Source organism: Mya arenaria, chromosome 13 (assembly GCF_026914265.1).
Source record: "Mya arenaria isolate MELC-2E11 chromosome 13, ASM2691426v1".
NCBI lineage: Eukaryota > Metazoa > Mollusca > Bivalvia > Myida > Myidae > Mya > Mya arenaria.
In genome coordinates, this window is record NC_069134.1 from 31,032,877 (window position 1) to 31,104,965 (window position 72,089).

Here is a 72,089-nt window from a genome sequence, read left to right on the forward strand (position 1 = left end):
AATAGTTGCAAATATAATTGAGTAGATGCATAAGTTAAATGCATTATAAATTTGTGATGAACGCGTTGATTGATGGATCTCAGCTATAAATTAATAACATAGCAAGATTTATTTTTAATTTTGGTGTTAAATCTGAATTTCTGACGATGCTGATGGACATGCTTTTATGAACAAATGTAATGCATATTGATTATCTTTTGCCAGCCGCCAGAGTTGTCTCGAATTGAATCTTAATGCAAACAGGGAATGCAAATAAATATGTTCGATGTTAATATAAAATAACTATTTAGTAATATTTCTTAAATAAAGTAAACACACGAACAGAAGCATTTGAAAAAATTGTATTTCCAAATGCAATACCCTTGCTCAACAGGATTAGGTCAATGTCAGTGCATATTCAAAAGCACCTGTGTAAAGGAAACTACCGGAAAAAGCTCACCAGGCAGGATCACTGTGATCTTATTCAATGAAACCCGAGATATAGCCAATATTATAACACGCTTAAGGTTTTTAAGTGACTACACCTAGGTGTTACAATGAAAAAGGTTGGATGAACGTTTATCTAAAGAAAGAAATCGCGTCTGCGCCATAACTTCAGGAACATGTGTGTGCACTTATTAATGTTTCTGTCAAGCCAGATATTCGATCAGCATGCTCCTGATAAAAACTCGCTTAATAATGTTGTTATGAAATTATTTTCATTTAATTCATTGAGTGTAAATTTGTATCCCAACCAACGTTTGCTCATTGCTAACTTCTCCTGAATATTTTCTCATTGAAGTGTTTTACCAGCCTGTCATTCGATAAGAATGGTTCTGAATTGGTTAAATATGTTTATTTAAAATGATAATGATGTAGTTTATTTTTAGTGTTCAGTTTTGGTCTAGATGTTTTATACGTTTCAAAATAGGAGCATAAATATGTACACACGTCGAAGTTACATCTATTACTAATACCTCAGCAAGTTTGCCATTTTATATGTATATGTATATGTTTTTGATGTAATCCATTCAGATGCAAAATGTTTGAATTATTCGAATGCTCAACTGCGTAGAATCCATATTTTTTGTTGTTAACATTGATATTTATCATATTTGAATTCACTATGCATTATTCCTTTCCTTATTTCAAAGCCCTTGTTTTGCGCAATATTGCCTGAAATATATACTGGTAAGATGATTCATATACAAGACATCTGCAATGAAAATAATTCGAGCACTAAAACTGTTTTGGTTACATATTATTCTGTTTAGAACGTCTGCAATTTCAGATAATTTGCCATTTCTAATCACCAAATTGTACTCGTTATTTTAATCGTTCCGATAAAAAGTATTTCTTACAAATTATGTTGGTTTTCAAGGAAGTGCTTATTTAATTTCTGGATACGGCTCATAATTTGTGAATAAAATAATGCAAAGCTTGTGTATAGTGTTGCAAATAGCTATTTAGTACTAATGAAAGTGTAAATAGCTAACCTGTAACGGAAAAAACGAAGTTTATATACGCTACATTTTCGGCATTGATATATCTGTTCTCGATTTATTTATACATGAATTCTCCTGAAGAAGTTGTACAAAACTGTCTTGAATACACCAACAAGCACTTGATATAAGTATTGTATGGCTTCAATAGTAATATATACCTAATTAATGGATTGTCATAAAGCATGCGTGTCTTCAGACGTGTAGGTCATTGTGTGATGGAGGAGGACAGCCGACGCAGCTTTTTCATACACAGTATGGTAAAACAGTCATGTTGAACTAGCTTAAATTTCCCTACTCATGTTTTTTTATTTCTTAAGAACAACATTTTTTTAGCAGTATTACGTGTAAATACCTGTTATCAGTTAATAGCATTTAAGGGCATATTGGCCTAGTTAATCTTAAACCTTTAGATTGACTGTTCAGGTGACGTTTAGTAATCTTTAACAAGTGTAAGTCCCAATAAACTTCTTAGTGGTCTATGGCGGTACCTAAATGCCTATTCATCGACAACCATCATTGAATTCATTGTGTCCATGTTTTGTGACAAATTCATATGTTTCGAAGTGATCATATACACTTTTGCTTAAACATCTCTGGACAATAGTTGCTTAAAATACTCACAAACGAGTTGAATTTGGATTTCGAACTCTAATTGGAACGTCTACTATCATATGCGTATTTAAGGTATTTCATATATTTTAGTCTGAAATTCAATATATAAATAAAAATAAAAAAATATAGAGATTTCATTTGAAAAATCGTCAATTTATATTTGAATTACAATCATATCTTCATCAAATGTAGAAAGGAACTTTCTGTATTCCCTCAAAAATATTTCAATCGAATTCCCAACCAGGCGTCTGTTCGCCTATTGGGTATACGTTATAAATCACATCAATCACATCAAATAAGTCACAAGTTTCATGTCGGTGGATTGTCCTCTTTATTTATGCTAATTAGTTGTCATTGCACTAACACAAGATAAATATTGTATATTATTAGGAAAGAAACGCTTAATATGAATGAATAAAACACCTTACACCACCATCTGTTAAGTTATATTATGTAAAAGTATGCACGATTCCTCAAATCATGGGAAAGATTGGTATAAATAACGTTATTGTAAGCTTTTGTTATTTTTGCTAGTCTTCGTAGATTCCATTCTTAGGTTTAAATTGTTAGGTTATTAAATTGCATATGATATATATTGTGTAAACATTTACATTTTTGGTTCCTTTCATTAACAGTTGTATGCGTTATAAAAACAGAATAAGGCTTTGATACCTAGTTTTTTAAATATAGTATGTTTGCACTGTGCTGCTTGTAGAGTTTTGTGCTGTTCTTCCATGTATTTTTTGTTTGTGATTTTATGTTTTATGTCTTTAGCGTTTACTCAGTGCCATTAAACCGGGTTTATGTTTAAACTTTTTGCTACTGAGCTTGTTTCTGTGGCTTTTCGCATAAATTTTGCTATAAAAAACCCCAGCAAAAACAATTGATTTAGGATAGCGCAGCGCACTTATATCAAAGACTTGTTTTGCTAGGTTTGCTATAAACCAGCAGAAGAACGTTAATTTTTGGGAAGCACAAGTGCACATTATTTTGACGAAAAAATCTCTTTAAAATAAAAGGAAAGGGTTTTCCTAAATATCAAAATCACATTACACAACATTTTACTCGGATGCAAGCAGGAAAAAGTTTGACACATTTGTGTCAATATAATTTAGAAAAATATCAATAGTTAATTTTGTGAAAATAGCGTTTAGATAAAGTGAATTATTTTGTTTTTGACAATCACAATTAAAACATAATTTTATAGTTTGAAGGCATTATATTTTGTGCAACATATTTATGCGTTTTTTATTGCATAATTTGTTAACCAAACGTTTTTGTAGAGAAAATTGCATCTTCAAAAACACTTACTAGTTTGAATTTATAAATATTGACCGCAAAAGGTTTTAGGTTTTGATTTAAAAAATATATTATCATTAAATAAATAATGCAAAGAATGTTTACCTGCCAGCTAGGAGACTTCAAACACTTTTGTATATTTGTGTTTCCATTTTTTTCAGAAAATAATACATCGCTAACTAAAACCCTGCATTGCAACTTTATTAAGTATTATTTTTGGTAGTATGATGGAATTAATAAAAGATCAAACTATTGAGTTATGTACTTCATTCAAAAGAAAACTGCAAGATTCATTCTGCATTCCAATCACATCCTAATATATTCGGGCGAAATAATACATGTCTGTATGCTAATTTATATTTTCCATGAACATTTATAAAGTTAGGTACCATGATTTATTCTAAACGATGATTTTGTTATCACCAATATTTATGATACATACTTAGGCGATTGAATATCGACTTCTGTGTTTCCTCGATTTAAATAATATTTTATTGTATAAAAGCAAATATTACAATGATATTGTTAATTCCAATTCAAATGAAAACATCATGTACGACCCTCTCCCGATCTCAATTCCAATTTTAGTGCCATCGGATACATGTTTTACAGTTAACCATCACTGCAATTCATCTTCCATTGCACAATGCTTTTAACTTTAATGGTGCATGATTTGCCATGACAAATCTGTGTTTTTGACAAATGTCAGGAACGGCGTAAGGCCAAAAAGACTCTATTGTTTCTTTAAAACCGAAAAGGAATGAACCGCAACTTACTATAACTGAAAACCAATATATATTTAAGTATTTCACATTATGTGTATAACAAACGCACGTGTGTCTTTCGACGGCGACGTCTCACAATTAATAATACCGTAAACAATCATTACTCGTACAGTGGTAACAAGTATAAACATTGTTACAAATAAATCGCTAGTTTTAATTCTGAGCGTATAAAATATTAGATTTATTTGAAATATCTTTTGTACATACGACATTTTATGGTATAGGTGGTATAACAATAAAGTTATCTGTCTTAAACTAGATTCCATCAGTGCTGGCGTCCACAAAAGCGTAAGTAATAAGTAACTAAAGATAAAAAAACACTCTCCTATTGCTTGAGGGTATACCTTCAAGCTATACGTATCACATGAATGGAGACGTCTAAAATGGTGGCCCACAATGAAATGCTTCAGGGTCCTTGTATTCCTTCAAGTAGACCTTAAAAGTAATGTTTCTCCGCACTTATGTATTATTTGATGATTCCACAGTTAGGTAGCATTTGATGATGTGTACATCGCATTCTTTTGTGTATTTTTAAGTGTTATATATATCATATTTGTAGACATAAATGATTTTTTGAATGATATTTTGCAAGACCTCTTTCTTGGGTGGATGGATTCAGAGATGACCTATAGAGATGCGGCTATGATAGTGTCAAACGCACGTTATAAATAGTGATTGTAAAGAAATGGTGATAGCGGAAAAAAAGAAACTATCTTGACATGGTTTTCTGGTGTTAAATCAAAGACGAAGTGTTCATAATTTGTGGGAAAATAGTGTTAAAGCTGAATTTTTTTCTGTAAATTCAAACGAAGTGGTGAACTGGAGAAAACAACGCACAATTCTTTCATCAAATATCAACTGCGTTTTGTTCAGTTACAATAACAGTTTCAGGATATAAGCAAATTACATTTAATATCAGAGAGCTAGGCATCTTATTCGGAAGTATTTTTTTTTCAATATGATAAATTTGTTAAATACTCCTTATTCAAGAACCTGTAATTTGTTAGGGATAATTTTAATTGTGTTTTACTAAATGTCTCAAAAGGGAATGTTTGTCTTGTAATTTATATGTAATTAATTCCATGTTAAAGTTAAGTTGAGCAATGACGCTGACATCGGGGTTCAAACATATCATTTCATGACTACTATAATGATGTTGTATTGATATCAGAAGTAAGATTCTTAGTGTTAAATGTCACCGGTATGTAGAGCATGGAGGAAGGTAAAAATGATAGATTGTAAATAGCACGGAACGTCTATTAGTTCTAACATCATATTGCATACTATGTCGAATCAGAACGCAGTTTACTTCAAATTTGCCAATTCATTTACTTCAGTTGATCAGCAGTCAGTCGATATTCATTTTAGTCAATTGAAGCAGTAGATATAAACAGTGTTATTTGGTAGTTTACACAATAGTATAAAGACAACTCAAAAGTAAAAATGTTAACATGTTATGGTTAGCATATAAATAGAACCAAATACAAGGTCTGGAGTCATCAACGAATGTTTTTTTTACTAACACATTCAGCTACTGCGAAGAAAATAAAATACTCAGTAAATGTTCAATCCTAGAACAAAAACATTCAAATGATTAAATTCTCGTTCATATCAGCTAGTCTCAGATGTTTAACAGGTTTATATAAGTGGTGTAATTTGTTCACACTCTTACAACCAACAACATATCTTTTATCTTGTTCGCTCAAGACAGTTATCGGGGATACGCCTGACATTGCTACCTCTGAAATTCCTAGATTTTACTTCAAATATATGAAATAATTTTAAATGCGTTTTAAGATGTGTTTTAAAATGCTCTTCAATCACTTATCAGTAAATCAAGCGGTACTTCATTTTGGTAACTCTTCTACTGATTCATTTCTGTGAATAAATTTGTAAAATATCCCTTAAAATGAGTGCATTATGGTAAAGACTTTTAAAATTAAATAAGATAAATATTTAATTAAAATCTTCTGTTATCTATTTATCTGATATCGATATCACTGCTATTATGATCGAACATACTATGAAAACGATCTCTCTATGTCGTACGATATATTTCCTTCAATTCTGAATATAAGTATGGAACTCACTTCATATAAAACGCTGTGTTAATATTCTTTCTCCGTGATATAGTTTTTCTTCTTTTTTCGCTAGAAGTAAGAGTTATAGATTTTTTTTTACTCACGCACTTAACCACAAGACCGAGTGAATCGCTATAAATACGAGCTAACTTCGACCATATATGAGAAGAAACACTATATTTATTCAATACTAGTGTAACGACTCCCCAATGCATGTATACTTACACCCAAGTACATTTGCTGGGTGGAAATTGGTGTTGCAATGAAAATCATCAGAACGTGCACTTTATATATGTATAGTGACGTATGCATTCTATACTTAAAGTATTTTAATACTTATTACTTCTAGTATGAGAATAGCTATATATTAATATCAATTTTCATATTATCATCGACGTAGAACTGACGATGGATTGTGGTTTGATAACATGGGCGTCGCTAACGAAAAGTAAGTAAAAAAACCGTAAGCGGATCAGTCTATCATACTTTGAAGACCTCTTAAACATCAGAATATCATACACTGAAATTCTTCCTTTATTTGACTTGGTGTTTATTGTATGCATTATGTTGTGTGTTTTGCCATTGGTCTTTAATGACATTCTTGAAAATAAGAATGTCCATGGCACGGCATGAGCCTGAAAAGTTTAGATTATAAGTAACATATAAGTGTTCTTGTCAGATTGTACTTTGATTCATATCTTATGTAACTTCGTAGTCGCTACCCCAATTTAATTGTAGGCTTAAATCTTGCTTATATTAACATCTTTCTCTTAGATTTAAGAACATGGTATACAAACAAAACGCATTTTGATTACAGCAACGCAGTAATTTGGGCGGGATAAACATTGTGAATAATATGTACATATAACCTTTATGAAATAAATCAACCTATCTCTTTCTTCTCATTCTAATCGACCACCTAGCGTCTAGTTTAGTAATAAGATATTCATTACTCCACGACCTATGACGTAAAAACTGTTTAAACTGTTATACGCAGCATGATGTATTCAGAGGATTCGTAATATTTCTAAAATGAAGGAAACATGAAAACATATTTGGTATGGTCATTTACACAAGATCAAACAGAATGGAATAGTTCGACAAATTTCCAGAACTTTTTATCATATGATAAATATTTTTTGAAGATAAACTTGTTATCTGACAAGAAATCTTATTTACCACCACCCAAACTTAACATTTTTTGTCATATCTTAATCTAATGTCTAGCAGCAAATATATATCAGTACATCTTTAATTGAAATGAAAGGCCTTTATAATATTTTGTTGGTATATAGTGTGAAACGAAGAATGTTGAAAAGTTGGCTGCAGTAATCAATCTAGCTTTAGACCTTGTCATAATACTTTAAACGCACCTTAGAGTAATCTTTACATCATTATTCATCATTCTATATCTAAGAAGTATGATTTTCCGACTTGACTGATCAATTTGTACTCAATGCTGAGTTCTTAAAGTTCAGTTTGAGGATACGTGTGAGGCCGACCGCTAAAAGATCGATCACTTTCACTTTGAACACCGCTAGAACATCCGTCTTTCTTACGTTTAAAGACCACTGAAACGACTCTGAAAAGACCTCACATATATATATTGATTGGCAAATGATTTATGCGACTTTGTGCTTATTGGTGCCTCATCACTTATATATTTAAATGATATGAACAATGAAAAATACTCATGTAAATTGTTTTTGTCATGAAATCCGTGTGTCAACTCTATGTTTTCATTATTTATATTTCACGGTTTACTATAAGTATATATGTTGCAACAAAATATAGGCAATGATATGTTGCAGACGTAATACCTTGAATTTGTATGTCAGCAGTGTGATTACCAAGGGTAGTTTCCTACGATGCAACATCCCAATTTTATTTCTCCATACTATCACACTTGGATAAATGGTAGCGCTAATGTGCAAACCTTCTTTTTATATAACTCAATCTGAAGGAAGATAAAATGACTTGTTTAATTTGATTTAAACCTATAAAATGACCTAGATAATATCATTCTTTCAGAATTGCGAGGCATAATGATAAATAAGGGTGATATGCAGTACCGTATATCCGTTACAGTATTTACCCATTTCACTCTTGGAAACATGTTCACTCTATGCTTATCATTGCCTCACGATATTTCAATATTAAAATCCATTAATGCTTCACAATATTATTGCAAAAAATCTTGAATTAAACTAATATGTCGATTTTAATATCTTGAATATAATATAAATTTAACAATAAAGTGTATGTTGTAGGTATTAAAACATGTCGACGTTTAACTAGACTCCTATATATTTCTTAAACATTTCAAAGTTATCCCACGCTGTTATACTTTTCGTAACTGACGGATTATTTTTCTTTGATAACGGTTCGTTTGGTCATTTTCTCAACTATTTCAAACTGGTATCTCTCTGTACTGTTTAACTTAAAAGAACTAAAATAAAAACGTACTAAGAATAAATCGTTTTACTTATTTGTAAATAAGTTTAAGAAGATAGAATTTTCTTTATGTATTAATTCAATAGGCTAGCAATTGTTCAATGTATGATCAACGGTGTTAACTGCTTAAGACGTATCTCTTACCTAACTGCAATTTCCATCTCAATTTTTAACTACTGACAACCAATCAGGATCAATAAGAACAAAATGCATCCAAAATAACTCTTATCTGATGTGTTACAAAAGACGTCAGGCGAACGGGCACCTTGTTTAGAGCTTGACTGATACGTTACTGTGAATATACGGATAACAAACTATTGAAATTCGTACGATTTGCCTCAATGAACAACTAAAGAAATTATCAAAATCTTAATAAAAATAGAATTCGTTATTTTTGTCTTTGTCTAGAATATTTCTTGCTGGATCTTAAAGTGTTAATTAATTACTGTATCGCCCGCATAAACTAATACTCGATGAGACCCTTAAACATCAGTGAACACCTGAAACAAATGTAAAACGATATAAAGAAACGTGTGTTCATGCTAATGTTCGGTCATTTAAGGTATGTAAATTATTTCAATATATGAATCACAAAACACGCACTTATTCGAGTGTAAAGATGTTTTAGAGCTTCAGAAAACATTTTGTATCGTAAGAAATAGGCAATAATAACATGGTTTTATCTTTATTCAGAAGGATACAACAGTCCTGATAAGGTTTACAGTGACAAAATTATAAATCCATTCTCTAAAGCTCATTGCATTGAACGAGTTAATCCAAACCTAATAGTTTATGCTCTCTATTTCGTTTTTTGTGGCTTACGTCACTGAGTCGCTTTGTTTATGAGGGCTTGACGTCATACCTCCACTAATTGTGAGTTGCTTGACATAGTATATGTCGATAAGTTCATCTTTGAAAAAAGTACTCATCAAAAAAGTACTCATCAAAGCGGTCGCTGTCGCTCCCTTTGCAAAAAAATCGTTTTGTTAAGTTCATGTTATATAACGAGTACATATAATAAAGGGAAAAACAACCCATGCGTGTTAAAATATAAAATTTCATTAAAATCGTGAACCCAAAAACAGAAGTTTTAACGTTCATTTAGTTTGGTGTTAATAATATACATAGAATAATTTCATATATATATATTTAGTTGAAATCAAAACTATTTATTCGATCGGTATCATAGAATAAAGATTTGTCTTCGCCAAATCATGGTTGCCTTCATGCACAGTGTATTCATTCTCCAGACCCCATAAGACGGATATTACTTATATATTACTAAGATGCTTCCTTTGATTTGCAAAGACACATCTCTTACTCACAAACCCACCAAAAATAAAAAACGAAGTAATAATTAATCTCGCCCTCGTCCAAAAACCCGCCAGAACGTGCTTTTTCACGGCGCTAGAATGCAGAATCTTTAGCTTAAATGAGTTTTCGATTTTTCTATCCTTACAAAAATGCTATATGATTAACGGCATTTTGCGAGTAAGTAATGTCTTTTATCGGGATTATGATAGAATATACCCATAGGACGTGCATCTAATATCAACTAATGGCAATTAGTTGTAATTATGTAGACCGTTGGTAAACGTGCAAGTTTTATTATCAGTTTGAGGTGTTAATCTTGACTGCAGATTTTTTTTTAAATAGTTTAACTGTAGGTTACAATTCAAAATTACATATACATATTCGTATACTTCGATCTCTCTTAAGTCCTAATTTTCAAATTCGACGAAAGAATTTTCAAGATCAATATTACTTTTATTAAGCAATCGGCGTTGATATCTAAACAAAGCAACGCAATTTGCACCTACAAATATACATTAATAAAACTATGTGTATGCGTTTTTGCATTCATGTGTAATTCATTTTCAATTTATGTGCAATTTATGTGCAATTGCTCAAATTGATGGAATTCCGAACACTTTTTTGCGGAATAATAATCAATTATGCATTTCATGTTTCTCTATGGTGACTTGCTTCAGCTACTGACTTCATCTACGGCTCGTGTCGTACTCAGTCACTCTTTTTTAAGCGTTGAAAGGTTGTGTTTGGTTTTAAATAATTGTCTGATTAAGAATTATTATCATGTTATCATGTTAACAAAATGTGAACAAGAACTTGTTTCACCAAGTACATTTTATGTGCGTAAGACTTGATGACATAGTAGTGAGACATATTAATAAAAACTAATGTGACTAAAACCGTATCCATATTTTCGCCAGTTTGTTTGAATGTAAATACGAATAACGTATAAATATTTACATTCAAAATGAAAGGCAACGTTTATTTAAACAAAATCAGCGGATCCGTTATCGAAAGTAAAATGATTTAATGTCTTGAATAACATAAAAATCCATGAGTTCACATGTACCGGACATAAATATGATGCAGACGAGATTCAGCGCACACCTTTTTGGCGTTATTCTTTCTATTTACACTTACATTTTCGTCTCTGTTAGTTTTGATTGTAGTATAATTGGTACCATTACCACAGTCTTGGTATAATGGTATTTTGATTTGTAACCATTGACCTTGTTAAATTACCGGATGGGAATCTGTTTTATCACAAACTGTTATTGATCTATTAATGTTCTCGTTTTTCTGTGATTTTCGCAAAATCCAAGAGATATAGCTTCCTCTTGTCCACGTTAATGCTTGTTGCAATGTCGGCATCCGACAACCGTTGTTGGAAAAAACTGCTGCTATACAGAACGATTAAATATTATACAAGAAATCAAACATCAGATTGTCATGTCTCTAGCATTAGTTATCATCTGATACATATGAAAAAAACATGTTTTCTGACATTATATTTATTTAACTACCACGCACATTAAGACAACAATTTTAGTGCAGATTCATACTCGCTGAGCAGGGGTAATCTTCCTGAAGTATTTATCCTATATTGGTAAAATTATGGATATTTTATCACGTACATATTTTTATTTCATTATATGTACTGATTCCTGTTTATTACAAACACTATGAGTGTGTTGTATACAACACATGCGTAATATTGATCTTACGTTTTTTTTATTGAGTTGAACATTTATCACTTCGCGTAATCATAATTGATTTAATTAGAAAACAAATAATATCTGAATTCGTAATAGTACAGAGCAAAATATGAAAATAAATTAAATCAATTTCTTTCTTAATCATAAAAAGAAGAAAAACAACGTTATATTTTTTCTTGATTCCCTAAACACATAGGTTGGAAGGTGTTTGTGTCTTAAAACATTGATGCAAAGAAAGATGTCTTTGGCCACTATTTTCCAAGTTAAAACTTTGGAATATTCAAAGCACTACATTTTAGCAATTCATGTGGTGCAGGAAATGATATTGACTTGTGGTGTAGGATCTCCGGCATGGATGGTTTAACATGTCGATATTTTTCGTTATTGTTGAACGAATGGCATATAATAAAAGTATACTGACAGTCGTCAGTATTCAAAAACACCTTATAAACTGCTCGTCACTTCTGAAGGTGTTGAATCAATCGGTGTACTATTTGAAATGTCTCGTGAAATTTATTTTATTTTTATAAATGAACAAAAGTTAAAACGTGGAACCCTCGAAAACGACCAGGAATTGAGTAGCATAAGTGAACATGAACTAAGTATATCAAACCAAAATGAAACAACAAAACAAAGTAAACCAAAGAAAAAGAAAAGCAAAAAACACAAGAACAGTCAGAAATTAATGAAGAACCATTTGAGTTAACGGAAAACACAAATGCAATCAAATCAATCATGAAACAGCTAGACTCTATTAACAAAAAACTATCCAACGTGATCACGAAAGATGACAGATACATCAATGATATAGTGGAAAAGTTGTTGAAAAAAATCAATGTGCAAAAAAAAACTGCAAAAGATGAGGACGCCATTCAGGAAATTGTTGACAAATTAGTCGAGAAAAAGATAAACAAAATAAAGACAAGTTTTGAAAAACGCGTTGAAGTACTTGAACTGCAGCTTTTTGAAAAATCTGAAGAAAATGACAAACTAAAAAAACAAATAGATAACTTAAACAAAACAATAATTGAAAAACAAGAAGAAACAATTGATACAAACAGAATGTCAAAACACGAGACAACGCAGACAAAAAAAGAATGAACGATGTTGAACAGTACACACGAATTAACAACATACGTGTGTACGGTATACCAGACTTGAACGAGCACGAAACTCCGTCAAACACAATAGCAACGTTCTTAAAAGAAATTAAGAACTTGCAGCTCGACATTAATGAGTCAGATATTGATACAGGGCATCGCCTTGGGAAATATCATATTAACAAGCCCAGACCTATTATCATCAGGTTTATGTCGAGATTGACCAAAGATAGTGTGATGCGACACAAAAAGACACTCGGACAAAGAAACTTTTTGTCAATGATGACCTCACTCGCCTTAACCAGCAAGTATTTACTTCAATACGTCTTAAAATGCAAGACGAGATAAAGTCAGTGTGGACCAGGAATGGCCGCATATTATTCAGACGCCACGACGAAACCATTACGCATGTTGAATTTGAGGACTATGAACACTGGCTAGAATTACCTTGGCCTCAGCGGAATCGCCTACACTAGCATACTAACTTTTGTGAAACAGTATAGCTGCATCGATGTCAGCACTATAAAAACACAGACCATTAGACCAAACAGATCATATTGTGACTTTTTACTATTTGAATAACTCGTCATGGTAAAGGGGCCATTAACAAGTTTTTAATGCATGTGTTGTATTTCATATTATAAAGGCATAAAATGTCATTCGTTAAAACGTGTACTCCAAATTATGCATTTAAAACTTTATAAAGTTTAACGCCAAAAAATATGACAAAACATGTACTGATTACTGAGTGTAAAAAAGTTTGATAGCTTTTGAATACTTGTTGAATGATGAATAATACCCACAAGAGATACGGTGTTCTAATTTCATTCATGAAGAGTAACAACTGCTGATGACTGTTTTAAATGTTCAATTAGTTCGTATAATCATTTTCGGTTATTGGCGTACGTCACGGAGTCGATTAGTTTATTGGGTCATGATGTTTAATTAATGATCTTACTACCTGAGCAGATTAAAGTTCATGTTGTACAAAACAAACCTTTTTGAATCGGTCGTTGTAGCTCCCTCTGAATGTACTTAAATATTAGATAGAAAAAGTTTAGGAAAACAAAATCCATGCGTATTCAAATATAACATTTGATTGAGATCTTGAGCCCTAATACTGTGTTCCTTTTCTTGGTGTGTTAATGTTTTACATAGTTTCATTTTTTTATGTATAAACACTTTAATTTTTATTTGACATCGATGCCATTTATTTGTAATGATTTGATTAAATACAGCTTTGTGGCGGCTAAATAATAATTGTTCAAATCAGTCTTTATTGGAATCATTCTAAAGATTTCACAAGATGGGTATTACTTCCATTGGGTGAGAATGACTAAATGATTAAACGGCTAAGTTGCATAATTTACTTCCAAAATTTAGACAAATGTTTAATGCTTTCTTTTACTTGTTTAGAAACATCGCTTAATCAAAACTTACCGAAAATAAATACAACCAATTACTGAAATTGATAACGTCAAAAACGCGCCAAAAAGTGCTATTTCTCGGTTCTAGATTACAGAATGTTTAAGCTTAAATTTGTTCTCTATTTTTTCTTAACAAAAATATGAAATGATTAAAAGCATTTTGAGGGTAAGTAATGTCATTTGTCGAATACTCAGAAACAATTATGGTCGAATATACCGTAAAACCATGCATCTCATATTAACTTTTGGCAATAGGTGTAATAATTATGCAGATCATAGTAAACGAGCATTTAATAAGTAACAGATATTTGTGATGATCTATTTGTGATGTTTATACCTTTTTTTTAGTTCTATGTAACGATTAAAGGTCAGCTGCGCATGGGCGTATTTTCGACCTTTTAAGTCACATTCGACAAAAGAATACATATACTATATATCAATATGCAGAGTGATTTCCCATTTAAACATTTTACCTACTGATATACATGAACAATATCACGTGTGTGTTTGTGTGTGCGTGTTTGTGTGCGTGCGAGCGTGTGTGTGTGTGTAATTGGTCAAACTAATGGACACACGAATAATCAGATATGTCGCGGCACCACATTGAGTAACAGTAAATAATTATGTGCATGTTAAATATCTTTTTCTAGGATAACGCACTACAGCTACTGACTTCACATATGGCGGTTTATGCTGTACTCAAAATGTCTTCTGTAAACGGTGCTGGGTTGTTTACGGGTATTTTTAATAATTATCTTTTGAATCATCTTTATCATTTCATCATGTTAGCAAACTGCGATCATGAATCTGTTTCACCAAGTACATTATTATGTACGAAAGCCTTGATGACATATTAATGAGAGATATAAACAAATTCTTTTCGGAATCGTGTTCACATTTCCGCCCGTTTTTGGAATGTAAATAACGTATACATATTTACATTCAATATAAAACACCTCATTTATTTAAATAAAATCAGCGGATCTGTTATTGAAAACATGCTGATTTAATGTCTTGAATGACAGAAATATCAGTGAGTACACATGTACCGGAAGTAAGTATGAAGCAGACGAGATTCAACACACCTATTTGCCACTTTACCTTTCCAAACCATTACCATCTTCTTGTCTGTAAGTTTCAATTATGTTTGGTATAATTGGTACCATTACCACTATCTTGGTGATACTAGTATTTTTACTTTTTAACCATAAATCCTGTTTAATCAAAGGAAGGTTATCTTTTTTTATTCTAAGACGATATATTACTGTTATTGATATGTGCATTTTCTAGTTTGTTTTATGATCCTTGGCCGAACCCATGAAATATAACTTGTCCACGTCAATGTTAGTTGCCTTGTCGGCATCCGACTACAGTTATCGGAAAAAGCTCCTGTTGTAATGTTCTGATTTCTATGGATATCATTTAAGTATTTATTTACTATTTAAAGGACTAAAAAACGATCTGATAATATATTTTTTTCTAAAATATTCTGAGTACTACATTTCTGCAAGTTGTGCAGTAAATGACAATGTTCGGCTCTTCAGAAGCGAATGTTAAACAGGTCTCTTGAATATATTATACACATTTATATTCTGCCGAAAGTATCTAACCATGTAACAGCTCCTTCGCGAAAAACTAATGTGTCAGAGTATTTGTGAGGTTCAATACACTAATTTCTTAGACCTAACCATCGCTTGTAAGTATAACTAGTTATTTCTACACCGAAACATATTATATAAGCTCCTTTACCCCAATTCAACTCTGACGATATAGTGTTTTTCTCAAACTGGTAAGTTCATCAACAACGATTAAACAAGTCGTTCAATAATACAGTGTATTGTACTAGCCCTATACCACCTTTTTACCCTGATGAGATATTTAATCTGGTGCGATTGTATGTTTGTTTCGGTAATGAGCCCAATAGTCAAAATAAAATATGACCTTGTATAAGGGTCAAGGCCAAGAAAACAATGGGAAACACGCGACGCACACCACCCAGATGATTGAAGTGTTGATGACAGGTTGGCATATTATATGTCTACATCAAAATATTTTAGTAAATCATCTCAATATAATTTAGAGTTAATTTTGATATTGTTTGAAGGTTTAAGGCCAAACAGACAATGGGTAACACAATACTAAACCCATAAAGAGGTTTGACGTGTTGACGTAAGATCGTCGACGATACATCTAAATCAATATATTTTTGTGGACTTACACTGTATATTAAAGCTATTACATATTATATAATTTCTGAACATTATGAAAACCATGTTATTTCAGTTCTAAGGTGATTGCACTCACATTTTTTATTCCATTTATATTATCTTGTCCTTCGGTAAACATTCACTAAACATTTCCACCTAAACACGTAATGCTAGAATAACTCATTAAGAGATCGGTTTAACACTCTTGAAATTATAAGGAGACGCACAGTTGCCTTAACGCGCACAGTTGTCTTAACTAGGACATTTTCCTTAAATCCTGTTTAACCGTACATGGATCAAGGACAAATAAACACCAAACGTGAGGCAAAACCTTACAATTCTTTTTTTCAAATTAAACAAACAACTATCGTACTAACGTTATTTGTAAATAATCATAATGCATGTACTTTTAGCCTTAACAAGTTTAACAAAAAATTTGCATTTTGCAGCAAATAGGTTCAAGTTGCTTTAATTGAACGGGTCATTGGTCTGTTTTGTGTGCAAGCCGAAAAGTTATTTCCTGTTGATATCTAATTATTTTCTAATTAAACAGTATTACGTGTATTTCATGTTTGCATTTAGATTTAAATCGAGACGAGTACCGATGTTAGCATAGTTGTTATCAATGAGAAGTCTTTGATTGATGCAATACTACTGTCTAACATATATCATGATAAGAATCGGTATTATTCATACAATCTGGTACATCAACATCGACATATATTTGGATTTGACACCAGTTTGAAAATAAATCTTGCTATTTCTTTGATTTATAGATGAGATTCATCAATAACCCATTCCGGCGCACATTTTTATTCTGACGTCTTAATGCATCGCACAACGTTAAAATCGATTTTGAAGATAGGAATATGACTCGTGTTGTTCTTAGATTGATTTTATGCTTGTTTATTTGCGATTCAACTGCAACCTGTCAATTGTAGCAGTATTAAATGCTGCTAAACTTCTACAAATTAAATATCAGTACAAAACATGACAGTTAGGTTTTATCACCGACAAAAATGTCATGATAAAGATATGCACTACTGTGGTCATGGCAAAACATTCCTGTCGAATGCAAATTTATTTGAACGCTGTTTAAATTTGAAATATGATTGCATCAATGCGTTAAATTATGTAGAATCACCAACAATATGTACATATGATCAACAAACGAAGAATCTTTATTCCAAGCATTTCAACGTATTGGATTCTTATTCAAAAGTGAAATGTTTGATCAAAGCTAAGCAGAAATAAATACTGAGGCACAATGAAGTAACAGTCACCATTGTTTGTACCACAATCATGTACAGTACGAAGTATTTTTGTGTAATTGCATGGAAGCGAAGACAACATTTACTTTAACTAGTTGATAACTGTTAATGCCAAGCCATTCACAAAAGTACACGTATAAAAACATGTTTGTTTAATTGTTCAAAATTTCAAATTAACTCAAGAGATCTCCGCTCAACTATACTGCGGAGAATATAATGTTTCTATGATTTTAATTCTAAAGTTAATTTTAGGTAATATGAGATTTGTCTGTGTTGTTTACTATCAAAATAATTGATTTACTATAATACTGTATTGGCATACAGGAAAAGCATTTTAACTGGGAGTTTTCCAATTGCATTGTTTATCTGGTAATTTGTTTCGACAAAAACAACCAACTTGAGTCAAAGTAACAACACATGCATAACCTTTCTTTAGTTATTACTTATGATATTTTATTATATCTTTACAACAACCATAAAAAACAAACTTATGAATGTTTACACTCATGAAATGCTGTCTGTATCCGAAGGTGATCAGTTATTTATACGGTAACCGTTCATTTGATATGTGCATTCTACAGATGGTATACTATGGCTTAAGTTTGATTTCATTGATAAAGACTCATAAGCTGAATTACTAAGCCTGGCATCTAAACAACATTATGTATGTTGTGGTCTTTAATTTCTTTTAAGATAAAGAGTTTTATGTTTTATCGATCAAACAAATTTTAAAAAGGAAACATTCGTATATATTTATCGATGTTGGAAGGATTCCGTTTTTTATAAAGAGGTAATCACTACGTTCGATTGAAATTTTGCATTCCCTACAGACAGCATGTTTAGAAACAGAAGTGTTTGTTCAAACGAATGCAAATAACATTCGGAAATTATGTTTTAAAAAAGGATCCCCCAAGTGGCATGTGCTATGCCAAAGGCGCCGCAATGTTGATTCACATTTATGCACTGTGTTTACAGCTGTCAGTTTCTGGGTAGCGTTTCCTTCATAGATATCAGAGCAATTTTATACCAAGACGCAGAACTTTAATGCATTTCTTTGTAAACGTTTGCAACTAGAGCCCATTAAGCAAGCAAGCGCAAACGACGACAACGAAGGTGTTTCAATACTTTCTTGTCCAAAAATTAAACGCACGTTTATTACTAAAAGTCCATAAAATGTTTCAATATATATGCAAAAAGCTACAGAAACATGCTCAGTAGCAAAAAGTTTAAACATAAACCTGGTTTAGTGGCAATGGGCAACGCCAAAGACATAGAACACAAATTCACAAACAAGAAACATAGAACAGCACACAACTCTACAAACAGCACAGTGCATAAATACTATACATATATATATATATAAATAATTGGTATGTTTATCAAGAATTGTTAGGTACCGCCTTGGAACGGTCAGTAAAATGTAAATTTACTGGGGGTTTAAATCAGTTTATGTGCACAAACCTCACTCTTATCCCAACAATTCTTAATAAAGATAAAACGCAAAAGATAAATCTTATCAAAGTATGCATTAACTTGAGGAAACTTATCAATAAAACAAATAATAATAAAAAAAACGAAAAGGTAAACCCCAAGTACTTCAATGATTAGAGATCCCAACTCTATCTGCAGACGGAGGGAAACAATTCAGAGCACCTAATGCAAATACTTTTCAAAGATACGATGCAGTCATCGTTAGAAACCAAAAGCTTCACACACAGTCTGCCTTAAAAGGTTTAAAACTGTGTGATCATAGAGTTTCATAATAAAAAGCATCATTGTACTAAAACTGGGAACAAATAAAGAAAAACATTATTAAAAATAAAAGCGACTAGTATATGTTATTCTCTCCTTCCAAATGATTGGAAAACGTAAAATATTTGAAGAAATTTAAGTCACAGGCAAAACACTCGGAGTCAGTCAACACGTGTCCGCCAAAAACGGTTTTAAAGATAACATGAATTAGCAAATTCTTCATAAAAATCAAGCACTGAAAGTTTAGTTATGAAAGGATGCTATATTCAACTCAATATTTTTTTTCAGGTATTCTTCTTCAAATACAAGAAGGCAAGTGCTCTTCAAAATATGGCCTTTATATCCACGGTTTAAATAAAATCCAAGTAATTCATGAAGTCTATCTGCCCAACTGCCTAAGACACTTTCAAAGCTCCGCTAAAATGACCTTTCACTTTGAACAACAAATGTTGTTCTTTCATGATTTTTTCAACCTCCTTTCCTATCAATTGTACGTGGCTCATCCTGTCAACATGGCAATGCATATAACCATCAATATGTGACATAACATAATTGTTTGTTAGAAATACAACGTCGCATCTTTGCGACGAGTGTTTTACAATCTTTGTTCAGTGAATACTACATCACGTGGTTAGAACGAGTAACCGTCTTGTTGTTGTCACAAGAGTAACACTATTTTAAGAAAAACAACAACAACACAAACATATATTTTCTTCCTCTTATAATACTAATTCGCAAACAATATATTCCTAACCGCAAGTAACGTATGTTGCTTTTTTACATTTCACTAAACATACAAATTACAACTAGCTTCATAGTAAAACGAATTACTTGTATACAAATTATTTGTACGTTCTTTAACATGGAATGAGTTATTAGTTTCTCTACTAACTACTACTTACAGCTATTTTATATACTTGTGTAATGTGTTTTTTTGTCTTGCAGTGTTGTGCATACGTTCTTTTAAGGGGCTGTCTCACAGATGATAAAATAGCGGGGAAAAAATTGTCGAAAAATGATATAAACTTGGCATCGATGTGTACGATGCATTGAAACTTACTAACTGAAGTACCACATAGTTTACAATTTATTTAAGTTCAGCAGTTATTTCGTATTTTTCAATTAAACAAGATTACTGGGTATGTCTACCATGTAGAATTAATTCCTTATGCGTGATTGGCTTGTCGGTGTTATTACGTGATATAACCGAGGTAGGTCTATAGCTTAATTATGTCACCCGATTAGGGTAAGCCTTAATAGCTCAGTTAATAAGAAGTTGGACGCGGGTTCGAACCCGGTCACCGACACAATTCATTTTACAGTTTGTTACTTTTTTTACGATAATTATGATATCAAAGCGTAACACATTCTATTAGATAATTGTCCTGAGATTCGTTACAGAAAAAAACTTTTTTTGGTGCCAATCTGTGACACAGTCCCTTTAAGAAAGGGTGACATTTGTCCTTAATCTTTGTGTCATTGATATTGGCGACATGTTAGCCTACTGGGCACTTTTTGTAGTTTTTAACGGTTTATTTTAAACATGCTTATGCATGTTACTATTGCATATGGAAACTTAAATAGAAACTTACGAAGTGTTTAAACCTGATAGATGTACTATATCCGATCAATTTGGAGCAGTGTTTTAATATATGTTTGACTGCTTCAATCTCTGGCTGCCAAATGATTAATTTCTTAGCTTTCATAATGTAATTTTAAATATTGGCATCATAAACGGAAAAATACCATTAGTTTCCAACCGCATCGATTATCTGCTATGTTACACCCAAAACAAACAAACAAAATAGCGTCTACATTGTCTACAGTAACAAAACATTATATTTACAAGTATTAATAGATATAATTCATACTTGAGTTAATTAACATGTTTGATAGTTGAGACAAAGTTTGCCATGAAACATTTGAGGGTCAAATTTAAATAAATTTTCACCCTAGGAATGCATCGTTTGTGAGACCATTAAAATGTATATTTCATGTTTAATATTATTAGAAACCAATTCAACCAAATTACTTGCCACAATTCTTTTAGATGACGTATGTCAAAGCTGATAGGGAACTATATTTCCATATTAACTGTCGAAATGATTTGTCAGATTTTAATTGAAATGCATTACTGTCTTTGCTATACGATTTTATCATGTGCATACTACTTTTGATTACGAAAGCGATTTCTATTTAACTGAAAGTGTTTTGTTGACGACGTATGTACCTGGTGCAAAAACCATGTGCAAGCCAACAAGTAATTGTATTTGTAAATAAAACGATAATGATCAATTATCATAAAATGTTCGGTTTAATGTTGTAAAGATGTATTTGAATTCCGTGTTTATAAATACGATGTTTGTCTCTCATTAAGTGTCTTAAAGGCTTAGGAGTGAGCTTTGTTAAATTGGATAATCGACTTGGCATCCATTGTTTTATAATTTATTACTTACTAATTAACAATAAGCTCGGTACAATCACCGTTATAGTTAATGTTTGGAAAAATGGTCTATTTTTTCCACGATCTAGACTTAAACCATACAATATTTTTTTATTATACATTTATAACTCAAGCATTCTCTACAATTTTCTTGTTTTTGTTTTATGTAACACTATTTACATTTTGCCGTTGATCGGTTGTTCTAGTTGTTTACCAACATCATGCGTTTTTCATCTTATTTAGCTTGCGGTTTCACTTGTACCGGTTTGATTAGGCGTAGTGTTCTATAACATTGTTTTGTTTATCTTAAAAAATGCTGTTTAGAATAAACGTAAGTATTGACAAAATTGCAAATATAATATATTTTGAACCTAAATCAGTTCATAGATGCTATTATAAATAGCATATATCGAATCGTAGCATTATCGTTTAAAACATACTGATATGTCAATCAGCGCAGTGACTGATAAATTTTGCTATTACGTTACTTAATTCCCTCATCTATCAGTCTTACACATGTCGTATTAATATTACTCTTCAACGTTCCTTTTTATCAGCTGATATATCTTCACGCATTTTTCATAAGACTAGTCATAAGTCATCACCATGCAACCGTCCAAAAATAAGAGACATGCATACACCTGACACCAGCACCTCTTATACAAATATTGATTTGATACTACCATGATCTGATGCATGATGATTGCTTATAAAAAACATAGTTCTGGCGTTATAACAGCATGTATACTGTAATGAAATGAAATCATTCGTGATGCCAATTTCAACATTTTTGGTATTCCAACAGGAGAATTCGTGTAAAGTAAGCAAAATGAACAGGTCAGAGATAGGCCTTGAAACTCGAAAACTGTCGGCATACGATTGGACGCTGTCACATTTTGCAGCACACATCTAAAATGTATCATCCGCTTGGTCTACTTATACCAATCACCATTCGTGCATGGTCATTTTGAATGAGCTGTTTCTATTGAAATATTACTGGATACGCCACTGCCGTTGGAGCTTCAGCAAAATTATTAAAAAAATATAGGGACGTGAATTATGTTTCTTCTGGATCTTTCAACAGATGTTTGTTCAACTTTGAAAATGAAAGTGCACTACACGTGTTTTCAAACGCTTATATAACGACACATGGTGCAGCCGTTTACATTTGCAGAGGTAGTCAATCAGCGCGCTTATGCCCAACTCGCGCATTGCACCATTGATAAGGCTTACCCTTGCACGATTGGAAGTAATGATCGCAGTAATAGGCGTGTGAATCGGAAGACACATGCATAAACAAACATTTTCAAGATTTAGTTATGGTCAGAAAGTCCTTTTGTCTGACACTGGCTACCAACAGCGAGTATTTTACACGATTTGTGAAAAATAATAGTCAATGAAATTCACAGATTGAATGAACCGGATCTGGAGAAATTTTCCTACAAAATAAAATCAAGACAACTCCAATAACAAATGGAAATATTTTAGCATTTCTTTGAAAAAAAAACCCTACAGGTGAGAGGGCCACGTTTGATGTCCGAGTCCGACAAATGGACGACATGGGACTCCCAAACGACTACCGTATACACAACCGGAATCTGCGAACACAAGCCTTTGTCACATCAGTCAAAACAATGCGCTTCAAACTACGTTCAAGTAATCCCAAATATCATTAGTGTCAACAGGTACATCAAGACGTGGGAAGTATCTACTCGTGATTGCAAAAAAAATAGGTGTACGTAACTACAAACTCGACATCGCAACAACGATATTTGAACATGCCACCGCCACTGAACTGAATGAGTCGAAATAGTTGTGTCCGAAAGTCAACACACCGTGTATGACAAGGAAATCGAGAATTTGAATTGAAAAGGAGGTCGTCTATTACTGTTGAAATAATTGAAACTGTTCCTAGATGGTGCTGGTGCTGTTCGTGAAGGCGGGTGCATTCACAATTAACACAAATCACCAAAATCCCGTACTTGACTCCACAACAACTGGTTACACGTTTATTTTTGATAGACTGCTACATGTTGGACCAAGTTAAACTGTTAATTACCTGAGACAGAAGTATTGGATACTGGCAAACAACTTTCTTTACGGTCCATGTAACGGACGTGCGTTGTGTGACGGAAGGTTAACGTAAACTCATATCGAGCGACAAATCGCTCATATCGAGCGAATAAGTGCAAGTCGACGACGCCGATCCATCCACAGTGACGTCAGTTTACTTTATTGGTAAGCTGTATATACGTGGGAAGGAATGGCATGAACACAAAGCATATATTTGTGTTAAATTGTCCAGCAACATCAGCTATGCATTTGGAACTAATTCCATGTTGATCAACTTTGACAAACGTTCCAACCATGTCTGAAGATTTGTGTTGAGCAACGAACCGATTACGTTAACTTTTCTAGATGAGAGCAGTTCAAGAAGAACTAAATAACTAATGGACATTTTGGTGTGTTACTTTGAAACGTGCATCTTGGTACGGAGGATGGTGGGAGCGCATGATCGGTGACCAAGACTGCAATCAAGCAGATACTTGGTCGATCAGATATGGACTTCAAATATAAAATACGTTCAACTAACTTACGTCACATCAGGAGAGGTCGAGACGGAGCCATAGAAGCCATCACTCTTGCTGTACGGTAGACGGGTGACGAAGTCGCCTTATTTCGATGAGGTTCTTAATGAAACTAGCACTCCTGGAGGAGATAAAAACCGGAAACGATTGATTGTTTTGTGGAACTCAAATTCGGACTCGAAATGAATATTTTACAACCCTATCGTAAACTGTATCCACTAAAAGTGTTGTGTGACACCTACAGTGCAAGAGGCTTATATCATTCGCCGCCCCGGAGCAGTTTGTATTACAGTAAAACTGCGGTCGTTCGAACTGGCAGTCGTTCGTATATTACGCGCGAACGTGAGACGTTTGTACTTAGCATCGACGCCGCTTCAGTTTGTTCGTATTTGTGTTACGTGTTATTTCATAGTCCTTCATACAAAACAAATAAACAAAGCAAATGATTCATCATTGTTAGATATGGAATATAAAGAAACGAGATGTTCACATTATTAGAAATCACAGCGCGGATTGGCATTGTGATTTGTTCTAGGCTATATTCTATTTATTTATTTTGGTTAAATATTTTTTCGTAGTTTAATTCTTAATTAATTGTTGATACAAAAATTATCCAATTTAAGTTTCAAGATTGAAGCAGGTTGCCAAACTGTTGACATTGCTTTTAACTAAATTTCATTGCATTGTATTGCATTTAAAATTGTATGGCAACAGCTTCGATATTTAAAGAGCAAATCTTGCCAAATTTAGACGATTACAAACATTGACCATCACCATTATTGTATCATGTATGTTGTTAACATTATGTATTAATTATTGAAACAGTGAACAAATTTATGATGAAGCCAAATAACCGACAACACAGAAGTTAAAGGCCTACCAGAAATTAAACGAATGGCAAAAAATGTTAAAAACAATACGGGCACACCGCATATGCATCTTTTCAACATAAAATGGCACCTTTCAAGATAATTGAGCATGTCATTTCCTTTTACATAAATATATCTGTATCTCGTCCTTGCTAAAGGTGCAAATGTCGTCAACATAAACCTGTCAGAGAGATACAAATCGTTTGCGCAGTCAAGAGGAGTATGCACAAGATAAAATCGTTGATCAAAGGTAGATTTGCATTCCAAGAAAAGGTATCTGATGGATGCTTTCGACAATTATGAACAATCTGACTTTCCCTCAAATACTTTTTTTCAAACTTGCACAATCGCATTTTTAAATTTATCGACAATTTCCATGAACAAATTTTACTTAAACAAGCATAACAATTGAAACTACATGTTAAAGCCAGTCAATCTAGAATTTAACGAAGAGCCAATCTACCAAGCACACGGACCAAGGTTCAATATACTTTAAACGAGAGGCATGCAATTTCACATTAAAAATGACCAAAATTTATTATAAACTAATGACCATCACTTTATCTGTACCATATTTTTTGATTTTGAATATCATACTTATTGCAAAATATCATAAACAAATCTTTCTCGTGTAGTATTATGTTTCACTTTTTTAAACTGCTATATATTGCCGATCTTAACGCGACCTTTAAAACTATGAAGTAATTGTCCAATGAATTCGCTGTAGATACATATTCCCCAAAAGTATGCTAAACAAAAGTATGCTCATTTGGTATCAGGCTAGACAAGTTTGAATTCAGCTCTTCAAAATTCTTGTTTTCAAACATTACATTTATACTGAAGCCTATAAAGTGCCATTCTCTTGTTACCTATGGTACACTTAAATCTCTGCTAATTGGTATCGGATTTAGAAGGGACTAGTCTTGTGTCGTTTGGGTGGCATTAACAGAGATATCCTGTCAGATAACAACTGGTAAATCATTCTGCAAATTAATCGAATGATTCCCTGCTGTCTGCCTGCTGTCTGATTTTGTGTAATTAATTTGGCATGATTGAAATGCAAATTCCTAAATTAAGTGTTAGCGCTTTACACATAGTGTATGGTGTTATGCACATTTTACTTGTAAAGAAATGGTGCGTTTCCTGAACTATTATGTATATGCTACTGTTAACGCGACAGCACACCCACTTGATGCACCGTGCCAGCACTAACCAAATACATTCATATTGTCTAAGAATGGTCAGCAAAATGAAATCGTCAACATCTGATTCCTGTTTATTATAAATCTGAGTATATATATATATATATGTGCATTGACGGACATGTCTGTAATTGAAGTGCTGTTGTTCACCAGCAGTATGCCAAACAACAACATATTGAAAACATTAACATTTAAAAGGGGAGAGGTAATTTATTGATGTATGTGTCCGCCAATCACAAAATTGATGTAGATTAAATATAATATTGTCTCCTTACACTCGTATTAAAAGGGTTTGATTTCCTTTCGAAAACAAGTGCTTCAGAAAAGCTGAATAGAGAAAATCAATTGTTAGAAATTATCATTTTAACTTAAAGCTACACAAAAACTATATTAGGCAAGATATATTGAAGGTGTTAAAAGTTTTTCAACTAGATTGTTAGTTACTCACAGATGTCCATCTATCTATCTACGGAATTCACGTCTTACATTTTGTGTGTAAATATTACGTAAACTAGCACAAACTAAACAAGAAGAAGTGTATAAAGGTGAATACACAATTGAAAATGACAATTGTAGCTGTTAAGGACATAACAAGTAGATAGAAAGTGAGCTAGGTAATAGGAAAAAGATAATCGTAGCTAGTAGAAGAGTAAAGCCAGAACAATATTGTTATTACAATAAATGATAACTGCCTATATTTACATTAATTGTATAGATTTACAAACGATTACACTTGTTGTAATCAATCAATGTCTCGGACAGCTACCTACGATTTGAAAACAGACTGAGTCCTACGCTTATGCTGGTGTGTTAATACAATGTTATATTCAGCTTTCCATAATCAATTATTACACCTAAAGAGAAAGAATCAGAAAAGTAGTGAAACCATCCGCGAAATTTGCAATAATGACTTTCAGGATAATTACTACCAACTATCGGTTATATAGGTATTCAATGGTATTCAAACTGGGTTTATGTGTCTTCGAAGTATCCTTCGAATAACTTTTGTATTCAGTGAACGCTGAGCGCTAGAGTGTCGGTATCAAAGGGTACTTGGATTGCTACTTTCGTACCTCGATGTTTGAGAATAACGTATGAGGACATTTATCAAGGAATTTAATTGGAAACAAGGCTAAACTCATGATTAACATTCCCGAGACTCTTTCAAATAATACATTTTAAAGGGAAGTGATACAACAAACAAAATTATTTAATATTATAGCGGCCTATTTGATGTTAAGAAATATAGTTCTAATGGCTCACGGAAATTCCAAATTAAGATTTAAAAAATTCAGTTTACATGTGAATTCCTCTAATTCGCTATTGCCTATCTAAACAGTCGATTTAAATTCAAATAAAATAAATAAGTGCAACCTTTCTCTCATCGAAAGAAAAACAGCATCGTCTGCAATTGCTGTCTTGTGATTAAACTGCTGAGGGCGGGACCAGATACTGTGCTCGTTGTATTATTGGTGGAAAGCAAATTGGTGTGTGTATTTAACGGCACAAGGGGGAACTGAGAACGCACATCTTGTTCTGGTGTTATTATAAAATGGATAACTGTTTTGTTAACGGACGACAATTATGTCGGTGGCGGATTACCCTTGCAGTAATTATTGATGTTATCCTGTACATGATAGGTAATTATTTTGTTTTTCCATTTTTGATAAAATCTTTAGCGTATTTTTTATTTTGATTTTGAGTATTGTGAACACTTGTTTAGGCTTTTCTTATAACCGTAACTAAACAAATTATAACTCAAAAGTATTTATTAAAAACTAATAATTTACAGATTGAAGGATTTCGATCATACAAATAGTATATAACATAAACCAATTTACTGTTTTAATATTCTTTGAATTCCATATCATGTTTCTAATTGGTACCATACTATATGTTCAAAAACAAAGTATGTTCGAAGTTAATTTTTTATCGTTTCTAAGAATATTGTTTTGCGAAAAGTGTGATGTGTACCAAAACAGAAATTTACATATAATTTGTAAAAAGCAATAATAATATACAACACCATCTTTACATTAAACATGTGTGTTATAATTAGGTAACTATTTCTACTTACGATGAAATCAAATTATGAAACAGATCCTTTCTACCTCAGAGAAATTTATTTGTTATTGAACTTAATAATTTTAGCATCGAACAATTTAGTTATCGAAAGAGAATTTGAATCGTAGAACAATAATACTGTGAGTTATAAACTAAAATGACTTTAAGAAAACAAAATAACATCCAAAACCTATGAACCCCAAATGACAAATGACAAAGAAAAACAGGCGCAGTCGCAATCCCTGGAAACCTGAAGTTCATATATAAGTATTACGTTTTAAAATGAATCGTTATATATTAGACAAGTTTAATTTAACCGTTTGATATTGATAATTGTTTGGAAACGTTTGATGTGTTGTTTTTTTCTCGTTAACCGGTTTAACTCTACCACTGTAAACTCTTCTTTCACTAATTGTTCGAAACGGTAACCAGAAAAACACCAACTTCTGCCCTTTAATTATGATATGGTATCAGCGAATTTTATCACAATTGGAAATGTGTCTCCTCATTTCATCTTGACTTGTCATTTCGCATACACGACAAAATCAACGTATTAAGTTTAAGCAATGTTGGAAATGTTTTCTTTCATCTTGTTACGATAAAGTTTTAATGACGTGCCTCTAAATAATCATCGGACACTCATTGATAGTGACGAAAATAAGTTTTCACGTTTTTTCTATGTGTTCGTCGTACAATACATTGGCATGCCATGGAGACAACTCGAACAATTGACGAACTTTTTTTAAAATCTTATCCATTTGTCAATGCCAATGGTATTTTATGATCAGTTTAAAAAAAACAAAAACACACTAATATACGGATTGGTTTCACTACGGGATATGCATTACATAATTAATTATTGATGTAGATGGAAAAACGCAAACAATATCGGTCCGGAAATGAATACGTCAGAAAAGGCGGCTCCAACCAATGAAACTTTACGGAAATTGTTCGGTTGAACATGCACTTTTAAGTGGATTTAATTAATATTTTACAGTTGCTTACCAGTCTGTTTCGGTTTTATCAAAGCAGAAGACGGTGGTCTGATAACTAACGGGTGGTCCTTTGACGTAATTGAACCTGTACATGCACAATGCCTTCTCTCCATAGCTCATTCGCTATACATCGTTTATTGTCATCTGCCTGCAAAACATTGTCAAGTGGTTAAAGGCGTGCATGAATTAAGATTATAGTTGTACGCAGATATTTTAGCTACTATACTTTACTTTATCCCTGCTATCAGAGGCTTGTGTTTGAAATATCTAGACAATATATTACATGTTGAACAGACTACATTTATATAATAGTTTAATTATATCTGACACAAATATTTATACGGGTTATGAGAGGGTCCTGGATATCGACGACACTAGTTTTCGGCATTTGTCCATTTTCAAATATAATCACTTACATAGGTAATGTTGAATCTATTTTTTTAAGTTCAAGGAAAGTCGCGATAGTACCATAGCTTTTATCCTCATTAACGGATACGTTTTCGGATGGCGAAATTTGACCTCGGAGGAAATCTCTCTATTTATTATTACAACTACTTATTATATGTAATGTATAGGTATTTAATCCTGTTGTTCGAATATGATATATGAGACATGGTCGGCATATTAGAACGTGTATTGATCGCCTACCTGACTTCAATAAAAAGAAAGAAACATTTTAATGCTACAAACTAAATGTTGATCTTGCCTCCATTAAACATATCTTCATAATTGTGAAACCCTCCAAGACAACATTTCTTGAACATTCCTCTCATTCAAAGCAATGTTTTGGAATATTCAGATAATTCTCCAAACTGTACAGACGCATCTATTAACACATTAAAATCGTTACTGTTACTGCTTGTTAACGTGGGACTCTTTAGTGCATAGATCAGTTAATCGCAACGATTAAAACTCCATGTGGAAAGAGGGTCAATTTGTTTCTAGTTGCCAATATCCTGAAAATCTTGATAAAAAAAGCAAAATTTATTAATTTTGCCGTCGAATCTCGCATATGCTCGAAAATTACCTTTGATCGATCGCATGGAAGAACCTCTTTCAAATCAATAATTGCAGGGAGCTTGGATTCTGGAAACGGTCTATATACCATCAATTATTGTAGAGTCGCGGCGTGGATACAGATGGCACTTAAATTGTATGTACGTTATTAAATTTAAATGATATTTACGTGTGCGCAACCTGTCTCATTTAGAATCGAAGGTTAATTAAAAGCAACATCAATGTATGTGTTTCTACTTAATGCCATGTGTGAATGTACTCAATAACTTACATATTCAGTAAAAAATGCAGTTGTTGAAAAAAAGATGTCGACGTCTTTAAGAGTACAAATTGCACTCTAACACGTATTTACAAATGAAAACGTTACCGTTGAACAATGCAAAATTTGCTGTTTTAAAAAAGAACATACATTTTTAGATCAAATAACAGCTACTGTAAACAATAGAGCATTTAACATTTAAACGGCCTTTTTTCTCTATGTCTTAATCAACAATGAAAAAAGGTCAATGTCTACCTCCTTCCATTTTATACCTAGCTGTGAACATTTTAATGCTGTGCACCCTTTTGGAGATATTTAATACAAATTCACAAATTCATCAGTTTTCATGAAAGGGCAGAAAACACTGATCATCAAGCGCCGAGGTCAACCTTAATGCTAGAGTTTACTTTAGCGGGGAGTTAATTACATATAAATTACAAGCTCTTTTTAAGAAACTTTGAAACTCAGATGTAAGCTAATCCCAAATAAATTACAGGTTCTTTTAAGAGAAGTTGATCACAAACGTATTCAATTAAGATGAAACATTATCTGGCAAAATAAATCTAGCTGGCGTCAATATAAGACTTTATGTAAATATATTGAAAGCTTGGTCAGGCTAAGTGTATTTATCATAATGCCGTTTATGTATATAGTTTAATCACACTAATTTAACACGATTTTAACTCTAGTCTTGAACTTTTTACTTAAAGTGGGGATCCCGGTATTGTTTCTTTTCCTCCGAGGGACGCCGTCTGAGCGCGGCTTCCTATGTGACGACCCGACCCTCTCTCTCCCGTACCGACCGGAAACCGTCTCCACTTCCGTTCTCATCATCGCCGGCTTCAGCGTCTCGATTGGCGTGGTATGTAAGACTTTAATGTGATACACATGATGTACTAGGCGAGGGATTATATGGTTTCTTCAGTTTTATAAATGTCTTTCATTAAATTTGGAGATTATAATCATTATTTATAAGAGGCAAACTCGCAATATATCCTCTCTTTCATAATTAAAATATATCAATGAAAATAATGTTTATAAGACGAGTTATTTTGCATTTCATCTTTTTCACAGGGTATCATGTGACCTGTTAATATTTCCATTGGTTTAAAGCAACAATTCACAAATGCATCTATACGTCCATTCAGACACAAACCACAAATTAGTGATACACTTTAATTTGTATCATTATCGGTGCTATAGTTGAAAGAACATTTCTAAACAACTCGAAGAAAAAAAACACTATAAGATGTGTAACACCATACGGATTACCCTGTTCTAATTAGGGATTGAAATGTTAAAGCGATGTTATTATAATTATTTCATTCGATCTACTTTATAGCCAATTGTAATGCTATAAAGGACACATTTTGATTCGAAAAAGGATATGCCATTATATGATCTGTTCTTACATTTCATTTTTTTGTCCTTTATTTTTGAAGGTTTTGTAGGCTTTGTTGTTTGTTATTTATTAACTTCTGACTGTTCTGAAATGCACATTTCTTTCAAACTTAAGAATTCTTTTCGCATTATGCTTTACCGTCACAGGTGTTGCTGGTGGAGCTGCTAAACACGGTTGACCGAAAGTGTCACCGACCCTTCCAGGGTGCTGACGAGCTAGGCTTCTGTGTGCGTGGCTATAGCGTTTTTCTTGTTGGGTTCCAGCTGCAGCAGCTTATTGTGGAATTCGTAAAAAACCAGATGGGTTTACTCCGGCCCAACTTCTTAGACGTTTGCCAACCCCAGTTTAATCGGTCACTTTGTCCGGGGTAAGCTAATGTTGAACATCTATTGTATATTGTTAAAATTGGCCTTTACATATTATTACAATTCCGACTGTTCTGGAGCACATTAAGCTGAAAATAGATTACAGCAAGCTTTTGTTACGCTTTTGTCAGAGAACATGGAACTTGTACACAGGTTTAGATACAAAAGTGACTATATGACCGCGTGTGGTTTTGATATACACAATGTGTATGTATAAAAATATTGGATTTAACTTTTGTAGCCTTTAATATCTAATTTTATTTTTGCAATGTTGATTTTGTCTGCAAGGTACATCAACGAGTACACTTGTTCCGATATTGAGCACGGAGTAGACGAGATTCGGGACAGTCGACAGTCTTTCCCTTCTGGCCACGCATCATTTTCCATGTACATTGCAGTGTATTTTAGTGTAAGTAAAGTATATATTTATATTGATATTTACTATATATATATTTGCATTCATTACATAATTTAGATAACTTCGGTCTGCAACCAATAATGATGTACTACTGCGTTTGTGTTTAACATAGTGGTTATTCATCTATAATATTATAATACAGTCAGTTTTGAAATGAGATTCTTTCGATTGCCATTTAAACTTTCTTCTCCCATATCAATGTTCCTATACAGGTGTTTAAAGAAGATCAGTTCATAAATAAGCTAGCTCATTTGATAACTTCTTTATTATGTTAAATGTTGATGATTCTATTGTTGTCATTTAAAAACAGGTATGTGATGGTTGGATATTATTATGTTACACAAATTACCGATTGTGCAGTTTTAATAAAGCTATTGATATATCTGCACTTTGAAATATTCAAAATTGGCTATCAGATGACTGCAGTATCTGAAGGTGTAGAAATCGTATTTCATATAGATCAGTTTGGGTATTTTGTATGCACAAAAACCACTTTCAAAGTAAATCAAATGAAAACTTGGTGCCATAATTCACAGATGTGTGGTTGTGACACTTTAATGCGTTTCCATATAACGAAAAGTATACGCGTTATGTTGCATCTTTATGCTTATCTCGATTTTGTCTTGATTTGTTAAACGACATTTATTCAGATAGTCAAAACAAACTCACTACACAACACGGAATGAAACCTCAAAACATTTCACAGAAACTTATCATAGCTGAATTCTTAAATAAAGGTATTACTAAACAATGTATGCCGTTGTGGTCAAAGGATTTAAAAACAAAAATAATAATAACACCACTTAAGTTTAGATGGCCGATTCAAGATTTCCAATGATGATTTTTTTTTATTTAATTTACTATTACTAAAATTACTACTTGTTTCTCCACAGTTTTACATCCAGCGGCGGCTACATGTGTCGTTCTCTCGGATTGTGAAACTGTTTCTTCAATTCGGACTCGTTTTCCTCTCGTTGATCTGCGGTCTCGGCCGTATCCATGACAACAAGCACCACCCTGCTGACGTCATCGTTGGATTTGTCGTCGGTCTAACCACAGCAATACTAGTGGTGAGTGAACATTAGTTCTGTTTTCCCATATTTAATGTAAAACGACGCATATAAATATTCGCTTCCATACATGTTGTCCCTGGAGCTCTACTTTCATCATCCATTTCACAACATGAATAAATGTATAATCCATTCTTAGGTTTGATATCATTTTTAATGGTAATATGTGTTTCGTACGATTATTGTTATCACAGAGCCAATGATAATTTACTAAGAGCTTTAAAACACACATGCAGTTGCAATTGCAGTTTAAGTCTTGTATTATTCGCAGTTTGAACTCGTCGGGGACAAGCTCCTGACAGCAGGTAAACATTCTGGCGTCCTTGCTCTCCAGTCAACGGATGAACTACAAAACTGTTGCTCATGCGGGGTGACCACTCCTACAATTGGTGATCCGGAGACACCCGCGCCGTTGATACAGAATGATTACTTCAGTGGCATATCAAATGGTAATGGACGCGTTAATACAAACATGTGCAATCTGAAATTGAATGACATACCAAATGTGAAGCGTCATATGTCAACACCTATCCCACCAAGACAGCAGGCGGAATGCGATTGATCTGAGTCATTGGAAATAGGAAAGGATTCAAGAGAAAAACGTGTTTCGAGATTGGCTTGTGGTGATGAAGTAGGCGAACGTCGTATGATGTTACAAATGATCCGATCCCATTTGTCGTAAGGCAGAAACTACGACCGCAGTAACGGAAATTGATTACCTAAAAAGCCCCAGGTGCTGTGACATATCCGCACATACGGAATTATTCGTTAATGTTGTGACATTAAAATCACCTTCATTGTTTAGAAACGTTTGAATGTTTTGTTTAAACTCGTATTGCATTCTGATATGAGCCTACCTGTGATGTATTATGTATGTTTGGTAAAATAAAAAATGAACTTACGATGCTTGCGAGTATGAATTAATCGCTTGCATTTTAGTATTATTAAAGCAAACGCATACATTTCCGTGTTGGTTCGAGGGCTATTATGATGAATATGTGGTCTGTTTGTTGTCTTTGCATTTGTATATGTAGAGGTTATAACTTTGTGTCTTTAGTTATTTTTTATTTTGGCTCGTGCCTCTAAACAGGGTTTATAAAAATTGATTATTCGACCACTAGGCTTGTCCCTGTAGTTTTCATTGCATTATTGATTTCTTTCTTCAGAATAATACAGGATACCTGTTCTAAAAGGTAGAAATGGCTTTAATATGAAATTAAAGTTTAATTTACCACTTAAGCTGGTATTCGATAAAAAATAATTGTAAATCAGAGTAGAATTAGGGGATTTCCGTTAATATCGTGTAACAAATCATTAAATAGGGACAAACGTACAGTAAAATTTTGATGTGTATATGCAGTGACATTTTGACAAGATAACATTGGCACCAATTGTAGAGGGAGTGTATGATTAAATCATAATGCAAAAACGTATTATATGATTAAAATGCATATCAGACTTTATAGTGAGTGGAAAATGTTTAAAATACCAATGACATTTCTGTTTTCTTATAATATCAAAACCACAAGGTATTGACACAATGAATCTATTCATTGGACATTAGATTCTTCGTAAGCGAAATATTAATACACCATCCGTTGTCGTCGTTCGTATTCGCCTGCTGAATGGGCATCTTTAATACAAGCTCAAAATCGTTAACAGAATTCATGAATATAGATTTACATCCCAACTTCCATTCCTTAAACGAACATGCCTTTCGGCAATTACGGTTATCATCCGTTAACATATTTTCGGATATGTTCGGATCGAATAACATTATACATAACAAAAAGATATTGTTATTGTTTGTTTGTGTCATCAGGTCCCGGAAAATATAAATCAACATTTTAAAAAGTAAGCATTTATGATATGTAAAATGTATTGTTGCCATAATTGTGTCTATTTTATGTTTGTTAGTGATTTTAGGTGGTAGATTATTTCCCGCGTTATTGTGAAGTCATTTGATAAAATGTTTCCGGTTACAGTCGGGTCGTTCTATTTACAGAATAGGTAAGAAAGGATAACTGAAAGGTTTTCTTAAATGAAATGATGTATTTTTAACAATTCTTGAATAAGATAATGAACTATTGGTGTACATATAAGTAATGAATTGCGGGACTGATGTCATTATCGGGAATATGAACATGAATATGAATTTGGCTGGTCAAAGTTCGCGTGGACTTCGCACACTTCGACCATCCTAATTGCGTTCCTTCCCCGATAATGACATCAATCCCGCAACTCTTTCCTTAACAAATAAACTTTGAGCCGCATCTTGGCAGATGCCATTGAAAACATAATTTCCATATTTATTTTCACTCCCGGGAGCGTTTCTAAACAAATTGGCCCAATAAATTAAAATTGTCTGAAATACTGCCTGTGGGGAATGCAAAACTAAGCACTCTAATTGAAAATTTTGTCAGTATGGTTTATCACTGGAGGGAAGTTTACGCAATCCCGCGTGTTTCCATTCAGGTGGGTTAAGTTTTCACTGTTGATAATTTGAAAGAGCGATAACACAAGAAACGTTGTTTTCAGAAAAGAAAAAAAGCAAACAACATATTTTTGGTCTAAGATAGCATCATTTTGTATTCTTCGATTGCAATAAAACAAAAAAGGCAATATTTCAAAGCATCACATAATTGCAATTAAGACAATTTGAGGGTCTGTTTCAGAAAAGATAAACAAATTGTTATTAAATAAAAAATGCCCGAAAATGCACTTGTGTGCATTTTTCTGCGGATCATGACAACGTTAATAAGACAAATCCATCTAAAGAAACATGGAAAAGGACACTTATACAATAATAAATAATATTGGCAAACTATCTTTGAACAAGAATCTCTACACAAGCCAAGGTTAGTGAATACGGAAGTACATCAGGATGTTCCGTTCATTGATGAATTTCTGTTTTTTTTTGTATTTCTGCGTAGCGCCTATAGGGCAGTATTTGTATGATATTCTGATAATAACAGTCAAAACTGTCGTTGGAACTTCGAGAATTAATTTAAGATAACGATCAATCGATTTAACCGAAATACAAAACGTGTAGAACTAAACCGAAAAAGGTCGAAAAATAAATCGACATAACCAGAACATAAGGATAACAGCGTTCAAAAAAGCGTTCAAAAAGCGATACATGTGTGTGTTTGTGTGTGTATGCGTTGAACTTGAGTGCATATGATCTTTAATACATTATGTCTGTGAAAAACAACTTTTCTGTGGTAAGTGTTTTCCCAAGAAGTTAGTTTTGTACTAAAATTCATTTGATAAAATTGAAATAATTATCATTATAACGATGTATGGCAGTGGACGTCAGGGTGGTCATACCTACGTTTTCTTTTGCCAAGGACGAACTTGACTTATGTTAAAATTGAAATTAGATATTTTCAGTTGGTAGTTGAAGCCTAATTACAAACACATGAAAAGAGACCAGTTTGCATCCTATTTTTATCTTCCATTATAATTTCAACAGTTCACGTAAGAGGAAGAAATGAGAATAAAACGAATGAGAATTGTACGATGGAATCGTTGAATGATGGATCTCAGCTATATATCAAAGAAATAGCAAGATATATTTTCATTTAGGTATCAAATCAAGATTTGTGTCGGTGTTGATGGACAAGTTTGTTTGAATAATACCCATGCTTATCACGAATATATGTTATATACTCTAATTGCATCAATCGAAGATGTCTAACTGATTAGGACTTTGCAAGCGCTGTCTCGAAATAAATCTAAACGCAAACAGAAAATAGCTAGGCATCAGCAGGAAATAATATTTTTGTTTGCAGTAAAAAGCCACTGCACGTGCAAACAGAGCGACTGAGAAATATTAATCCATATAATAACACTGACGTTTCGATCAGTTACAACACTAAACATGTAAGATGAACATTTACAAAAAGTATGATAAAAGTAACGGCATATAAGCAGTGTGCTTCTTTTCAATTTATCACTCTATGAAATTAGTTTGATAACTATAGATATATCATAGTGTTCGTCGGCTTAAACATATAAAGATATTGATGTAAATATGTGCCAATTATTTCCAAATTTTACAAAGTGAACCAGATATCTCATCAATGTAAATATTCCACCAGAGTGAAAATGTTGTTGTAAGGAACTTGCACTAAACGAAAAATAGGTTTTAGTTGATTTTTCTTATTCCGATTGAAAGTAATATCTCAAATTATATTATAATATTTTATCGCAAATATTATGTCACTTCATAATATGTGCTATGAAACTTTTATTCTGAATAAATACACAACATACCGACATACAACAGTGCTTATTAAGCTTATTTAAATCCGTACAGTAAATATTTGCAGAACTAACCAGTCTAATAGCTGCGAGACGACCGGCTTTGGCGTATGTGGTATGTTTCATGTTGTTGTGTTATACAAAAGCATTTAACATAGTCTGTATACGGATCATAAAAAAAGTTTGCGCTTTAGGCTTTACGGGTCGAAATAAGGACGGATATATTTACCCACTTCTTGGAAACATAGTATATATCTATCTTTGTGTCAAGGTCAGTATACACACACTGAATATGGTGAACATAAATGTTAATGTCAGTAAAAAATATTGATCGAACGTTACCAACATAATTGAAAAAATACCCATATCCAAGTCATCAATTAAGAGATTCACAGAGGAAAGGCAGGTGGCCCGTTTGTAAAATCAGTAGATGAAGCTCGAAACCAACGCGAACAAATTATGCACAACACTATTGTTTCTGATCGATGTAGGAGTCCGTTCTGCATTGTTTCGATTAATTTGACAACTGGCACATGCACATGGAAGGACAGCATATATATTTATTAACTAAAACGACATTGTTTTGTTTGCCTGTCGACGTCATTTATTTAAATAAAGTTTTAAATGAAAATTTGGGTTCATTACAACAACAAGCCAAAGTTTGTTTAACAGTATCTATGAACATTGAATAGTGATCATGTCGTCAATTTATCATACATATCGTTAATGTTATGTGAATATATGTTAAAGTGAACATTTACCAATGGGCTGCATACCAATACGTTTTTTACCTTCATAGCGATGATGGTTGAATTTTTGTCTTTTAACACACTAGAAAATGTCTATAACTTAAAATAGTTGGCCATTTTGAACCACTTAAGTTACATCTTTATGTTAATCGCTACTATTTGCTGATACATGGTCAATACATTAGCCTTTAATATGTGCAATTGGTTTTCCAGGAAGTACATACAGGATATTTAGGTATGACTCATGGTTCAGGGATGAAAGATAAATATATGCACATCCTGTTGTGTTGTTAGTGCTTGCATAGCCTTTTCTGTACACAGCTTCTTCTTGTTTTGTAATAAAAGTTGTATGGTATTAGGAAGAGATACTGTTTGGTTTAATCAAAATGAATTCTAATTCCACATGTATACATAGAATTGTAAACGGAAAGGTAAGGACCTGATTTTACCGAGTTCAACGCTTAGAACCGTAAACATAATTTATTGTTTTCAACTTAATTACAAGTAAACGCATTAAAACCGAAATTCACATTGGGATTACTAAACTAGTTGTGGTAAAATTATTCAGCATCAATACTATTGTAAACTATTTGAATTCAATCTTACCAGTGTGTTAGTATTCACTTGATAATAATTAGACATCAGAACGTTCATTTTTACTTTGATCAAAAGCAGCACAACCTCGTTTCTAACAGGTCTGTTTAAGTATATATAAAAGACAAAAAACGTGCACACAACACGAACAGACTTGAAAGAGATTATCAACAATTGGTTAGATTTACGCCTTCGAAAGGTCAGTAGTCGATTGCTATGAACACGATAGTTTTCGGTTTTTGTTAATGATATTTTTGAATATACAATAGAATATAATTTGTTTTATGAATGAGTTGCCCTTGTTCTTTTGCATTGATGGCATAAATAAAGGAGTGTATGTTTAAATACAACAACATAACAGACAGAAAGTATCGTATTTCTTGCGTTAATAAATAATATCTTAAAAGCAATCGTGTGGTAGAGGAAAAATGTATGATGGAATACAATATTTAAAAAATGAATGCTCGAGATCAGAAGGTTCATTTTCGAATAGGACTAATTTCTTTGAAAACTGCCTGTGACATGTAGTTGTTCGAAACTAATAGTATTAACTTCATTGACAATTTAAAGTTGAATCTACAAACTCTTGCTATGCTATCACAAATTGGATTTTAACACAGTATGCTTAAAAATAAACAAGAAACTAATGATAAAAGATCGAAGAAGAGTTTTACAGTAACAATTCAAATGTAATGTTGACGTTAAACTAATGAATGCGAGTGTTGTTGAAGGATCTATTTATGAGACAAAGTCCTTCGTCATCAGAAAACAGTCTTGAAGACACGAATAGCGTGTGCAGTCGTAAGAAGTATGCTCACGATAAACTCGTAGATAAATAATAGAGAAGGATGCATTCCCTGCAAACGACTCTGAGGAAATATTTTGACAGCCGGCGACGTGTTAAATTATCGTTCGACTTTCTAAAAATATTGTTTCACGATGGGAACTGTTTTCACAAATAACAAACCTGTTCTTTCACAAATAAATATCATGAAACATTATAAATTTCAAGATAAAAACAGTACAGAATGTGTTTTTACTGTCTACATTTTTGACGCACGTTGGTTTTTTTGTTGTAACAAATTATCAGAAAGTCGATGCGATTAAAAACTCTCTGGAAATATTTTCAAATTGAATGCCAATTGTTTAAATTCCCCGATGAAAGCAAACACATTAATCATGTTGGCATCCAGAAAATTGAGGCAATCCCAAAGATAATATAGCAATGCACGTGATTGATCGCTTAAATTATAATTCTAGATTGTGTAACAACCTTCGCTAATGATTTGATTGATTTTTTTCACTTTTTATTTATTGTGATGTTTATGCCATAACTTGCCTGGTCCATGGTCGGGTTATTTTCATCTTATCTAGATACGCCTAAGACTGCAAAACGACGAGAAAGAACAGAAAGCATAACAGTGTAATGCTAAGTCGTTAAATAAAACAAATCTTATTAAACAGGATGTAAGGCTTTTGATCGATATTTATTCTTGCCCAGACTGTGATGATCATACTGATTAATGTATCTTATACAAGAAAAAAAACAGTAGTGGCAATGAACATGTATATAGGTGCAGACGTTAGAGAACGAGTGTCAGCTGTGCCGAGTCTCGTCTGCGCCAATTCTCATTTTCGTACACGTGAACTGATGTTTCTGTCGATCTAGATATAAAATCAGCATGTCTTAATATAACATCAATTGGTAATGTTTGAATGAATAGTGTTTTCGAAATTGATTGTAAATAGTATACGCTAAAGGCTTCGTTAATTTGGCGGCAGTATGAATACGCTTCTGGGTATATAGTATGTACCTCAAATTGTGTCAAGAAGGTGAATACCAATAAAAATGTAGGTGATTTAAGATGTTTATTACATTTTACATCATACATTAATAAAAATAATTCATATCCGAGTCATCGATTAAGAGAATTAGATGATATAAAGTCTATCTATGCTGGTCCTTTTGTAAAATCATTGAATAAAGGTCGAAACCAACGAAAAAAGGTTATGCACACCACTATCGTTTCTGAGAGTTATTGCAGTTCCATTTTTCATTGTTTCGAGGAATTTGACAACTTGCACTAACACATTTAAGCATTTATAATTTATAAAAAAGAAGCTTTTCTTTGTTTGCATGTTGACGTCTTTTAAGAGGATACTAAAATTAATCACCGCATGGATCAAATTACAGGTCAAATGTACCTACAACAATATTTTAGTGATCGTCAATTGCCAATGATCGATACACAGACGTTGTGTTTTTCTTCATAGCGATTAAGGTCGATTGTTGATTTATTTTCACACTATGAGATGTCTTAAACTTAAAATAATTGCTAATTTCTAACCACTAAAAATACAATCTTTATTTTAATCGCTCCTACGTCTCTATGTCTTGATAATTGTCCCATAAATCCGTCTTTATTATTTTCAATTTGTTTAATAGGAGGCGCTTGCCGAATATTCGAGTATATGTCTTATAATTTAATGAAATGATAAGTATATGCCCACCATGAGGCTAGCGCTAAGATTGCTTTTCGGTACCCTGTTATCGCTTATCGAAGTAGACATATTTTAAATTATCTCTTTAAATTTCTGGTTTCCTTGTGTTTAAGGAAAAGACATTGTTTATGTTTTAAGGAAACGTCATGTCACTTCCACATTATTTTGTCGTGTTCAGCCAAGTTGTGTACATAATATAAACGTGAATAAACATGTAACACGTAAATATAAGGAAAACTAGAGGAGCAAACCCAACAAGAATCGTTTGTAATAAATTATAATTTTCAATGATAGATGTAATAACAGCAATAACTATTATACTTGCAAATGAGTGCGCATTAACAAATATGTACATATTGTATGGTTGTCTATGTAAAGTTTTTAAGTAAGTTGTTTATTTTTGAGCTCCATTGTACGTTTAAAATACTCATTTGAAATTTTGATTACCGTAGTAGCATTCCAAATACTCACATCATAATTGAGTTATTAGTTTCACTTGAAACATGATGCACGATTACCAATTCATTGATAAACTACAAAGAAAGCCAAGGAAAATGCAACGTTACATAATGCATGCTGAAATATTACTTAGCATACGATATTTGTGATAATTTGTCTATTTGTGTTAATCTACAGCAATGTGTAAGCGTTTTAATACCCTGCTAAATTGTGGTCCTGCTTCAAATACCTATAAAAGCCTAATTATCATACAGCGAAAGATAATATAATAACTATAAGATATAAGATAAGCAGGTGTTAAATGTTGTTGTTTTTCAAAATGTTTATCAGAACAGTCTCATTTTTGTTTCGAATTTCCTAACGTCGTGTTTAAATTACGAAACGATAACCACTCGTCCTTCCGCAGTTAATTCGCGAAAAAGTAATTGCGTTTGTAGATCGAAATGAACAAGACATTCAATGTAATGTAACAGGTATATCCAGCGTAAGAAAAATAGTAAGAATACACGTATTTCAATGGTTATAAATGTTTGCGTTATAACAATTGCCTTTGAGATGAACATTCTGTAACGGTAGTGTGTCTGGTTAGCACATCGTGCTTCTTACGTCAGTTCAAACATATTATTACTGTCTGCATCTTATTAAACGGTCAATGATGATGTATGATGAAAGAAGTCCGTTCTCGGATTGAAAGGCAGAGGACAAGGAATATCGCTCGTAAATAATAGATCGAAATAAGCTTAGTCCTGTCATAAATTACTGAATTGGTCCTACTTTTTTTAAACAAGCCCAAATAGTTATTTATCAAGTATACATTCCTATGCTTCTGCAACAGGTCTTTCACGTGTATATAAAAAATAACACACGTTATATAATAAACGTCTTTAAATGGTTCTTAATATCTGCGTCCTTACAATTGCCTTTGAGATTAACATAAAGTAACGGTTTTGTGTCTGGTAAAAAGATGGTAATATTTTGTTAGTTAAAAAATTGCCATACAGTTTAGGAAACGATGAACGATGATGTATTAAACGAGGTCCTTTCTCGGATCGACAGGCAGATGAAACGACATATATCTCGCATGCAATAGGTAATAGTAGGCTTAGTTATGCTGAACACATAACGGTCATAGAATACATCATTTGCTACTCTAACTATATTTTTCTAAAAAAAAGCTAAAATATTTGTTTTCCTTGTACACCTTGTCGCAGTAATTTGATGAAGATAACTTGTGAATGATGAAATGATAAATTGGAAATAAAAAGTTTCATAAAGATTAATGTATATTATTTAAATTAATCTCAAAACCAATCAAAATGGTTCTGTTTTTTTTATTTTTTTTTTATTTTTTATTGAAACATAATTAAGACATGATGCACATGAAAGATGAACGTTTCTTTGAGCACTCGACAAAATCGTTGATCTGTTTTCAATTGGTGGTTATAATATCATTTAGAAACATCTCATCTTCTGAGATTTGACCCGATTCACGTTGCATGCAATGCAATTACAATTTGAAATGCATTACCTTCCCAAACATCAAAATGAAAATGCATTTTAGAGAAATTTAAGAGTGATATCTATATTGATTTATATTGAACATACGAACACTTTATTAACCTGGCATTTACGTATCATATTATTTTAAGAGTGTATTGTTCTACTATTTCTAGATAAGGGAGACAATTTGACAATAACGTAAAATAATTAAGATACTGATGGATTAGGAATGCGAAACAAATTATCAAATTTTAGAGTTTGATATTCTTAGTCATGATATGAGTGAGAATAAAACTTCTACAATTGTTTATCATATATATAATTAAACAAACTTATGTTTAGTTCATTACAAATATACAGTTTAAAATCAGGTATCATTGCTAAATAGAGAAAATATATATATCTATAATCACAGGACCACAGACCACTCAACGCATTATGTATTGTACCTGATGGTTGGTATGTCCCAAAGTTGTTCGTTTTGAAATGTTGAAATAAGTTCTTGACCATCACTACGCTTGATGGCAGTGTCACAGTGCATAAATGCGTTCATACTTTTGTCTTATTTCCAATGTTACAAATTGTGACTGCTCAAGTATATTGCCAGTCTCCAGTTGAATCTTAACTAAATACAACGGAGCAATTCATACAACAGTACGCATTACATTGAAGACATTCATTGCGATATTAATAGTTGCAAAAATGAAGGATTAGATGCATACGTTAAATGAATAAGAACTGAGTGATGAAATCGTTGATTGATGGATCTCAGCTATAAATTAATGAAAAAGCAAGATTCATTTTTTATTTGTGTATTAAATCTTAATTTGTGAGGATGTTGATGGACATGCTTTTATAAATAATACCGATGCTTTTAAGATTCATGCCAGAAATTTGTTTTGCATCAGATTTTAGATTGATTATCTTTTGCTAGCCGCCAGAGCTGTCTCGAATTGAATTTTAATGCATACAGCGAATGCAAATAATTATGTTCGATGTTAATATAAAATCTAAAAAATAATATACTAGGTTCTAATATTTTCTAATATTAGCAAAGTAAACATACAAACAGAAGCTTTTGAAAACTTTGTATTTCCAAATGCAATACCCCTGCTAAACAGCATTAGGTCAAAGCCAATGTATATTCAAAAGCACGAGTGTATTGGAAATGACAGGAAAAAACTCAGCAGCTAGTTTGTCTGTGATGTTGTGATATGAATCCCGAGATACGACCAATAGTATAACACGCTTAAGGTTTGTTAAGTTACTACACCTAAGTGTTACAGTGAAAAGGTTGGGTGAACGTCTACGTACATAAAAAGAAAACATTTGAGGAATAAAAGTATTGTATAAGTTAAAAAGAACAGTTGAGTGAACGATAGTGTACTTTTGAAAGAGAATGTGGCTGTCTGAAATTAAGCATTTGCTATGCCGAATCGCGTCTGCGCCATAATAACTTCAAGTACATTTATTACTAATATCTGAGCAAGTTTGACATTTTATATTTGTATGATTTAGATATAATCCATTCAGATGCAACAATGTTTGAGTAATTCGAATTCTCAACTACGTAGAATCGATATAATTTGTTGTTAGCATTGATAATTATCATATTTGAATTCACTATGCATTATTCATTTTCCTTGTTTCAAAGCCATTGTTTTATGTTATATTGCCTGAAAAAAAATGGTAACCCAAATAACTACATGCCACATTTAAAACACAAAGATGATTCATATCCAAGACATCTGTAATGAAAATAATTCGAGCACTGAAACTATTTGGGTTACATTTTATTTGTTTAGAACGTCTGCAATTTCAGATAATTGGCCATTTATAACAAATAAATTGTACTCGTTATTTTAATCGTTCCAATCGTTTTGATAATTGTACAATGAAAACGTTTTTATTACAAATTATGTTGGTTTTCAAGGAAGTGCATATTTAATTTCTGGATACGGTTTATAGTTTGAGAATAAAATGAAAAAAATACACTGTTTTTGTTTAGTATTTGGAAAATTGTTGATATAGATATTGTGGCGTACGATAATTGAATTGAATACGCTACCCTGTATGAAGCTAAAAGTTTTAGGTGATACAGGGTCGTATAATATGTTTTTTTAGCCTTAAAATAAATGTATCAGCACCATGCTAATACAATTGCCTTATACTGCTTGTTTAGGAGTTTAGCTTCATGCAGAGTCAAGACAAAGGTTTTATTTATGTGCGAAACGTTCAAATGTCCGTAATTAACATTTGTTCGCATGTATAATGTATGGCGTAGTATCGCATTTTCCATTTAAACAGAACATTGAATAACACACATTTCAAATAATGTCTCAATCCAAAGCTCTAGAACGCAATGACGTAACTACGGTTGCTGATTTCCGCCATTTTCTGTTGGCTGGTTTTATGTGCGGAAAGGTGAGAAGACGAAACAAATAGCCAACGACAACGATGGCTTTTAGGCCAATACTGCTTCCTCCTCTACTGACATATTTTACTGTCACTCCTCAAACTATGGCTTATGCTGCTTTTGCTGCTACTGTGGTTGTTGTTGTTTCTGCTGCTGCTGCTGCCATTGATACTGCTACTTCTACTTCTATTTTTCTTCTCCTACCATTTTTATGATTATAACTTGCATCAGCTATTGCATAAGCAAATACTTTTTTATAAATATCTTGAAGTCGTCATGGTATAAGTTATTTACACATTTGTGTTTATTGAATTGTATAATACAAGTTTAACCGATAGCATAACACAGCATTGAACTGAGGTGTGACCAACCACATAAAGTAAAATGTTATTTTACTAGATTTTATTCGTATCTACAATATGTTTCGCACGTATTATCTCAAATTTAGTGTTTAACTGATATACGTCCCATTTTACGTTATTACAGTCTTCGAACACTGATTGAATATAACAATAATCTGCTTTCTAATGACAAGTGACAGTAATTTAGGGTGCTCTAACCCAATGTCCGTCCATTGTTTACATTAAAGATGCTTTACATTACAGTGGGACATTTAGTGCCGAAGTGTTAAACATAATGTTGAAAACACCAGAGAGGATTTGGTTTGTGAAAATGATTTCTAATGACATGTGTGATAATAGCCATAATTAGTATTAATGTAAATTAATGCCATGTGACAGTCGTATTTTGAGTCATAATGAAATACACGCTCAATGGATCTTGGGGATAACTCTTTGGATCAGACTCCTCGTGTTTTCTTCAAATGTTGGTATAAGTTAACCCATGAAAGTGTCAATAGCTTACTTTAAGGGAACAAACAAACAAGTGTATACCCGCTATATTTTCGGCGTTGATATATCTGTTCTCGATTTATTTATACATGAAGTCTCCTAAAGAATTTGAACACAACTGTCCTGAATACACCAACATGCTCTTGATATAAGTATTGTATGGCTTCATTTGTAATATATATCTCATTAATGGATTGTCATAAAGCATGCGTGTCTGCAGACGTGTTGGGCATTGAGTGATGGAGGGGGACAACCAACCAGCATTTTCATACTCTGTATGGTAAAACAGTCAAGTTGAACTGGCTTAAATTTGTCATGTTTTTGTTTTATTTCATTAGAAAACCCTTATTTAGCTGTTTAACGTGAAAGAACCTGTTACCATGTGCATTATCGAAAAATAATGGAACATTTCAAGCCTAAGCAAACGCTGTCAGATATCTGATTCCCCGTTTCAAAACGCTGATTTCCAGGTTCCGAATTCGTTAGTTAAATTAGGATCAAGCTGTTTTTATCCGGCCAATCAAGGTTATCAGCTGAACTGCTGTCATTTTGTTGCTGCCAAGGTGATAAACTTGTTAACTTACACCAGGTAAACCATGATATCAGGTGCCAATTAGGAAAATATTTACATGGAGATTCAAATCGTGTTGATTACTTGATGATTCACAGGAAGATTGCTATCATGACGTGCGTCAAACATGTCTATATTAACTATTTAGCGAATAATCTACGTTGCCTTTAATGTACGCGTATATTCGTTTGATTTTAGTTTTAGTGATTTGATGGTTGACTGTACGTTGTTATATGTTAATATAAGATATAACGAATTTTTAGCCCGTTTGAAAATGTTTGAGGAAAACAATATGTACTTTATTCGGTAACCCTTTGTCGAGATAATTCATTTTTGAAAACTCTGTATTTTTGTAATGATTTAGAAATTACACGTTTTGAAGGAATTAATTACGCTGTACAAACCTTGTCATAAAACGTCATCAGTATTGAAAATTACCAACCTTCACACAATATTTATTTATCAAAATATAATTTCAACTAAAAATCATTATACAAATGTCACAACAAACTGTGAATACTTGTCACTCTGTTTGTGTTTGAAATTGTAACTGTGCAACGTATTAGAGATACTGAACAATGCCCATAATAAGAAGAAATCTGCAAGAACAAGTCCACAAGTCGATAGTTTTCATTTGGGTTTGATTTAAACACACATGGATCAAAAAATTATATGACAAACTACGGTCCAGTAGCCGAATGTTTAAACATGAACCCCTTAATGACACACGGTCAAGAAACATGGAACAACAGTAAAGAAACAACACACTACTTACGTATGACAAACATGCATTTAAATTATTTTTTATTTCAATTCATCAGGAGTTTTATTTGGAATTACTAGTCAAAGGTTTAGTTATGGAATAATAAGTCATCAATTATGTTCAATGACATCTAAGGTAGTCTTAATTGTTTCGAACGTGACAAATAGTTCAGAAAATGCTATAAAATGTAGCCCTATACATCTCTGCGTGACAAGTCCTTTCACCAGATGCGTTTGGTCTTTGATTTTTGCTTTATCGTGACTGTAGAAATGAATTATTTCAATTTATATTCTGATTCATTAATTTATTGTTTGAATATTTTGTGCATGATTAAGATATACAACCCTTTGATAATTTTGTAAGAACATTTGATAAACAAATACCACATAAAAGTGAAGTAAAGATTTGTGCTTAATACATAAACAAAATATTGTTAGAAAAAACGTCTCAGTGCTATATGAGGTGTAAAAAAGGAGATATTTCCATAGAAAGCATTAAATTCGCCTCAGTTCGTCTCCAAATTACCCCATAGCTAATGCATCATTAAATAATGCACGCAGACATATTTTCAAACGTTTTTGCCTTTTAGTGTTTACTTTAATACAATCTTTCCATGTCCAAGCGTGTTATCACCCTGCTACACTGTGGTCCTTTTTTAAACATAAGAAGGCCAGATAATCATACAAAGTGATTATATAATAACTACTTAATAAATTAAGCAGGTGTTAAATGTGATTGTTTGAAATGTTTATCAGTGCTGTCTGGTGGCTGTCTGGAAGGCAGTTGTTACACTGAAGTCCCTAACGTCGTGTTTCAGTCATGTAACGATATTCACACGCCGTACAGTTTATGTAATAGGAAACGACGAATGATGATGTAATAAAGGACGTCCTCCCTCGGATCGATAGGTAGAGGGCAATACATATCGATCGTACGCAAAAGATAGCAGCAAGATTAGTTCTGCTGAACCCATTCTGGACATGGAATACTTGGTCACATACTTTTTTTCGGAAATAAAATTACCAAATACGGTTCTTAGTCAGGTATACAGTCCTGTTGTTGTGTTGACGTTCTATGTTGATTTGAATTAAAGTTTAAATGATGACTTCCAAAATTAAAAGTCATATATAAGTATGATTGAATGTGAGTATCACAATATCAATGAAGACCTTTTTTCGCAATTGCACCAAATTAAACATGGTAAAAATAGGAGAAAATATTTTTTTCAATACATGACAACGTCGTTCAACTCCTTTAAACTGATATTTGTTTTCTTAGCTTTCTGAACATCTTATCTTTTGAGATTTAACAGATACAACCTTTTAAACAAAGCAATTTTAATATTAGAAATGCATTTGCTTCTTAAACATTTATATGAAGATGCATTTTAGAGTAATGTAATACTAATAAAAACACTGTTCTACACAGAATGTGTGGAAAGCTTTATTGAAGATATTTGTAGAATATAAACACATATTACCTTAAGGGCTTAATGTTCTTGCATTTTTTTATTGAAAGAGATTTATTGAATTGTTAAGTAGTTGTACGTCGTGTTTGTTCAAACTTCTCGGGTTTTAAAAATAGCAAAATGTTTATTCATGTAAAAGGATATTGCTTTTATATAGATGTGAAAGAAATCTACATATTTCAGGGACAATATTTCAGGTATTGGAACCACAATCCAATCAGATATAGAAAGGGTACTGACTTGGTTAAAATAAACCCATAGGGCTTGAGCTTTTCGCATAAATATTGATCTAGAAACGGCCAAAAATTTTGGTAATAATGTTATGGTATTCTTCTATAAATTATTTTGAATATATATTGGATTTTATAATTAACCAATTAGAAAAAATTGTCATTTATGAATGATCTTACGAATACTACTCAGAGGAGATTCTGTCATTAATTATCTCAAGGTAAAACAGGTTATCGAGCCCAATTTATACGAAAAGGAAACAAACGTGACAACATATCATCCTTGTTTAAATAATACGTATTTTTGAAATATTGTAATACAGTGAACGCCAACTACCACCATTTTTATGCGCGGTATTCTGTTATAAATAATTTTAAAGACGTATTCTATGATTACAGTCACCAGTAAGATAAACACTAAAACTGTAGACTGGTGTTGAAATCCCGAATTTTATACCATATACGTCATAAGAATAAAACTATCTTGTTTTCTTAAGATCCGGGAGCTTAATCACAATACTGCATGGAGATAGACAAGCTTTTTAAGAGAGGATCTTGTTTTCGAAAGCAATCGAAGTTTATTTCTGACTCAATAAACTATATCAAATTGATTGTACTACGAGGAATTCGGAAAAATTATCAGCAACACATTAACATTCAAAATACATGTCTAGAAATTTACGAAAGTGTTTATACATACATCAACGTTTCTAATTTACAAATTTAACTTTGATAAATCGACAAGCTTTGATGATTATAAAGCAATTTCTTTATGTTTGTTGTGTTCTATGTCTTTGGCGTTTGCCCTGTGCCATTAAACAGGGTTTATGGTTAAACTTTTGGCTTCTGAGCTAGCTTCTGTAGTTTTTCACATAAACATAGCATCTATTTAACGTATTAACAACACATACACAAATAGAACATCCACAAACAGACCACACAAGAATAAAAAAGCAATATCTATTTTAGACTTTACATGTATTCGCGATATTATCTGAGTTTTCATAGTCTTACATGTCGACAAACATTCATGTTCTTTTTACTAATTATCTATAAATAATATCTAGAGGTGTAATTGGTTTCCTTCAAATAGTCTGCCAATATCCTATTATTTTTGGAACGATTTACACACAATTATCGCTGTCAGAAAACAATCCTAAACACAATTTTATCTTATTTGTACTGTGGAACTGGCGCCGTGTCATGTAGTTGGTTCATAGATACCCTTTTGAGAGGAATCAACAAACACAACAAACCTCCGATACATATGCAACAAAACAGAAAAACAATCCGGAAGTATAAAACTTTGATCATTGCCAATTGATAACATGATCACTATGGTATGTATGGTCGTTGAAACATTTGAGCTATATATGGCACCATGCGGTAGTGAATCAAAATATCCAGTTAAAAACTTCATTCTAACAATTGACGATGACAGGTTAACAAAACAATGTATTTTTATCCATAATAAATTATACATGCTGTCTTTACATGTGAATGTGCAAGTCGTCAAAATCATCGAGACCACGAAGAACGTAACTGCTACCACGCTCAGAAGCGTGTGTTGTGCATAACGCTTTTCTTGTGGATTTTATGCTTCAATTTCTTCTTCCAGAAATGGGCCAACTGCCTTTCTTGTGCTTATATTTTTCCTCTAAAAATCTCTTAATCGATGACTCGGATATGAATCATTATTTAATTTGAGTATCTCAATATGTTGATCAAATTGGTTCAGTAAAACTGCGATCGCTCGAAGACTCCAGGATCCTAGCTGAAACCTCGAAGGAACCGAAGTTTCGAACGATCCAGGTGTCAATTTCCCAATCTTTATGAATTGTCTTTCAGTGTATTTAAAGTTTGAAGTCGTCAAACTGAATGTTTACTTTGACACCGATTATGAATTGCTTTGTTGAAATCGCTCATATGTTCAAATGTTGTCATATGCTCAATATAAAATTGTTAAGGAAAAACCAATACATGAATGAATAGTCAACAAAACATTTTTTAAACAAGTAACATTGAAATATGACAGTGCATTTATTCACATCTTATCAAATTTCCTTTCAACTGTCAAAGCACCTAGCAATTGTTTGTTTATTTTGGAACACGTGTTCGGGAAAAGTGTGAAATTATGACCTCGAGGGAGTCATTAGATTCTGTGCAAGATTTGTATATAATCATTTATGTTCTCCTTCTTGACAAAACGAAAAGATATATACTATGATATCCAAGATGCGTAAAGCCTAAAGCCAATACTGTGTATAATCCATATGGAAAACACTATTTATTCAAACGTAACTAACCGATGCTATATTGGAACCATGCTGATATTATATCTGGATTGTCAGAAACATCAGTGAGTTCACGTGTACCGGAAGTAAGAGCACAGCTGATATTCGTTCTCTAAGGTCTGCACCGATATACGTGTTCATTGCCGCTCCTGTTCATCTTTTGTTTTACTATTAAATACTCTAATTGGTATTATCATTACATTCAGATAAAAAAAAGTATTTTGTTAATCATCTTTATATCCTGTTAATGAAAAGGAGTTTTTTATCTACGAGGGTTGTCCAGAAAGTTTTGAGACTGCATTCATAAAAAACTTACCACTCAAAGGATGCAATTAAAATTTTATCAGCTGTCAATCGTATCTCATATAAACAAATCCTGAAAGTTTCAACAATATACTACGAAGTGAACGTATACAACAAACATTACAAAAAGCACAGTTTTGATTTATCCCGTGCTAGAACGTATATGTATTTGTAGGAGTTATTCCGCTGCGAACACAGTGTTTGATCATAGCGCGCTGCTCCGTGCGTGACGTTAACGTTGGGTTTTTTCCGACATCTGTTAGATTGCGTCAATGATTTGCTTAGTGATGCAGCTGACGTCATACTGTCGTCATATGTTTTGACGTGACGTTTTGGCGTCTATTATTCAGACGGAATAGTATATATGAATTGTGAACAATTTTCAGAAAACGTCAATTTCAAAGTGCTCCGTGAAGCGCTAGATGGGTTGTCTTGACAACCATTTCCTTCCTTAATTTGAGATTATTTATTTTTATTTTTCAAAAGGAAACTCGTGAATAGTCTATATACACAGCTGTTTATTGTTTGTTGATTTATATTAAAAACATTTTGAAATATATACAAAGTCTCAAAATTTTCCGGACAACCCTCGTACTTACCAATACACTGTTTTTGCTTTTTGTTCACACGTGTTGTTCTGCGGTCTTGGAAGTGTCTAGAAAGATAAACAAACCCAATCATGGGCAAAGTAACATATAAAAATATTAACTCAGGAAACTGTTAAACAAAGGTCCTAAATACCGAATACCATCTGATATTAATGTTTGTACATGTAAATTAAAACTGACAGATGCTTTAATGAAATACTGTTCTTGTTGAAAAAAGGAGATAGTGTTTGAATGAATGTCTTGATGCTCTATTTAAAGAAAGTGGCATCATTGTTAAAACAAGGATTTAAATAGCAGAAATGAGGACAACTTTTTTCTGAGTTCTTTATCAAGCATAACGACATACTCTCTAGATATAATTACAGTCTTAAATATATGATTGTTAATGTACAACTCATCCCTAACATTAACAAAAGCCTCGTAAAAATTTGCATCTGGTGTTTGTATTTGTGTATGCGTTGTTTATATGTTTGTGTCAATAGTTCCTTGTCAATTAAGCCCTTGCCTTGTTCCCCTAAACAGGGTGTAGTTTTGAATGTTCAACTACTGGGTTCGTATTTTTCATTGAATAAATGTAAAACAAAATATAAAAAGGATTGTAGAAAATTAATCAAATAAGAAACGTATGTTGTTAAACAAATAAGCCTAGTTCTGAGTTCAAATATGGCATTCAAAATACTTAAACATGTTTCCATTCTTTATTTGTACCTATCAGACTGTGTTTTATGATTTTAAATGACACGACAACTTAAAACATACCGTATACGTCAATGCCGGCCATTTCGCAACTATTGGACATTGCTGTGTAAAGGGTTCAAACAATATCGTTATTACCTTCAAAACTAGGGATTGATTTTTTTTGAAAAAGCAGTTGTTTAGTTGTTGACAGAATATCGTTTGTTTTACGTCATGGTCAATGCGACCTACACCTTGACCTTGACCTTTGACCTATTACCCTTAAAATATAACGTGGTCGTCTACTGGTCATTACCAACTGGTAAAATAAAAATAAATTTCATTGATGCAAGCGTTCTTTAGTTATTCAGCGGAAACCATTTTTATACCCCACAGTCACCGTGACCTTAACCTTTTACCTACTGATCCCAACTGGCATGCCAAGTAATTAGTTCAATTGAGCAAGTGGTCCTAAGTTATTCAGCGGAAAACAGTTTTTCACGCTAAGATCACCTTGACATTGACCTTTTGATCAACGAACCTCAAAATCTTTAGGGGTTATTAACTGCAATACCAAGTATAGATAATATTAAAGTCACCGCGACCTTAACTTTTAACCTACTAATCCCAATACAATAGGGCTCATCAGTTTGTCTAGGCCCACTGGCAAACTAAGAAAGTGTTCCTTGGTGCAAGTGGTCAACAGCCTCCTTATGTTTAACCCGCGACCTTGACCTTCAACCAACTAATCTCAAAATCGATATGGGTCATCTACTAGTCATGAACAGCCGGAATACTAAGTATGAAGTTCCTGAGTGTAAGCGTTCTTTAGGTTTTTAACGGAAACCATTGTTCAGCTTTAGGTAAACGCCAACCTTGGCCTTTGAACTTCTTATCTCAAAATGAATATGGGTCATGTAATGGCCAACTTGCATATCAAGAATGAATTACCTGGACCCAAAGTATCTACAGTTATTAAGCGGAAATGGTTTTTCATCGCAGAGCACCACGACTGTGACCTTTGACATTCAGATCTGAAAAAAATATCGGTCATCTACTGGTCACTACGAACATCCATACCAAGTTTGAAGTTCCGGGGTCCTAGCGTTCTCAAGATATTGAGCGGAAACAGAGAGTGACGTACGGACTGACTGAATTACGGACGGACGAATAGGGCAAACACAATAATTTGGGGAATCATAATAACTAGATAAAATGTATTCTGATAGACGTTGAATCCAAAAGGATACTTATTTTACTTTCACACAAATAGGAACATTTGGTATGTTTTAAAATCACATTCAAATGTGACGATGTTTTGCTTATAGTTTGAAAGTTGAATATGTTACGTTCAATTCACTATTAACGTTTATCTCTTTGTTCTCAAACTAGCTTAAAAGTGCTAATTGTGCAATACTATCTATGGTTTGAACGCATATTTAGATTCGAATTTTATATTTATGCATGTAATCAAACTAAAGTATGAGTCACAAGCAGCTATGCTCAAATAATCTCTGGAAATATTTTTGTTAAGACATTTCGCGTACGCAATGCCTTAAGTATGTTGTGACTTCAAAATGATTTGTATATATAAGATGTCTAAGCATTTTTATGTCAGTATGTTATGTAACCGTTTCAGAAAAAAGCTGCTTAGCAAATAGCTATAGAGTGTCATAATTTTTGCGATAAATTATTGTAATATACCTCTAGACAATTGAATCTTTTGGAATGTAAAAAAAAACCCACCTAAAACCTATTCTTCGTTCCGTATTAGCTATTTGTAACAACCATTTCACCTTGGTGAGATATTCACACTGATGAGCTGGATCTCTTTGTAGAACTGGGAAGTAATTGGCACATATCTATTGCAATATCTTTAAGCCGACGAAGTCTATGAGCTATATGAAGTCATCAATATTTCGTGCGATAATGAACAATTTCCATAGAGTGATCAAGTCAAGGGAGGCACCCTGCTTTAATTCCATTACTATTATGTTTATGTCCATAGATGTTCACACTATCTCACTTTTTAACTACAATACCTGAGCGAACATTATATTTGATTATTTACACTTTAATAAATCAAAGCATAACACTAACCTGATAAATACAAAGTTTATACATCATGTGTAGTTGAACATGGTCAAAGAAAGATTTTGATTGATAGATAATTCCAAGTGGTTTCATCACATTATCTCCCCTAAATTAATGTCAATATGTAAGTCGAATACATATTTTAGAAACTTATCGGTTCACGACTTATATCTAAAGTTTCTAAAGTAACGTTCACTTTTACATTTGTATCGGTGAGTAAAAATTCGTGAGCAATATTGTTATTTGAGATTGAACCGCTTGCTGAGAAGTCTGATAATCATTAACATAATAGTTTTAATGTCAGAAATGTTTCATTTATGATAAAAAACACTATATAATACAGCTAGGAGCATAGTAGCCGAAACATTCATCAAATACCCCTTTTTAAAGGCAAACGGATTAGGAGCAAACAGACAATTATCTGCAAATATCAAGATACAATACCTTACGAGACAACTTTCACTATTAAACTATTATAAAAAAATGTTATATTTGGTAAATAACCATAATCCTTTGACTTAAATTTAAAATTGTTTAGCAAAGATATAGTTATATTTTTGCTAATCAACTGTTGACAATACAATTAACTTTACATAATTCCAAGTCGATTTGTTTACACGTACAGTGATTTCTTACTACAAACAAAAACGTTATTTCCCGTTGATACTTTATTTTTTTACATTTATCTTTTTAAGTTGTCCTTCCTGTTGGCTTTTGGATTTATTTCGAGACAGCTCTCGATGCGAGCAAAGTTATAATCAGACAGACATCTTCGATTGATGCAATTATATTATTTAACGTACAATTATCATGATAAGCATGGGTATTATTGAAACAAACTTGTCCATCAACACCGACATTAATCTTGATTTGATACCAAAATGAAAATAAATCTATTTCTTTGATATATATCTGATATCCATCATTCAATGATTCCATCGCAAAAATCTCATTCGCTTTATTATGACGTCTTCTTGATACGTAAACTGTTCAAATTATAGTCGAAGACAGAAATAGGATGCAATCTGTTCTGATTTGTTTTCATTTCATCAAACTGGAAATAACTTATTTCAGTTTTAACAAGAGTGGAGTTCATCCATGGAAAAAGTTGACATAAGTAAGACCACATTGATGTCCACTGTTATAAACCATTAAAATGATAGGAGTACAAGAAAAAATATACCAAACAACATTGATTTGGTACAAACATCATGCCTTGAAAATCATATGCACTAGTAGCACTACAGTGATTATGGAAAACGTTCGTATTAAACACAGACACACACAGAGCCATATCGCTATTTCTTTTTTTATCTCGATGTTATGGTAATGCCAACATTTTTCCGACCTTTTTTAGTAAACTTTTACACTTTTTGCATTTCGGTTAGTTCGATTACTCGTTATCTTGAATTAATTTTCGAGGTTCTAACGAGTTCGACATAGCGAGTTTTGACTGTTATTATCAGAATATCATACACACGCTGTAATACCGTACAGGGTCCGCCGTATTAAGCGGGAGAAGAAATTAAGAAAACATGAGAAATGTATGCAATTAAAAAAACATGTGCTATTTTCTGTGCTGTATAGCTCTTTTAATAAAGTCAACAAATATCCGTTGTATCCACATGGATATTATCATTTCACCACTTAGCGCAAACTGTTTTATCATTTTGGTTTATCAAGGTCTGCCCGCGCAAACTGGCTGTATTATGGCTTGAACCCACAGTGACGCCATAACGACTTAAATTGTGTTTAAATGCCATAAGTGACTAGAGAAAGAAGTGACAGCAAATCGAAGTCAAATCCAGACATTGGAAGATTTGAAGACACAGAGTGAGATACAAGAGATCCGGGTGTGATACCCAGGCTCTTTCTAAGGAGATCTCTTGGTTCTTAAACGTGCTCGGTGTTAACGGGATAAAACATTACTTGGCTATTATGTTGAATTATTTGTAGCGTTGTAGTTGCATTGTCTTATAAGAAAATAACTATTTTGTGTGTAAAAAAATATTTTAGAATTATTGTTCATCTGTATATGATTCATTTCGTCGGTGCACGGAAGATTCTGAATGGCTTCTGAATTCATTAACCGTGCATTGTGTAGACATTTATGTTCAAAGATTAGTAGTCCTTATTATATGGTTTTGTTTAATCCGTGCCCGTTCGATAATGTTTTTAATTTATGTTAGCACGATCCGTATACCGGTGCACTTTCAGGTGGTTTTCTTATATACAAAGTTGTTTTTACAAGTTTATCTTTTCTATTTCTGAAACATACCCTCATATATGTAATACTGCTCATTATTTTGGTGTCACTGAAGAAGACAAAATGATGCCACAAGGCATCTAAGAAAAAATAAATATGTTGTTTTCTTTCAATTTATTTTCTTAAAATAGCGTTTCTAGCGTAATCGTTCTCACAAATTGTCAGCAGTGAAAAATTAACGTTACAAAATTTAAACACGTGAGTTTGCGGAAATTACTTTCTAGTGATAAAAGATGCAGACACAATTTACAATGAAAGTGCTGAAACCTGCATTCCCGACGAAAAGACTGTTCAGACAATGTTGAGTGATTGCGCTTATTTGTTTAGAACCATAAGGTTATCCCAAAATGCTCCCAGGAGTGACAATAAATACGGAAATTATGTTTTCAACGGTATCCGCCACGATGATACAGGCGGTACAATGTTGATTCATATTCTTTCAATATGCCTACAATTATCAGTTCGTATTAAATGTGCCATTTAAGTAGGTATGTAAATACAAACGACGTCAAAGAGTGGTGTATGAATATATGAATACATCTTCTACCAAGAGTTTAATGCGGACTTAAAGCTAAACATCCACATAACAGAAGGTCAGTGTGCCAATAAACCTTGTGGTTTGATATCATAAGAAAACAGAAATGTTCAATTTGAGACATTTTAATCCACAAATTAGGTCTTTCAGTTTAGATATACAATGTATTTGCATTATTATTCAATCATACACTCAACCAACCATTGGTGCGGGGGTAATCCTGTCAAAATGTCACTTCATGTACGCAGCAACGTGATTCTGTATGCATAGCCCTACTTAATGATTTGTTCGACGATATAAATGGCATTCGCCAAAAACTAGAGCTGAAAGTTTTCTCTCGGATTTACAATTATGTTTCATCGAATGCTACTTTAAGTGGTAAAAACAAGTCATTATTTCCTTTTAAGTACAGGGAATCCTGTATTATTCTGCAGAAAAGAAAACAATATTACAATGGAAACTACTTGGACAAGCCCAGTAGTCAAACAATCAAAAGTAAACCCTGTTTAAAGACACGGAACTCAATAGCAATGAATTAGATACACAAACGTATAAACACCTCATTCACAAAATCCAAAAACCACAAACAACAGACCAGAGACTCATCAAAATAGCTTCCATTTCTTTAACCAACATATTTTACCAAACATAAAACTTATATATCACAGGTAGGCTTATAGCAGAAATCAATACACGTATACGCCGAAGATACATACGTTTCTAAACATTCAATAAGCTATAATGTCACAACATTAACGAATGATTCTATATAAGCGGATATGTCACAGCACCTGTTTTTTTATAGTATACACTTTCCGTTACTGCGGGTCGTAGTTTCTGCTTTTCGACAAATGGGATCGGATCATTTGTAACATCATACGACGTTTGCCTACTTCATCAACGCCAGCCTATCTCGAAACGCATTATTCTCTTGAAACCTTTCCTATTTTCCTGTCTCAGGTCAATCGCCTTCCGCCTGCTGACTTGGTGTAGTAGGTGTTGACATATGACGCTTTACATTTGGTATGTCACTCAATTTCAGATTACACGTGTTTATATTGACGCGTCCATTACCATTTGATATGCCGCTGAAGTATTCATTCGGTATCAACGGCGCGGGTGTCTCCGGATCACCAATCGTAAGAGTGGTCACTCCGCATGAGCAACTGTTTTGTAGTTCATCCGTTGACTGGAGAGTAAGGGCGCCAGAATTTTTACCTGATGCCAGGAGCTTGTCCCCGACGAGTTCAAACTGCGAATACTGTAAGTTTTAAATTGCTATTGAAACAACAGGTGTGTTTAAAAGCTCTTAGTAAAATATCATTAGCTCTGTAATACACTTATCATACGAAATAAATGTTATCATGAAAAATGCTTAAAAACCTAAGAATAGATTATACTTTAATCCATGTTGTGAATTGAGTTGTAGTGACAACATGTGTGGAAGATAATATACAGATGAGCCGTTTAACATTAGATATGGGAAGAAAGAATTAATGTATATTCACCACTAGTGCTGCTGTGGTTAGACCGACGACAAATCCAACGATGACGTCAGCAGGGTGGTGCTTGTTATCATGGATACGACCGGCACCGCATATCAACGAGAGGAAGATCAGTCCGAATTGTAGCAACAGTTTCACAGTCCGAGAGATCGTCACATGTAGCCGCCGTTGGATGTAAAACTGTGGAGACATGAAGTTAAAGACTTGGGTTACTGGCTAGAGGCCTTTGTCCATAAATGCAAAAACTGTTTTGTAGTACCTTTATTTCATAATTTAGCAAGGACGTTGTGATATGTTTCTGTGATATGTTTTGAGGTAATAGTCTGTGTTGTGTTTTACAAAGTGAATGTTGAGTGTATTTTTTTAACATAATAAATGTATTTCAATTAATCAAACCAAAAACGTTGATATTGAGATTGTTTTAAAATGAATAAATACCAATCAATCAATCAGACCTAAATCGAGATTAACATTAAGTTGCAACATAACGTATATACTTCTTGGTGTTATATGGAACCGTATTCAGGTATCATAACCACAAGTATGAGGTTTATGAGCGCCAAGTTAGTCTTTCTTTATTTGGTTAAATTTGAAAGGGGTCGATGTGCAAAACAAGAACCTGTAAAAATGATATACACTGATATATATAACGAGATTTTAAGGCCTTCAGATATTGCAGAATAAGTCATTTTATAGCCAATTTTAATTGATTTAAAGAGCAAATGTTTAAATAGCACATTCGGTTATTTGTGTTACATACATAGTAATAGTATCCAGCCATAATGTACTTTTTTAAATGCAAACAATATTATCATCAAGATTTGAAATTATAATAATGATGCTATCAATGAGCTTATTTATGGTTCAGGTTTCTTTAGAATATGTGTTGAACAATGTCATTGGAAAGGAAAACTTATAAGGTTTGGGAAATAATCTGATTGAAAAAAACGGACAAAGTTATACTGTTTAACAGTATCATAGATGAATGATAATAATAATACAAACGCAGGAGTAAAATAGTATTGATTGCAGAACAAAGTTATCTTTATTCTATTATGAATGCAAATTTTGAGAAAGAATACTAAATATCACTGCAAAATTAAATTTCACACTTAAAGATATTACAATAATATACTTTACTTACACTAAAATACACTGCAATATACATGGAAAAGGATGCGTGGCCAGAAGGGAAAGACTGCCGACTATCCCGGATCTCGTCTACTCCGTGCTCATTTTCGGTACACGTGTACTCTTTGATGTACCTGGCAGACATCAACATTGTAATGATAAAATTTAAAACACTAAGGTAACAAAATTAAATCTCATCTTTATATACATATATTTTATGTTGATCAAAAACGCACATGGTCATATAGTCACCCTTTTAACTGAACCTGTTTACAATACCCATATTCTCTAACCAGAACATTCAACAGGCTTGCTAAACTATATGTTTAGACTTATGTGCTCCATAACAGTCAGACTTGGTATACTGAATGCCATGTTTAATAATAAACATCACTAAAAAGATTCCACATGAACTTACCCCGGACAAAGTGATCGATTAAACTGGGGTCGGCAAACGTCTAAGAAGTTAGGCCGGAGTAATCCCAGCTGGTTTTTGACGAATTCCACAATAAGCTGCTGCAGCACGAAGCCGACAAGAAAGACGCTGTAGCCACGCACACAGAAGCTTAGTTCATCAGCACTCTGGAAAGGCCGGTGACACTTCCGGTCAACCGTGTTTAGCAGCTCCACCATCAACACCTGTGACAGTAAAGCGTTATGCGAAGAGAATCCGAAAGATTAAAAAAAAAATGCATATCAAACCAACCAGTATTTTATCAATAACAATCAACAAAACCTTGAAAAACGTAAGGAAAATGAATAAAAAAGTAAGAGCAGCTCATAAATTTACACTTCTTTTTTCGTATCCAAATGTGTTTTCATAGATTTTTAATGGGCAAAAAAGTAGATCTAATGAAACAATGAAAATCAACCCGACGCAGTACAACAATAAAACATATATTCGCTCAACGCCATAAAAATAGACACATAGGAACCATATGCACCTCAGTGAAAACACTAAGGCCTTACATACCACGCCAATCGAGACGCTGAAGCCGGCGATGATGAGAACGGAAGTGGAGACGGTTTCGGGCCGGTAGGGGAGAGAGAGGGTCGGGTCGTCACACAGAAAGCCGCGCTCGATCGGCGTACCTCGGAGGAAGAGGAACAATACCGGGATCCCCACTTTAAATAAAGAATTCGAGAATAAAGTTAAATTGCATCTGTTTATTGCTATTAAAATACTACAGTTTTGATAACATAACATTTGAAATAATAACAATAGAGTAGATCTGTTTCGCCAGTTAGTGTTTCATTTTAAGTAAATGCGTTTATTGTAAACTTCTCCAAAAATAACCTGCAATTTAGTTGTGATTAGCTTACATCTGAATTACAAAGTTTCTTAAAAAGAGCTTGTTATTTATATGTAATTAATTCCCTGCTAAAGTATACTCTAGCATTAAGGATGACATCGGCGCTAGATAATTAAAATTTCATTTCATTAAACGATTACTTACAGGATGCAAATGTATTAAATATCTACAAAAGAATGATCAGCGTAAAGGCATTATGTGGGGGAAGTTGAAATTGAACTTTCGGTGTTGATAAAAACAGAGAGCAAACGATTTGCTAAAATGGTAAATGCGAAATGGTAAGAACCTAAGAAACGCTATGTTGTTAACAGTATGTGTAATTTGATCGAAAATTAGATTTCTTTTCTGAAAACAGTGTCTTTTCAAAACTTGAATACTTTAAACCTGAAAAATAATGCTCTACGTCCATAAGCATTATTTTCCGATTGTTGTATTTTATAAGTACGTATATGGGTGTAATATCTACCTTTAAACACATCTTTATTCCATCTTAGAAAAAAAGTTATTTAACACCTTCACACATGACATTTAGTATAAACAATTACTTAAATGTTGCTTTAAATTAATTTCGCTATTGAATGAGATACGTTGCAAGAAATTAGCATTTAAATTTACTGAAATATAAGTGACACATGTATCCACACCGCGCGTGGATACGGTTCTGCAATAAATGATGGTATATACACCGTTTCCGTATGTCCAGAATCCCAGCACGTCACGATTATAGTTTGGTAATGCGATCGATCCAAAGTATTCTCAACTATATGCGAGATCTGACGGCAGTAATAATCAATTCTGTATTTTTATCAAGGTTTTCACGATATTGGCAACTAGTTTGGCAAAAAATTAACAACCCTTTCACACGAAGTTCTAATCGTTGCGATTAACTGATATATGCACCGACGAATTCCATATTAACAAGCAGTAACGATTTCAAGGTGTTAATTGATGCGTCTGTTCAAAGTGTGAAGAATTATCTGAATATTCCAAAACATGCTTGCTATTTCTTTGAAGGAGACGAATGAACTAGAAATGTTATCTTGGAAAGTTTAATAATCATGAATATATATATTATTTCAGCATGATCACCACTTAGTTCGAATAAATAAAATATGATTTATTTATATTGACCTCGATACACATTCTAATTGCCGACTAGGTTTCTTTGATTATATTCGTACAACAGGGTAAAATACCGATACTTTACATATTATTAGTATTTGTAAAAAGCAATAGGGAGATTTACCCCTTAGTCAACTTTCGACATCGTCATAAAATATTTTACTGAGGTTTCGGTTTATTATTTCATGGCTGAAAACGAATCCATTAGTGTGGATAATAACACGCAAGCTGTTATATTATCGTTGCTCTATCTAAAAGGAGGACGCTCCTTTAAATTAGGAAAATAAAATCAACACCATCTATGTAACTGATTAGATGTGAAAACTGAACAGATGCCGAAAATTAATGTACTTGTCGCTTAAATAAAACATCTCGTCGATGTTTGTAATGCGAAACGGCTTTGCAGACGACAAGACACTACGATAATACTGTTGTAAACACAGCGGAAACATGCAAAAAAATGGTTACAAGCCTTTGTCCATGTTATCTTGTCCTATTTACTGTAATGAAGCATACTTCTATATTGATTGAACGGGAATATATTGATGATGAAACAGCTTAATAAATTTGATATACTGAAGTCCATTTTATGATATTCTTAATAGTTTTATGATGATTAAATACCAATAGGATGAAAACGAATGTTTCATTATTGACAAACTATATGGAATAAAAATAACTGAGCTCGCGTTTGACCTAAGTACCCTGGCACAATAAGATATTTAATTTCAGGGTTATAAAAATGTGTTTCGGATAAAATATATCTTCTTAATATATGTTCTCTGCTTTACACGTAACATATTCTAGATATAGTTCAAACACAAGCCCCTGTGGGCAGGGTTGTTTTAAGGAATAATGGCTAAAATATCTGCATGCAAATATAATCTTCATTGATGCACGCCTTTTAAACGTAACCACTTGACAATGTACTGCATGCAGATTTCAATAAACGCAAACTGAACATTTATAGCAAATGAGCTATATAGAGATAGCATGGTGCATGTGCAGGTTCAAGTATGTGGAAGGAACGCCCGTTAGTTATCAGACCGTCTTGAGCTTTGTTAAAACCAAAAAAGGCTGGTTAGGAACTGTAAAATCTTAATTAAATCCACTTTAAAGCGCATGACTTGTTTAACCGAACAATTTTCGTAATTTTCATTAGATATACATCTTAACATAACATTCCCTGATACCATTTGCAACTAAAAGTGCATGTTTTTTTATGTTTGTTTGGTAAACGTTTCCAACAGTCAGTAACAAGCTGACTGTGATTGCGTTAGACTGGTTTGTGAGAACATCACAAGTGTTCCAACAATATTCCATAATAAAGGGTAAATTTAAACATGCCAAATAGGAGGCAGCAACAACTTGAAGACAAATTAGTTTAATACGTAATACTAATATATGGACTTCACGGTTTCTAGGGATTGCGACTGTGCCTGTTATTGGTTGTCATTTAGGCTTCAGGGCTTCGAATATTTTATTAGTTTTAAAGTTATTTCAGTTTATAAATCACATGTATTAGCGTTTTACGATCGAAATTCACTTTCGATAACTAAATTGTGCAATTATTTTACTAAAATAAAACAGATAATTTACAAATGAATTTGTCTGACGTAGAAAGTAAATGTTTCATAATTTAAGTTCATCTTAAGTAGAAATAGAAACCATCTTATTTTCCAAATTTGTTATGAAAATTGTCATGTAAATTGTTTATTGCGTTTACAAATGATATTCAAACTTCTGTTTTGTACACATCACACTTTTCGCAAAATATATTCTTCAAGAATGAGCAATTCGGGTATGAAAATGTTAACACGTTTTATCAACGACATTTTTTTAACGTCAAACATTTATGTGTCACTTGAATTTTGAACATATGATATGATGCCAATGGAAACATAATTTTTGATTTGAAATTAGCGCAATTAATATGTAAAAAATACCGAATTGAATAATTCTATATTCAATCCGTATAATAAAAATCCTTAAATAGCTATTTTTATTAAATATATCATTCTCGGTTGTCACTTATGCTTTTCACGACCTTTTTGCTATATTAAATAACCTAAACAAATTATTACAGCACTCTGTATTTCAAATCAAAAAAAAATATGCTAAAGAATTTATAAAAAATGGAAAAAAAATGATAATTACCTATCATGAACAGGGTTACATCAATTATAACTGCAAGGGTAATCCGCCGCCGAATAAATTGTCGTCCGTTTCCAAGACTGTTATCCATTTTACAATAATACCAGAACAAGATGTGCGGTCTCAGTTTCTCCCTGAGCCGTTAAATACACACACCGAGATTTTTTTCACCAATAAAACAACAAGCACAGTCTCCAGTCCTGCCCTCAGCATTTTAACACAAGATAGATGGAGCTGTTTTTCTTTCGATGAGGGAAAGGTTGCATTTATTTATTTCATTTGTTTTAAATTCAACTGTTGGAAAGGCAATAGCGAATTGGAGGAATTCGCATGTAAACTGACTCTTTTAAATCTTAGTTTGGAATTGACATTTTTGTTGGCCATTAAAACTATATTTTGTAAAATCAAAAAGGCCCCGATAATTAAAACTTGAATTTTAATTGTAATTTTGAATAAGTTTATTTAGTTGAATTATGTCCCTGTAACATGCATTGTTTGAATAAGTCAAGATACTGCATTTTATGAGTTTAACTTTGTTGTTTTTTTCTTTCCACAATGCAATTTAAATCCTTGCATAATATCCCTATATTTTTATACACAAACATCCAGCTACGCATGTAGGAATCCAAATATCCTTTGATACCGACACTCTAGCGCTCAGCGTTCACTGACTTTACAAGTTATTCGAAAGATACCATTGAATCACATAAACCCAGAAAACGGTCTTTGATGTAACTGATCAACCCTTGAATACCTATATCACCGATGGATATTATTGTGAATTCCGACGAAATATTTATAAATTTGCGTAGTTATTATCCTGGAAGTCATACTTGCCAATTTCGCTGATTGTTTCACTATTTTTTGAGTGTTTCTCTCCTTAACGTAAGCTGAAATAATGGATTTTGGAAAATTGACTATCACATTATATTAACACACAAGTATGAGCGAAGGACTCAGTCTGTTTTCAAATTGATAGTAGATAGTATACTGTTACAACTAGTGTTATCGTTTGTAAATCTGTATAAGAACGAATACATCATAAGCTGTCTGAGACATTCATAGTTAAACAACTAATATTGTTTTGGCTTGACTCTTCTACTTCTACGCGTATCTATTTCAATTACCTCGCTGTCTAACTTTCTATTTGTATACGTTCTAAACAGCTTCACATGTCATTTTTTAATTTTGTATCTCCTATTTACAGTTCTTCAGTAATTGTGTGCATTTGGTGTGAGTGTACCGAAATATATTTCAGGTAATCCTTTGATAGATACAAGATGATGATCTGTGAATTCCAACTAGTTCACAGGTCGGTGTCCTGTTTGGGTCGGAAACATTCATAGTTGTTCCGCGATTCTTAATTCTATTTCTTTACTTCTAACTTCATGATATGTTTTGAAATATGATGGGATTTAATAAGCTTATATTTACTCTTACCCACATAAAAGGAATGCAACCTTCTTAATATGTCTGTATACGAAAAAAAATATGCTGTTCATATTATACATATTTCTGCCTATAATAAATATCTCTCATATCCGTTCCCAGTGTGGCAACCATAACTCGTGTCACGTACAACCTATGGTGTGAAAGGCGGACACATATATCACTAAAAACCGTATCTATTATATTATCGTTTGACATAACTGCTGGTTGACAACATCAAATCAAAACACGTACATATATATATAGTAATTCAGATTTGTAAAAATAGGAAATCAAATGTTGACGATCACATTTTGCTTACCTGTATTAATTTTGGTTTAAATCTCAAGTGGTGTCTGTAAATAAAACTGAAATGTATAATATGGAACCCGACAATAAACAAATATTGAATTTACTTGAATTATATTTACGCCGACATATCAACCCTCACATGCTTTTTTGAGAATGGAAATATGCACGTATTCCGTGGAGGCCCTGTTTATCAAGTGATGATACTGTCGCGTAAACAATAGCCTATACATACGAGTTCAGGAAACGCAACATTGTTTATTTAGAAGAAAAATGAGCACAGAACCATACAAATTAAGTCAAGGGTTAATACATGATTTAGAACTTTGTATTTATATCGCGTTTAATAAGTTACACAAAATCAGACAGCAGGGAATCATTCGATTAATTTCCAGATTTTTTTATCCATTTCTTATCTGACAGGAGGTCTCTGTTAACGCCACCCAAACGACAAAAGGCTAGTCCCTTCTAAATCCGATACCAATCGGCAAATGTTCTCGACATAATGGTTCACCATAGGTTACAAGAGAATGGCACTTCATAGGCTTCAGTAGTTTGAACTGTTTGAAAACAAGAATGTCGAAGAGTTGGATGCAAATTTATCTAGCCTGATATCAAATGAGCATACTTTTGTTCAGCATTCATGTGGAACGATATGTACATAAAGCAAAACTCATTGGTCAATTGCTTAATAGTTTAGGGTGGCTTTAAGATCGATCATTACTGGCAGAATAAAAGTGATGAAACATACTTCTATACGAGATACATTTGTTAATGATGTTTTGCAATAATATGATATTTGAAATCAAAGGATATGGTATAAAGTGATAGTCTTTATTTTATAATTAATTTTGGTGATGTGTAAGGTTAAAGTGTATGCCTCTTGTTTAAGTAAATTTAACATTGATCCAAATGCTTGATAAATAGGCTCTTTGATAAACTTACGATTAATTGGCTTTGGTTTAATAAACACCCCAAGTTTTTTTTTTATATATTATATATGTAGTGTGTTGTTTGTTGAGATGGTGCTGTTGTTCCATGTTTCTGGTTCGTGATTGTTTGTTTTTGTGTTCTATGTAATAAGCGTTAACATTGTTCCATTACACGGGGTTTATGTTTAAACTTTCGACTTCTGTACTTGTTTCATATGTAGTTTTAGTTACAAGTTATTCGAAAGATACCGTTAAATCACATAAAACCAGAACACGGTGTTTGATGTAACTAATCAGCCCTTGAATACCTATATCACCGATGGATATTATTGTGAATTCAGACGAAATGAAATGAGCACAGAACCATACAAATTAAGGCAAGCGTTAGCACTTGATTTAGAACTTTTTATTTATATCGTTTTAAATCAGTTACACAACGTCAGACAGCATGGGATCATTTGATAAATTTCCAGAACTTTCTATCACTTGTTATCCGACAGGATATCTCTGTTAACAACACCCTTACGAGACAACGCTAGTTTCTTCTAAATCTAATACCATTCAGCCTTGATTCTCGACATATAAGTGCACCATAGGTTACAATAGAATGACACTTTATAGGCTTGCGTTCATGTATTTATGTAATGTATGAAAACAAAGATTTCGAAGAGATGGGTGTTAACTTATCTAGCCTGATACAAAATGAGCATACTTTTGTTCAACATACACGTGGAAAGATATGTACATAAAGCGAATACATTTGTCGATTACTTTAATGTTTATGGTGTCTTAAAGATCGATAATTACTGGCAGTATTAAAATAGTGAAACGAACTACTATACGAGACACATATGTTAATGTTTTTTAATTAGTATGATTTTTGATATTTTTTCAAAGAGTGTGGCACAGATAAAGTGATGATCAGTATTTTATAATTAATTTTGATGATTTGAAATGTAAAAGTCCATGCCTCTCGTTTAAGTAATTTTAACATTGATCCGTAAACTATGCTTGATAAATAGTCTCTTCGTTAAACTTAAGATTAACTGGCTTTATAAACGATAAATCTTATTATCGATTATCTGTTTCATTGTTTCGATTATTTCGCTTCCAAAATGATTAGTTTGATGTGTTTTTGTATTAGCATCAAATTAGGGAAAAGAAGTACAGGGAGTTTCCAATCGCATTGATTATCTGTTGGTATTACAACAAACAAACAAACAAACTTGCGTCAAAATGAAAAATGTTAAAATATAAAATTTTCATCATCGTCGGATCGCAATAGTTATATTGATTGATAAATTTGATACAGATAAGATATATGTAATTACTGTTGTTTAATTCTGAATTTAATCCAAATGTTCAACAGCAAACATCTTTGGCGAACGATATCAACTATGACTAAGAATGTGATTTTGTAAGTTTAAAAAAAGTATTACGGGGGAAAACGGAATGCTTATATATATAAACTGTCGAAATCTTCCGACAGAGAGGTTTTCTTAGAATGCAGTTTAAATTTCCCTTGATCAACGATTTTATCATGTGTATACTCCTTTCGACTGCGCAAACGATTTGTATCTCCCAGACAGGTTTATGATGACGACATTTGCACTTTGTGCAGGGACGAGATACAGAAACATTGATGTAAACGGAAACGACATGTCCAATTATCTTGAAAGGTTCCGTTTCATGTTGAAAATATACATGGGCGGTCTGCCCGAGTTGTTTTTTACATCGTGTGTCATTCGTTTAATTTCGGTTCTGCCTTCACCTTCTGCTTTGTTCGCTATTGGGCTTAATCATGAAATTTCCCATGTTGTAATAAATAATACATAATGTTAACGACAAACATAATACAATCATGATGATGATCAATCTTTGTAATAGTCCAATTATTGGCAAGATTTTCTATTCAAATATCGACAACAAGCTGTGGCCATAACGTTTTTGACTCAATACAATGCAATTAATTTAAGTTCGATATAAAATCAATTTCAATAGTTTGGCCACCTGTTTCAATATTGATTTTTTTTAATCAACGACTTTGAGCTGCACGATACAATCAATCATTCCCGGTTATGGTCTCCTCCACGACTGCTAGGTTCCATGAGAACCTGATCAAAATAAGGCACTTTCGTCATTCGTCTTCTGCGCAGCAAGTCTGATGGCGTCAATGGCTCTGTTTCGACCTTTCTGGAAGTGACGTAAATTAGTAGACGGTAGCTTATGTTTGAAGTCAACATTCGATCGACCAAGTACCTTCTTGAATCAGACTTGGTCAAACCGTTCATGCGTTCCCATCATCCTCCGTACCACGGTGTACGTGTTACAATAAAAGGTCATTAAATCCAGTTCCTGCTCCAATATACGTGCAATCATTATCCGATATCATCACACGTGGTAGGGACATCCCGTGGCATAATCGGCGGAACTCTTGCAGGAATGTCTATGTTTATAATATCTGGAATAAGTTCCAAATGCAAAGCTCGTGTTGCTGGACAAGTGACTAGATAAATGTACTCTTGTTGAGTTTGGGAGTCTCCAGTTACCAACAAAACGTGTATGCAGTCACGTCTTATAACTTCCAAAGCTTGTTGTATCTGTTAACATTAATTCTATTGGAGATATTACTACAACGTCGAGCACATTGTATCGACAGATGTGGCTCAGACTCGTGTACGCAGGTTCCAGCCGTGCACATGGTAGTCGTTTTGGGGTCACATGTCGGCCATTTGCCAGACTCGGACACCGAACGTGGCACTTTGAACCACAGAATAAAGTTAATAACATGCTTATCTGTTATTCAACGTGCTACTAAGACGACTGTTTTTTATTTGTAGGAAAATATCTCCAAGTCTGGT

At 33.0% G+C, this 72,089-nt stretch overlaps 2 protein-coding genes across 3 annotated transcripts; one reads left to right on the forward strand and one right to left on the reverse strand.

The window, feature by feature from the left end:
- Positions 1–28,137: 28,137 nt before the first annotated feature.
- Positions 28,138–35,075, forward strand: LOC128215556 (phospholipid phosphatase 1-like). Of its 2 annotated transcripts, none has more exons than XM_052922244.1 (6): positions 28,138–28,240; positions 31,646–31,797; positions 32,484–32,704; positions 32,991–33,111; positions 34,014–34,190; positions 34,462–35,075. In XM_052922244.1, the coding sequence occupies exons 1-6, from the start codon at positions 28,153–28,155 to the stop codon at positions 34,750–34,752; spliced, it is 1,050 nt and encodes a 349-aa protein (XP_052778204.1). In that variant the 5' UTR covers positions 28,138–28,152; the 3' UTR covers positions 34,753–35,075. The 2 variants fall into 2 exon arrangements, with proteins under 2 accessions (XP_052778204.1, XP_052778203.1); XM_052922243.1 differs by having other exon boundaries at positions 28,158–28,240; positions 32,601–32,704.
- Positions 35,076–60,185: 25,110 nt separating this feature from the next.
- LOC128215544 (phospholipid phosphatase 1-like) lies at positions 60,186–66,752 on the reverse strand. Its single transcript, XM_052922230.1, has 6 exons — positions 66,563–66,752; positions 62,944–63,095; positions 62,389–62,609; positions 61,984–62,104; positions 60,843–61,019; positions 60,186–60,595 (listed from the first exon to the last, which is right to left on the reverse strand). The coding sequence occupies exons 1-6, from the start codon at positions 66,648–66,650 to the stop codon at positions 60,296–60,298; spliced, it is 1,059 nt and encodes a 352-aa protein (XP_052778190.1). The 5' UTR covers positions 66,651–66,752; the 3' UTR covers positions 60,186–60,295.
- Between the last annotated feature and the right edge of the window lie 5,337 nt (positions 66,753–72,089).

Excerpts from the sequence above, each read along its gene's own strand:
- LOC128215556 (XM_052922244.1), top strand. The coding sequence starts at position 28,153 with ATGGATAACTGTTTTGTTAACGGACGACAATTATGTCGGTGGCGGATT. Across the intron at positions 28,241-31,645 it reads TGTTATCCTGTACATGATAG|TGGGGATCCCGGTATTGTTT; the intron begins GTAATTATTTTG and ends TTTTACTTAAAG. Across the intron at positions 31,798-32,483 it reads TCAGCGTCTCGATTGGCGTG|GTGTTGCTGGTGGAGCTGCT; the intron begins GTATGTAAGACT and ends TTACCGTCACAG.
- LOC128215544 (XM_052922230.1), bottom strand. The coding sequence starts at position 66,650 with ATGGATAACAGTCTTGGAAACGGACGACAATTTATTCGGCGGCGGATT. Across the intron at positions 62,105-62,388 it reads AATCGATCACTTTGTCCGGG|GTACATCAAAGAGTACACGT; the intron begins GTAAGTTCATGT and ends GATGTCTGCCAG. Across the intron at positions 61,020-61,983 it reads ATATTGCAGTGTATTTTAGT|TTTTACATCCAACGGCGGCT; the intron begins GTAAGTAAAGTA and ends ATGTCTCCACAG.